At 42.4% G+C, this 52,175-nt stretch overlaps 2 protein-coding genes across 2 annotated transcripts in view; both read right to left on the bottom strand.

Annotated features, from left to right (window-relative positions):
- Positions 1-17,807: 17,807 nt before the first annotated feature.
- LOC148378373 (janus kinase and microtubule-interacting protein 3-like) lies at positions 17,808-33,522 on the bottom strand. Its single transcript, XM_088367943.1, has 14 exons — positions 33,385-33,522; positions 22,820-23,062; positions 22,506-22,673; positions 19,766-19,870; positions 19,568-19,651; positions 19,280-19,342; positions 19,095-19,193; positions 18,900-18,997; positions 18,764-18,818; positions 18,578-18,643; positions 18,448-18,516; positions 18,294-18,371; positions 18,004-18,237; positions 17,808-17,924 (listed from the first exon to the last, which is right to left on the bottom strand). Exons 1-14 carry the CDS (start codon positions 33,508-33,510, stop codon positions 17,808-17,810), a joined length of 1,605 nt encoding a protein of 534 aa, XP_088224069.1. The 5' UTR covers positions 33,511-33,522.
- A 15,758-nt stretch (positions 33,523-49,280) lies between these two features.
- Positions 49,281-52,175, bottom strand: part of LOC148378372 (janus kinase and microtubule-interacting protein 3-like) — a 7,747-nt gene continuing 4,852 nt past the window's right edge. Inside the window, exons 3-13 of the mRNA XM_088367942.1 lie at positions 51,237-51,341; positions 51,039-51,122; positions 50,753-50,815; positions 50,568-50,666; positions 50,373-50,470; positions 50,237-50,291; positions 50,051-50,116; positions 49,921-49,989; positions 49,767-49,844; positions 49,477-49,710; positions 49,281-49,397 (exon numbers count right to left, since the gene is read on the bottom strand). Coding sequence (XP_088224068.1) covers positions 49,281-49,397; positions 49,477-49,710; positions 49,767-49,844; positions 49,921-49,989; positions 50,051-50,116; positions 50,237-50,291; positions 50,373-50,470; positions 50,568-50,666; positions 50,753-50,815; positions 51,039-51,122; positions 51,237-51,341 — 1,068 coding nt within the window. The remainder of the gene's footprint in view (positions 49,398-49,476; positions 49,711-49,766; positions 49,845-49,920; positions 49,990-50,050; positions 50,117-50,236; positions 50,292-50,372; positions 50,471-50,567; positions 50,667-50,752; positions 50,816-51,038; positions 51,123-51,236; positions 51,342-52,175) is intronic.

Genomic DNA, 52,175 nt, shown 5'->3' with positions numbered 1-52,175 from the left:
CTGTAGATGAAGGGAAATAATCGATTGCTGAAGGTCCAAAGGTGTTGTGATAAACAAATAAACATATTAGTGATTAGTGACATATTTGTGATAAACATATTAGGCAGGATAATCACATATGTTAACTTGACTGCCCACACTGTATTTATTTATGGTTATTTGTTAAATCGAGTACTGTTAGACATGAAATAGGAAGTGTTTAACATAAATGGAAGACGAAAGGGGTACTCACCATTGTAGCTCCTGCTGGTCAATGATACGAGCCTCTTCTTGCAGTGGAAAACATACAGCCAACAAACACCGTGGAACCTAAAGGAATGAAATTAAACATTAACATTTAGCCTCAACCAACATTCACAGATACAACGCAACGCAAACTACACAAACGTAAATCTTTTTAAACACAATGAGTTGTACTTACCGTGTACGCTCTAGACGGTCCACTTGCAAGCAGAAAATAAAGATATTTCTGTTGATAATCGTCGTGTTTGTATCCGGTGTCTCGCTCAAGGCCATTGCGCCCACAGATTTGAATTTTGGCGAGAGTTCAGCCTATTGACGTCATTTCCGCGGTGTAATACCCGCATATCTGAAACGGCAAAGTTAAGAGTAGAGTTAAATAAAGTTTTTAGTCAACGCAATAATTTACAACCGTTGACCAGTCGAAATAATCGTCGAAATTTGGCGTCTGTGGCTGGAAGCAGACGCCGAGTTCGACGTTCCTCCCAAACGCCAAACTCCCTCGCTTTTCAGGGCTCAAAAAAAACAGTTGTAATTACCTTGTACGCTCTAGACGGTCAAGTTGCAAGCTGAAAACAAAAATATTTGCCTTGTTAGTCATCGTGTTACTAACCGCTGTGTCTTGTTTGCCAGAATTGCCGCTTTCCTACTTCCTGTTGCAAGCCACGCCCACGGAGTATAATTTTGCCGTGAGTTCCGCCTATTGACGTCATGTCCGCGTCACATGACTGCGACGTAATATTATCTAAAACTGTTTGTGCGGTATTGTGTTGTTCTGTGCGGTGTTGTGTTATTCTGTGCGGCGTCGTGTTGTTCTGTGCGGCGTCGTGTTGTTCAGTGCGACGTCGTGTTGTTCAGTGCGGCATGGTGTTGTTCAGTGCGGCATGGTGTTGTTCAGTGCGGCATGGTGTTGTTCAGTGCGGCATAATGTTGTTCAGTGCGGCATAATGTTGTTCAGTGCGGCATGGTGTTGTTCAGTGCGGCATGGTGTTGTTCAGTGCGGCATGGTGTTGTTCAGTGCGGCATAATGTTGTTCAGTGCGCCATAATGTTGTTCAGTGCGGCATGGTGTTGTTCAGTGCGGGATGGTGTTGTTCAGTGCAGGATGGTGTTGCTCAGTGCGGCATGGTGTTGTTCAATGCGGCATGGTGTTGTTCAGTGCGGGATGGTGTTGTTCAGTGCGGCATGGTGTTCAGTGCGGCACAATGTTGTTCAGTGCGGCATGGTGTTGTTCAGTGCGGCATGGTGTTGTTCAGTGCGGCATGGTGTTGTTCAGTGCGGCATGGTGTTGTTCAGTGCGGAATGGTGTTGTTCAGTGCGGCATGGTGTTGTTCAGTGCGGGATGGTGTTGTTCAATGCGGGATCGTGTTGTACAGTGCGGGGTGGTGTTGTTCAGTGCAGGATGGTGTTGTTCAGTGCGGCATGGTGTTGTTCAATGCGGCATGGTGTTGTTCAGTGCGGGATGGTGTTGTTCATTGCGGCATGGTGTTGTTCAGTGCGGCATGGTGTTGTTCAGTGCGGCATGGTGTTGTTCAGTGCGGCATGGTGTTGTTCAGTGCGGCATAATGTTGTTCAGTGCGGCATGGTGTTGTTCAGTGCGGGTAGGTGTTGTTCAGTGCAGGATGGTGTTGTTCAGTGCGGCATGGTGTTGTTCAGTGCAGCATAGTGTTGTTCAGTGCAGCATGGTGTTGTTCAGTGCGGCATGGTGTTGTTCAGTGCGGCATGGTGTTGTTCAATGCGGCATGGTGTTGTTCAATGCGGGATCGTGTTGTTCAGTGCGGGGTGGTGTTGTTCAGTGCAGGATGGTGTTGTTCAGTGCGGCATGGTGTTGTTCAATGCGGCATGGTGTTGTTCAGTGCTGGATGGTGTTGTTCATTGTGGCATGGTGTTGTTCAGTGCGGCATGGTGTTGTTCAGTGCGGCATGGTGTTGTTCAGTGCGGCATGGTGTTGTTCAGTGCGGCATGGTGTTCAGTGCGGGATGGTGTTGTTCAATGCGGGATGGTGTTGTACAGTGCGGGGTGGTGTTGTTCAGTGCAGGATGGTGTTGTTCAGTGCGGCATGGTGTTGTTCAATGCGGCATGGTGTTGTTCAGTGCGGGATGGTGTTGTTCATTGCGGCATGGTGTTGTTCAGTGCGGCATGGTGTTGTTCAGTGCGGCATGGTGTTGTTCAGTGCGGCATGGTGTTGTTCAGTGCGGCATAATGTTCAGTGCGGCATGGTGTTGTTCAGTGCGGGTAGGTGTTGTTCAGTGCAGGATGGGGTTGTTCAGTGCGGCATGGTGTTGTTCAATGCGGCATGGTGTTGTTCAGTGCGGAATGGTGTTGTTCAGTGCGGCATGGTGTTGTTCAGTGTGGCATGGTGTTCAGTGCGGCATGGTGTTGTTCAGTGCGGTATCGTGTTGTTTAGTGCGGTATCGTGTTGTTCAGTGCGGTATCGTGTTGTTCAGTGCAGTATCGTTGTGTTTTTCGTATTGTGTTGTGTTGTTCGTAATGTGTTGTGTTGTTCGTATTGTGTTGTGTTGTTCGTATTGTGTTGTGTTGTTCGTATTGTGTTGTGTGTTTCATATTGTGTTGTTCATATTGTGTTGAGTTGTTCGTATTGTGTTGTGTTGTTCGTATTGTGTTGCCTTTAACACTTAGCCTCTAACACTTAGCCTCTAACACTTAGCCTTTAGCACCTAGAAGGTAAATAAATAGGAAGGAAGGACTCACCGGTGACGTCTTCGCCCACGTCCAAGCGTTGTACTTTGTATTTTCATCCTTCTGACAGTGGAAAACATAGCCAACAAACACCGTGGAACCTAAACGAATGAAAGAAAACTATCATTTGGCCACAACAGACATTCACAGATACAACACAATGTGACGTGCGGGGTTGAGGTTAAAGGTTGAGTGAAGGGCCCTCGTTTTAAACTACTTTTTTGAAAAGGATTGGGAACAAGTAAGACGTATTTAATTTATTTAATGGGAAGTAGTAAGAGCTATTGAATTTAATCTATGTATTATATTCTATTGTATTGTATTCTGTTGTATTCTTTTGGATTGTATTCACACTAACCCCACTAAAACTTCAGCCCACAAAAACTCGCCTCTGGCGCCTAGCCTCTGGCTTTTAGCCTCTAACACTTAGCCTTTAACACTTAGCCTAGAAGGTGAATAAATAGGGTTAAAGGTTGAGTGAAGGGACCTCGTTTTAAACTACTTTTTTGAAAAGGAGTGGGAACAAGTAAGACGTATTTAATTTATTTAATGGGAACTAGTAAGACTTATTAAATTTATTTAATCTACTTTTCTTCCCAGGCAAAATTTGATGTGCTGCAATTCCAAATTTCCAAAGTGAATGAAGGAATGAAGTCCTTTAAATTATGATTTTGTATAAATACTAGGCATTAACACAAAATTGACGGCACAAAATGGGCAGACTTTACTTGTTTGAAAAGGACTGGTTACAAGACAGACTTTTTTAATTTATTTAATGGGAAGAAGACTTATTTAGTTTAATTGATCTATTTTTGTTCCCTGGCAAAATTCGATTTGCTGCAATTCCAAATTTCCAAAGTGAATGAAGGAAAGAAGTCGTTTAAATTATGATTTTGTTTAAATACTAGGCATAGACACAAAATCTACGGCACAAAATGGGCAGACTTTACTTGTTTGAAGAGGACTGGTTACAAGACAGACTTTTCTGATTTATTTAATGGGAAGAAGACTTATTTAGTTTATTTAATCTATTTTTGTTCCCTGGCAAAATTGGATTTGCTGAAATTGTATTTTGCCAAATCTTGACTTGAGACCTGATAGGAAGTATTAAACGCTTAGTTAAATCAATACAAGTTGGTAATAAGAGCGAGTAATGTTGGTTGAACCGATGAATGAAGGTTGAAAGCAATTTAAATTATGACTTTGTATAAATACTAGATATCAACAGAACATCTACTGCGCGAAATGGGCAGAGTTTACTTGTTTGAGAAGGAGTGGCTTATTCAAAACTAAGATTTATTTAATCTGTTTGTTCCCAGGCAAAATTGGATGTGATGCAATTCCAAATTTCACCACATGATGGTGCCCAATTTTGACTTCATAGGACATATTAAACACTTAGCTTGTTATTATGTTCAAGGTAATCAGATTTGTTTATTATTCTAATGGCCTCTTCAAAACTATTCTGGATTACTACTTTGGATCTATTCTACATTACTTGGCAACAACATACTCTGTAACAGATTAGGCAGTATAATCATATATGTTAACTTGAGAGTGCCCACACTCAATCTACTTATCGTGATGTGTTAAATCAATTACTGTTAGACATTATTTGTCTGATAATCTACCAAATCTTTGAATTGAAGAATTTGTGATTTAATTAATAGCTTGTTGTTATGTTAAGGGTAATCGTACTTGTATATAATTCTAATGGCCTTCTTTTGAAAACTATTCTGAATTACAACTTTGGATCTTATATTACTTTGCAACAATCTACTCTGTGACAGATTAGGCAGTATAATCACATATGTTAACTTCAGTGCCCACACTGTATTTATTTATGGTTATTTGTTAAATCAAGTACTGTTAGACATGAAATAGGAAGTGTTTAACATAAATGTTATGGCTACTCACCATTGTAGCTCGCTCCTGGTCAATGATACGAGCCTCTTCTTGCAGTGGAAAACTTGCAGCCAACAAACACCGTGGAACCTAAAGGAATGAAATTAAACATTAACATTTCGCCTCGACCAATTTTCACACGTACAACGCAACGCGGCTACACTTCTGCTATTACAAACGTAAATCTCCTTAAACACAATGAGTGTTACTTACCGTGTACGCTCTAGACGGTCCAGTTGCAAGCAGAAAATAAAGATATTTCTGTTGATAATCGTCGCTGCTCAGCGGCTCACGGCCATCGCGCCAACAGATTTGAATTTTGGCGGAGGTTCGGGCAATTACGTCATATCCGCGGCACATGACTGCGACGTAATACCCGCTTATCTGAAACGGCAGTTAAAAGTAGAGTTACATCAAGTTTTCTTGGAACCTAAACGAATGAAAGAAAACTATCATTTGGCCACAACCAAGATTCACAGATACAACACAACGTGCGGGGTTGAGGTTAAAGATTGAGTGAAGGGCCCTCGTTTTAAACTACTGTTTTGAAAAGGAGTGGAAACAAGTAAGACGTATTTAATTTATTTAATGGGAAGTAGTAAGACTTATTAAATTTATTTAATCTACTTTTCTTCCCAGGCAAAATTTGATGTGCTGCAATTCCAAATTTCCAAAGTGAATGAAGGAATGAAGTCCTTTAAATTATGATTTTGTATAAATACTAGGCATAAACACAAAATCGACGGCACAAAATGGGCAGACTTTACTTGTTTGAAAAGGACTGGTTACAAGACAGACTTTTTTAATTCATTTAATGGGAAGAAAACTTATTTAGTTTAATTGATCTATTTTTGTTCCCTGGCAAAATTCGATTTGCTGCAATTCCAAATTTCCAAAGTGAATGAAGGAAAGAAGTCGTTTAAATTATGATTTTGTTTAAATACTAGGCATAGACACAAAATCTACGGCACAAAATGGGCAGACTTTACTTGTTTGAAGAGGACTGGTTACAAGACAGACTTTTCTGATTTATTTAATGGGAAGAGGACTTATTTAGTTTATTTAATCTATTTTTGTTCCCTGGCAAAATTGGATTTGCTGAAATTGTATTTTGCCAAATCTTGACTTGAGACCTGATAGGAAGTATTAAACGCTTAGTTAAATCAATACAAGTTGGTAATAAGAGCGAGTAATGTTGGTTGAACCGATGAATGAAGGTTGAAAGCAATTTAAATTATGACTTTGTATAAATACTAGATATCAGCAGAACATCTACTGCGCGAAATGGGCAGAGTTTACTTGTTTGAGAAGGAGTGGCTTATTCAAAACTAAGATTTATTTAATCTGTTTGTTCCCAGGCAAAATTGGATGTGATGCAATTCCAAATTTCACCACATGATGGTGCCCAATTTTGACTTCATAGGACATATTAAACACTTAGCTTGTTATTATGTTCAAGGTAATCAGATTTGTTTATTATTCTAATGGCCTCTTCAAAACTATTCTGGATTACTACTTTGGATCTATTCTACATTACTTGGCAACAACATACTCTGTAACAGATTAGGCAGTATAATCATATATGTTAACTTGAGAGTGCCCACACTCAATCTACTTATCGTGATGTGTTAAATCAATTACTGTTAGACATTATTTGTCTGATAATCTACCAAATCTTTGAATTGAAGAATTTGTGATTTAATTAATAGCTTGTTGTTATGTTAAGGGTAATCGTACTTGTATATAATTCTAATGGCCTTCTTTTGAAAACTATTCTGAATTACAACTTTGGATCTTATATTACTTTGCAACAATCTACTCTGTGACAGATTAGGCAGTATAATCACATATGTTAACTTCAGTGCCCACACTGTATTTATTTATGGTTATTTGTTAAATCAAGTACTGTTAGACATGAAATAGGAAGTGTTTAACATAAATGTTATGGCTACTCACCATTGTAGCTCGCTCCTGGTCAATGATACGAGCCTCTTCTTGCAGTGGAAAACTTGCAGCCAACAAACACCGTGGAACCTAAAGGAATGAAATTAAACATTAACATTTCGCCTCGACCAATTTTCACACGTACAACGCAACGCGGCTACACTTCTGCTATTACAAACGTAAATCTCCTTAAACACAATGAGTGTTACTTACCGTGTACGCTCTAGACGGTCCAGTTGCAAGCAGAAAATAAAGATATTTCTGTTGATAATCGTCGCTGCTCAGCGGCTCACGGCCATCGCGCCAACAGATTTGAATTTTGGCGGAGGTTCGGGCAATTACGTCATATCCGCGGCACATGACTGCGACGTAATACCCGCTTATCTGAAACGGCAGTTAAAAGTAGAGTTACATCAAGTTTTCTTGGAACCTAAACGAATGAAAGAAAACTATCATTTGGCCACAACCAAGATTCACAGATACAACACAACGTGCGGGGTTGAGGTTAAAGATTGAGTGAAGGGCCCTCGTTTTAAACTACTGTTTTGAAAAGGAGTGGAAACAAGTAAGACGTATTTAATTTATTTAATGGGAAGTAGTAAGACTTATTAAATTTATTTAATCTACTTTTCTTCCCAGGCACAATTTGATGTGCTGCAATTCCAAATTTCCAAAGTGAATGAAGGAATGAAGTCCTTTAAATTATGATTTTGTATAAATACTAGGCATAAACACAAAATCGACGGCACAAAATGGGCAGACTTTACTTGTTTGAAAAGGACTGGTTACAAGACAGACTTTTTTAATTCATTTAATGGGAAGAAAACTTATTTAGTTTAATTGATCTATTTTTGTTCCCTGGCAAAATTCGATTTGCTGCAATTCCAAATTTCCAAAGTGAATGAAGGAAAGAAGTCGTTTAAATTATGATTTTGTTTAAATACTAGGCATAGACACAAAATCTACGGCACAAAATGGGCAGACTTTACTTGTTTGAAGAGGACTGGTTACAAGACAGACTTTTCTGATTTATTTAATGGGAAGAGGACTTATTTAGTTTATTTAATCTATTTTTGTTCCCTGGCAAAATTGGATTTGCTGAAATTGTATTTTGCCAAATCTTGACTTGAGACCTGATAGGAAGTATTAAACGCTTAGTTAAATCAATACAAGTTGGTAATAAGAGCGAGTAATGTTGGTTGAACCGATGAATGAAGGTTGAAAGCAATTTAAATTATGACTTTGTATAAATACTAGATATCAACAGAACATCTACTGCGCAAAATGGGCAGAGTTTACTTGTTTGAGAAGGAGTGGCTTATTCAAAACTAAGATTTATTTAATCTGTTTGTTCCCAGGCAAAATTGGATGTGATGCAATTCCAAATTTCACCACATGATGGTGCCCAATTTTGACTTCATAGGACATATTAAACACTTAGCTTGTTATTATGTTCAAGGTAATCAGATTTGTTTATTATTCTAATGGCCTCTTCAAAACTATTCTGGATTACTACTTTGGATCTATTCTACATTACTTGGCAACAACATACTCTGTAACAGTTTAGGCAGTATAATCATATATGTTAACTTGAGAGTGCCCACACTCAATCTACTTATCGTGATGTGTTAAATCAATTACTGTTAGACATTATTTGTCTGATAATCTACCAAATCTTTGAATTGAAGAATTTGTGATTTAATTAATAGCTTGTTGTTATGTTAAGGGTAATCGTACTTGTATATAATTCTAATGGCCTTCTTTTGAAAACTATTCTGAATTACAACTTTGGATCTTATATTACTTTGCAACAATCTACTCTGTGACAGATTAGGCAGTATAATCACATATGTTAACTTCAGTGCCCACACTGTATTTATTTATGGTTATTTGTTAAATCAAGTACTGTTAGACATGATATAGTAAGTGTTTAACATAAATGTTATGGCTACTCACCATTGTAGCTCGCTCCTGGTCAATGATACGAGCCTCTTCTTGCAGTGGAAAACTTGCAGCCAACAAACACCGTGGAACCTAAAGGAATGAAATTAAACATTAACATTTCGCCTCGACCAATTTTCACACGTACAACGCAACGCGGCTACACTTCTGCTATTACAAACGTAAATCTCCTTAAACACAATGAGTGTTACTTACCGTGTACGCTCTAGACGGTCCAGTTGCAAGCAGAAAATAAAGATATTTCTGTTGATAATCGTCGCTGCTCAGCGGCTCACGGCCATCGCGCCAACAGATTTGAATTTTGGCGGAGGTTCGGGCAATTACGTCATATCCGCGGCACATGACTGCGACGTAATACCCGCTTATCTGAAACGGCAGTTAAAAGTAGAGTTACATCAAGTTTTCTTGGAACCTAAACGAATGAAAGAAAACTATCATTTGGCCACAACCAAGATTCACAGATACAACACAACGTGCGGGGTTGAGGTTAAAGATTGAGTGAAGGGCCCTCGTTTTAAACTACTGTTTTGAAAAGGAGTGGAAACAAGTAAGACGTATTTAATTTATTTAATGGGAAGTAGTAAGACTTATTAAATTTATTTAATCTACTTTTCTTCCCAGGCAAAATTTGATGTGCTGCAATTCCAAATTTCCAAAGTGAACGAAGGAATGAAGTCCTTTAAATTATGATTTTGTATAAATACTAGGCATAAACACAAAATCGACGGCACAAAATGGGCAGACTTTACTTGTTTGAAAAGGACTGGTTACAAGACAGACTTTTTTAATTCATTTAATGGGAAGAAAACTTATTTAGTTTAATTGATCTATTTTTGTTCCCTGGCAAAATTCGATTTGCTGCAATTCCAAATTTCCAAAGTGAATGAAGGAAAGAAGTCGTTTAAATTATGATTTTGTTTAAATACTAGGCATAGACACAAAATCTACGGCACAAAATGGGCAGACTTTACTTGTTTGAAGAGGACTGGTTACAAGACAGACTTTTCTGATTTATTTAATGGGAAGAGGACTTATTTAGTTTATTTAATCTATTTTTGTTCCCTGGCAAAATTGGATTTGCTGAAATTGTATTTTGCCAAATCTTGACTTGAGACCTGATAGGAAGTATTAAACGCTTAGTTAAATCAATACAAGTTGGTAATAAGAGCGAGTAATGTTGGTTGAACCGATGAATGAAGGTTGAAAGCAATTTAAATTATGACTTTGTATAAATACTAGATATCAACAGAACATCTACTGCGCGAAATGGGCAGAGTTTACTTGTTTGAGAAGGAGTGGCTTATTCAAAACTAAGATTTATTTAATCTGTTTGTTCCCAGGCAAAATTGGATGTGATGCAATTCCAAATTTCACCACATGATGGTGCCCAATTTTGACTTCATAGGACATATTAAACACTTAGCTTGTTATTATGTTCAAGGTAATCAGATTTGTTTATTATTCTAATGGCCTCTTCAAAACTATTCTGGATTACTACTTTGGATCTATTCTACATTACTTGGCAACAACATACTCTGTAACAGATTAGGCAGTATAATCATATATGTTAACTTGAGAGTGCCCACACTCAATCTACTTATCGTGATGTGTTAAATCAATTACTGTTAGACATTATTTGTCTGATAATCTACCAAATCTTTGAATTGAAGAATTTGTGATTTAATTAATAGCTTGTTGTTATGTTAAGGGTAATCGTACTTGTATATAATTCTAATGGCCTTCTTTTGAAAACTATTCTGAATTACAACTTTGGATCTTATATTACTTTGCAACAATCTACTCTGTGACAGATTAGGCAGTATAATCACATATGTTAACTTCAGTGCCCACACTGTATTTATTTATGGTTATTTGTTAAATCAAGTACTGTTAGACATGAAATAGGAAGTGTTTAACATAAATGTTATGGCTACTCACCATTGTAGCTCGCTCCTGGTCAATGATACGAGCCTCTTCTTGCAGTGGAAAACTTGCAGCCAACAAACACCGTGGAACCTAAAGGAATGAAATTAAACATTAACATTTCGCCTCGACCAATTTTCACACGTACAACGCAACGCGGCTACACTTCTGCTATTACAAACGTAAATCTCCTTAAACACAATGAGTGTTACTTACCGTGTACGCTCTAGACGGTCCAGTTGCAAGCAGAAAATAAAGATATTTCTGTTGATAATCGTCGCTGCTCAGCGGCTCACGGCCATCGCGCCAACAGATTTGAATTTTGGCGGAGGTTCGGGCAATTACGTCATATCCGCGGCACATGACTGCGACGTAATACCCGCTTATCTGAAACGGCAGTTAAAAGTAGAGTTACATCAAGTTTTCTTGGAACCTAAACGAATGAAAGAAAACTATCATTTGGCCACAACCAAGATTCACAGATACAACACAACGTGCGGGGTTGAGGTTAAAGATTGAGTGAAGGGCCCTCGTTTTAAACTACTGTTTTGAAAAGGAGTGGAAACAAGTAAGACGTATTTAATTTATTTAATGGGAAGTAGTAAGACTTATTAAATTTATTTAATCTACTTTTCTTCCCAGGCAAAATTTGATGTGCTGCAATTCCAAATTTCCAAAGTGAACGAAGGAATGAAGTCCTTTAAATTATGATTTTGTATAAATACTAGGCATAAACACAAAATCGACGGCACAAAATGGGCAGACTTTACTTGTTTGAAAAGGACTGGTTACAAGACAGACTTTTTTAATTCATTTAATGGGAAGAAAACTTATTTAGTTTAATTGATCTATTTTTGTTCCCTGGCAAAATTCGATTTGCTGCAATTCCAAATTTCCAAAGTGAATGAAGGAAAGAAGTCGTTTAAATTATGATTTTGTTTAAATACTAGGCATAGACACAAAATCTACGGCACAAAATGGGCAGACTTTACTTGTTTGAAGAGGACTGGTTACAAGACAGACTTTTCTGATTTATTTAATGGGAAGAGGACTTATTTAGTTTATTTAATCTATTTTTGTTCCCTGGCAAAATTGGATTTGCTGAAATTGTATTTTGCCAAATCTTGACTTGAGACCTGATAGGAAGTATTAAACGCTTAGTTAAATCAATACAAGTTGGTAATAAGAGCGAGTAATGTTGGTTGAACCGATGAATGAAGGTTGAAAGCAATTTAAATTATGACTTTGTATAAATACTAGATATCAACAGAACATCTACTGCGCGAAATGGGCAGAGTTTACTTGTTTGAGAAGGAGTGGCTTATTCAAAACTAAGATTTATTTAATCTGTTTGTTCCCAGGCAAAATTGGATGTGATGCAATTCCAAATTTCACCACATGATGGTGCCCAATTTTGACTTCATAGGACATATTAAACACTTAGCTTGTTATTATGTTCAAGGTAATCAGATTTGTTTATTATTCTAATGGCCTCTTCAAAACTATTCTGGATTACTACTTTGGATCTATTCTACATTACTTGGCAACAACATACTCTGTAACAGATTAGGCAGTATAATCATATATGTTAACTTGAGAGTGCCCACACTCAATCTACTTATCGTGATGTGTTAAATCAATTACTGTTAGACATTATTTGTCTGATAATCTACCAAATCTTTGAATTGAAGAATTTGTGATTTAATTAATAGCTTGTTGTTATGTTAAGGGTAATCGTACTTGTATATAATTCTAATGGCCTTCTTTTGAAAACTATTCTGAATTACAACTTTGGATCTTATATTACTTTGCAACAATCTACTCTGTGACAGATTAGGCAGTATAATCACATATGTTAACTTCAGTGCCCACACTGTATTTATTTATGGTTATTTGTTAAATCAAGTACTGTTAGACATGAAATAGGAAGTGTTTAACATAAATGTTATGGCTACTCACCATTGTAGCTCGCTCCTGGTCAATGATACGAGCCTCTTCTTGCAGTGGAAAACTTGCAGCCAACAAACACCGTGGAACCTAAAGGAATGAAATTAAACATTAACATTTCGCCTCGACCAATTTTCACACGTACAACGCAACGCGGCTACACTTCTGCTATTACAAACGTAAATCTCCTTAAACACAATGAGTGTTACTTACCGTGTACGCTCTAGACGGTCCAGTTGCAAGCAGAAAATAAAGATATTTCTGTTGATAATCGTCGCTGCTCAGCGGCTCACGGCCATCGCGCCAACAGATTTGAATTTTGGCGGAGGTTCGGGCAATTACGTCATATCCGCGGCACATGACTGCGACGTAATACCCGCTTATCTGAAACGGCAGTTAAAAGTAGAGTTACATCAAGTTTTCTTGGAACCTAAACGAATGAAAGAAAACTATCATTTGGCCACAACCAAGATTCACAGATACAACACAACGTGCGGGGTTGAGGTTAAAGATTGAGTGAAGGGCCCTCGTTTTAAACTACTGTTTTGAAAAGGAGTGGAAACAAGTAAGACGTATTTAATTTATTTAATGGGAAGTAGTAAGACTTATTAAATTTATTTAATCTACTTTTCTTCCCAGGCAAAATTTGATGTGCTGCAATTCCAAATTTCCAAAGTGAATGAAGGAATGAAGTCCTTTAAATTATGATTTTGTATAAATACTAGGCATAAACACAAAATCGACGGCACAAAATGGGCAGACTTTACTTGTTTGAAAAGGACTGGTTACAAGACAGACTTTTTTAATTCATTTAATGGGAAGAAAACTTATTTAGTTTAATTGATCTATTTTTGTTCCCTGGCAAAATTCGATTTGCTGCAATTCCAAATTTCCAAAGTGAATGAAGGAAAGAAGTCGTTTAAATTATGATTTTGTTTAAATACTAGGCATAGACACAAAATCTACGGCACAAAATGGGCAGACTTTACTTGTTTGAAGAGGACTGGTTACAAGACAGACTTTTCTGATTTATTTAATGGGAAGAGGACTTATTTAGTTTATTTAATCTATTTTTGTTCCCTGGCAAAATTGGATTTGCTGAAATTGTATTTTGCCAAATCTTGACTTGAGACCTGATAGGAAGTATTAAACGCTTAGTTAAATCAATACAAGTTGGTAATAAGAGCGAGTAATGTTGGTTGAACCGATGAATGAAGGTTGAAAGCAATTTAAATTATGACTTTGTATAAATACTAGATATCAACAGAACATCTACTGCGCGAAATGGGCAGAGTTTACTTGTTTGAGAAGGAGTGGCTTATTCAAAACTAAGATTTATTTAATCTGTTTGTTCCCAGGCAAAATTGGATGTGATGCAATTCCAAATTTCACCACATGATGGTGCCCAATTTTGACTTCATAGGACATATTAAACACTTAGCTTGTTATTATGTTCAAGGTAATCAGATTTGTTTATTATTCTAATGGCCTCTTCAAAACTATTCTGGATTACTACTTTGGATCTATTCTACATTACTTGGCAACAACATACTCTGTAACAGATTAGGCAGTATAATCATATATGTTAACTTGAGAGTGCCCACACTCAATCTACTTATCGTGATGTGTTAAATCAATTACTGTTAGACATTATTTGTCTGATAATCTACCAAATCTTTGAATTGAAGAATTTGTGATTTAATTAATAGCTTGTTGTTATGTTAAGGGTAATCGTACTTGTATATAATTCTAATGGCCTTCTTTTGAAAACTATTCTGAATTACAACTTTGGATCTTATATTACTTTGCAACAATCTACTCTGTGACAGATTAGGCAGTATAATCACATATGTTAACTTCAGTGCCCACACTGTATTTATTTATGGTTATTTGTTAAATCAAGTACTGTTAGACATGAAATAGGAAGTGTTTAACATAAATGTTATGGCTACTCACCATTGTAGCTCGCTCCTGGTCAATGATACGAGCCTCTTCTTGCAGTGGAAAACTTGCAGCCAACAAACACCGTGGAACCTAAAGGAATGAAATTAAACATTAACATTTCGCCTCGACCAATTTTCACACGTACAACGCAACGCGGCTACACTTCTGCTATTACAAACGTAAATCTCCTTAAACACAATGAGTGTTACTTACCGTGTACGCTCTAGACGGTCCAGTTGCAAGCAGAAAATAAAGATATTTCTGTTGATAATCGTCGCTGCTCAGCGGCTCACGGCCATCGCGCCAACAGATTTGAATTTTGGCGGAGGTTCGGGCAATTACGTCATATCCGCGGCACATGACTGCGACGTAATACCCGCTTATCTGAAACGGCAGTTAAAAGTAGAGTTACATCAAGTTTTCTTGGAACCTAAACGAATGAAAGAAAACTATCATTTGGCCACAACCAAGATTCACAGATACAACACAACGTGCGGGGTTGAGGTTAAAGATTGAGTGAAGGGCCCTCGTTTTAAACTACTGTTTTGAAAAGGAGTGGAAACAAGTAAGACGTATTTAATTTATTTAATGGGAAGTAGTAAGACTTATTAAATTTATTTAATCTACTTTTCTTCCCAGGCAAAATTTGATGTGCTGCAATTCCAAATTTCCAAAGTGAATGAAGGAATGAAGTCCTTTAAATTATGATTTTGTATAAATACTAGGCATAAACACAAAATCGACGGCACAAAATGGGCAGACTTTACTTGTTTGAAAAGGACTGGTTACAAGACAGACTTTTTTAATTCATTTAATGGGAAGAAAACGTATTTAGTTTAATTGATCTATTTTTGTTCCCTGGCAAAATTCGATTTGCTGCAATTCCAAATTTCCAAAGTGAATGAAGGAAAGAAGTCGTTTAAATTATGATTTTGTTTAAATACTAGGCATAGACACAAAATCTACGGCACAAAATGGGCAGACTTTACTTGTTTGAAGAGGACTGGTTACAAGACAGACTTTTCTGATTTATTAAATGGGAAGAGGACTTATTTAGTTTATTTAATCTATTTTTGTTCCCTGGCAAAATTGGATTTGCTGAAATTGTATTTTGCCAAATCTCGATTTGAGACCTGATAGGAAGTATTAAACGCTTAGTTAAATCAATACAAGTTGGTAATAAGAGCGAGTAATGTTGGTTGAACCGATGAATGAAGGTTGAAAGCAATTTAAATTATGACTTTGTATAAATACTAGATATTAACAGAACATCTACTGCGCAAAATGGGCAGAGTTTACTTGTTTGAGAAGGAGTGGCTTATTCAAAACTAAGATTTATTTAATCTGTTTGTTCCCAGGCAAAATTGGATGTGATGCAATTCCAAATCTATCTGAAACGGCAGTTAAAAGTAGAGATACATAGTTTTCTTTTTTAATCAACATAATCATTTACAACCGTTGACCAGAAAGAATCGTCGAAATTCGACGTCCCCCACAAACGCCACGCTCACTCGCTTTTCAGGGCAACAAAAGTACTTCTTTTTAAAAACGATGAGTTGTACTTACCGTGTACGCTCTGGACGGTCCAGTTGCAAGCAGAAAATAAAAATATTTCTCTTGTTAGTCGTATGTTACCATCCGCTGTGTCTTTGTCAACATCGCCGCCATTTTCCTACTTCCTGCTGCGAGCCACGCCCACGGATTTAAATTTGGGCGGAAGCTCTTTCCATTGGCGTCGTTTTCGCGTATAGCAAATCCGATTGGTTGGGAAGGGGGCACGGTTATGCAGCCGAGGGGTCCTGTGATCGGTGGGATGTAAAGTAGGCGTCGACGTCACGTCCGCGTCACGTGACCACGACGTGGCAGACGATATAGCAACCGCTGTTTTGTTTAGTAGATTTACAGTTGTTATGCATTGGCATAATGGTGTGCACTCAAAATAGATTTAAATAAATTAAATATTTCTTCTGCCCACTCCCTTTTAAACAAGTTAACTCTGCCCACGTCCATTGACGTCTTGTCTGCGTCACGTGACCACGACGTAGCGACGTCATGTAGTAACCGCTGTTTTGATCAGTAGACTTACAGTTATTATGCGTTGACATAATGGCGCACTGGTTAGCATGGCCACCTCTTAAGCATGATGTTGCGGGTTCGACGCCTGATCAATGTTAGCATGGAGTGAGCTTAAGTGCATGGCGCTGAAGATTTGAATCTTTGAAATGCGCTGAGGTCTGACATATCAGGCAGAATGGTTTGCCATCACGTTCAACAAAAAATAGAAACTTTCCCACTCTGATTAAAACGTCCTGTGTTCATCTACGTATTTTCGTTTTGCTGTGCATCTTTTCCCTGCCATTTCAAGAGCCCAATTGACACTCATAGTTTAAAGAAATGTGTTTGCCCATCCTACTTTGTGGAATTTCACCACATGCGCTTTTGACCAAAATACCAAATTGAACTCAAGTGAAGCCAACACGCACAACCCCCCCCCCCCCCCCCCCCCCACACACACACACACACACACAAATGTTGATATGAACATAAAAGAGCCGCATGCGGTTCGGGAGTTGCGGCTTGGCCAAACCTGTACTATACAACTTTATTTGTATAAAATTTTCACAACAGCTGTCACACAAACAAAGCGGGAAAAACCGAAGACGTGCGTGTTCCGCCCACGCTGGATTTATTTGCACCTTTGAAAAGACACCGTATTGCCGCAGATGTGGCAAAGAGTACTTTTGGGCATCTGAGACGGAAGGATGTCCAAAGCATCACGTCACCTGCTCTGGTAGGCATGGTGGTGGGACGTTGAGGTCAACCGCTTTGGGGTTGGCTGAATCTTTGATCGCAGGATGCCACACACTTGAAGACAGAAGCAGAAAAGCAGAGCTAAATGCAAAATGTACTCACCGGTGACTCCAATTTTTTTCCCCCCTGAAGAAACAGCTGGACGGGTGGCCCCGGCTGGCCAGTGGGACTCTTGTTATTCTGACCCTTTTTAGTGCGCGTTTGGGGCAACAACCGTTTTTTGTGGCGCTCTCTTCTGGTTCAAAAGTGCCCTGCATGTGAATTTGCTTTTCCTGCCTTCTGATTGGATGAGCGCCGGTGTGACGCGGTGCCTCTGTCACCGTGGCGGGGGGTATACGTTGGCATCGGAGCGTCTGCCAACGTCTGAGACCGGCTGGCAGTGTATCGGAGGTGTCGAGTGCGGTGCCGCTGGAGCTCACTCACCAGCTGGTGTTAGGGCCACAGAATGAAGGCCAAGGAGAAGAATAGAAAGAGAAACAGAAACTTCTCCTCCAATTGTTTGATTTGTCTCTTCTGAGCTTCGATGAATTCTTTCAGCTCTTTGTTCCTCTAGGACGGACAAATGGAAAGTGGCATTCAAAAGCCAGTAAGCGTGCAAGTAAGTGCCGGGCTGGCTTTGGGCCCTTACCTGTTGCGCGCTGTGCAGCAGATCCATTCTCTCTTGGAGGATGCAAGCGTCGCGCTCCCTCAACTCGCACATCAGGGCTCGCTTCCATTGGTCCACGGCGCTCCTAAGCTCTTCTCTCTGATCCGCCGTCAGCACGTCATTCACGCCAGCGTGGCTGGCTTTTTCGCCGTCCGTGGCGGGGCAGTCCCGCTGCGGTAGCGCCTCGTACAACATGGCCTCCAGCTCCAGGATCCTCTGGGCCGCAATCCTCGTCCATCAGTGGTCCGGCGGGAGATTTGAGGGCGGCTTACCTTATGAGCCTGGTCCATGGAACACTTCCTGAAGTCCAACTCTTCATCCAGGTAGCCCTTCTGCTTGCAGAACATATCCTAGCACAGCTCAAGGTCAGAATTGTTGGGGCACATTGCCGGAGTTCCCCTTGGCTGATGTCGCGTGTCTGTCTACCTTCTCACTTTCAATGTCCAACATCTTCTGTTGAAGTGCTGACTTGGTCACTTTGATGTATTCTAACCACTGAGGAAAGGCTGCTGTCACATAAGCAGAATGCGAGAGCGTGCGTGGACGTGCGCGTTACCTTCTCGGCTAGGGTGAGAAGGGTCCTGGCGTGAATCACGACCACCTGCTCCTCGTTGGTGAGATTCTGCAAGAGCCCAAAGGCACAGCGTCAACAAGCTTCTTTCAGCGCAAAGCCTTCCAAAAGTCACATTTGAGCCGCCGAGTCTCGTGGAGTGCGAACATAAGGAGTTCGACATACACTTACGGCGTTATAGCCCAGGATGTCCAGCTTCTTCATCAGATCACTGATGACGATGTCCGGGGGAAAGGCGCAAGGAGCAATGTAAGGTGTTCTGGGACCTCGGGTTAAGGTTAGGGTTGCGAGGGACGCCTTACGTACGCTCACGCCCTCGGCCTCGCAGTAGATCTGCAAAGGGCTGAGGCCGTCTGGGAAACGGACTAGCAGAAACTTCAAGACGGGGGAGCGCCACTCCCTCTCCTGAAAGGCAGAGGCATGCATCCGTCCGTCCGTCCGTCCGTCCGTCCGTCCGTCCGTCACATCTCTGGCCTCAACACGCTTGTGCGAGTCTTCCCACCTCCAGCTCCAGGATGCGGAACTCAAGCAGTTCGTTTTGGTCTCGGATATCCTGGATGTGCTCTTTCAGACGCGCTTCTTCCGCCTCCATCCGCCTGACCTGAAAAGACAGTCAGACCTCATCTGCGGGGCTTCCCGACGGGTGTGACGCCAAGCGACTCCGCCCAGCGCCTTTCTTTCCGTCACCTTTTCGGCCAACTGCTGATTGCTCTGACGCAGCAGCTGCTTCTCCTCCACCCACTTGACATTCTAGAAGAGACAAACGCGTGGACAGCTTTGGAATGTTGTGTCATTTTCATCCACAAATTCTTTGGTTGACTGGAAAATGACATTTGCTTTTCTCCGCATTTTCCCAGCCACGTTCGGGGGGGGGGGGGGGGGGGGGGGGGTTGGTCCAGTAATGCCAGACGAATGAGTGACTGAAGAATGTAGCTATTTTGTCTGAGAAAAAGGTGTGCTCATTGATGAGCTTACCTGTCCTTGTTGCTTCAGCGCTGACTCCAGATCTGCTACTCTGCTTTGATAGTGACCCATTTCTACCATCAGCTTTTCTCTGGTCTGAAAGGAGGAGGAGGGAGGCTCCTCCTCCTCCTTTCAGACCAGAGAACACCCGAGGCTGGGTGAGAACGGGGAGGCTGCGACCCGGCCGGGGGTTGCGGAAAGGGGCGCCACCTTGATCTCCTTCTCGGCGTCGTAGTCCCCTTCGCTGGTCTGGGCTAGCAGAGCGTAGGCTCGTTGCAGCGCTTGATATTCTTGCGTCAGCTGGCGGTAGCGAAGCTCCGCCTCTTCATGCACACACCAATGCAACACAGCACTAGTACCAGAATCAGTCAGACCGGCGACAAAGCACCCGCGACGCAAAGACGAGTCCGATTCCAGGCTGAAGAGGAATGTTTGGTGCCAATACGCTGGCAGAAATGGCGGGCTACCTCTTCGGGTTCCGTGTCGGGGGTTCTGTCGGTGTGAAAAGACAAGGACGATCCGTCCGAGTCCACCAACACGTCTTCGTCGTAGCCGTAAAATGTTTCGATGACCTGCGGGCGCGGAAGCAAACATCTCTCTGAACAAACTGAAGCGACACCTCACGATGAATCGACGAGAGGAACGATAGCGAGAAAAAGGCCATTTCATCTTGCGCAACACCAAGCAGCCGCAAACAAACAGACTCACCTTGCAGGACCTCACGCTTTGTTCCTCCTCAGAGATTCTCGACGTCGGTATCGTAGCAGCAAATCTCTCTCCTGTCGACACAAATAATCCGCCTTTGAGATTCTTTGGATGCAAAGGGAACGAATGGCTCCGGCGCAGAAACAAACGCGACTCACAATGACATTTCTGACATGAGCTCCTGTCTCCAGAGCCTGAAAAACACGTCACCGGCGATGATTGGAGGGACGCTCGTCTTTTCCAAAAGTGACAACTACAGGGTGTGTCAGGGTTTTCCAGATTATCTTTATCGTATCATTATGTTGCTTTGACTTTGACTGCAACCTGTAATAAATAATATTATTTATCCCTTATTTATCCCTATCGCTTATCCCTTCCTACACAAAGTCGTAAAACACCCCTTGCTATGTTTTGACTAGAGGTCAAGGGCTTCCTCTATTCAATCCACTCTTACACCCACCCTGTTTCTCTTAATTAAAATGCTCGTGCAGGAGCCGAGAGTCAGACTTCATTCGTACAACGGATGGACTCTCCACCTGCAGGTGTCCAAAAGAACTTACTTGTCTCCCGTGTGGTTCTTGCAAAATAAGTTGGAGCGAGCGCAACTCTAACAGGGTGCATTTTGCCACTAGCTGCCTACGGACAATGACGTCGCGCTCGCGGCTCATGGTTGACGGGCTGAGCAGCCGGGCAAGTCCGTCGTTTTCAGCGCACAGCGAGTGGCAAAGGCGCTGACAAAACGGGAGCTTTGAGCTGCTGAAAACGGCAAAACAAGTCTAAAGCGTGTTCAAACGCGTGCGCACAATGCTCCTGCTTGAAAGGTCGGAATTTAAGGGGCCAATTTTTTGGATGGCGGCCGCCGGCCAAGCTTTGGACGGAAAAGGTTTCCTGGCGACAGCGAGCGAGCGCGGCGCTGCCGTACGTGCACCGAGTCGCCTGCCTGAAGACCTTGGACAAGTCGTCGATGATGTGCCGCTGCTCCACAACTTGAAGGAACTCCATTTCACCGTCCTGCTGGCCGCAACCGCGGTCCAGGTCATTGAGCGAACTAGGCCTTCTCTGTGGAACACAAATGCAGTGGACTCTGTTGGCACGCCGCCGTTGTCCGCGTCGACTTACCAAGCTTGCCATCTCCTCGTTCTCCTGGGTGACAAAGCGCACTTTGTTTTCAAGGCGGCACAGCACCAGCGAGAGTTCTTCATTCTTCCTGCTCAGGCGTTTGTTTTTGTACAGGAGTGGCAGAAACTGGCTTTCTGTTTCTCTCAGTCGCTTTAGCTGCAAGCATGAAGTGCGGGATGTGAAAGACGCACAACACGCGGGCCAGAACGTATCCATTCCTTTTGCATCGGTTTGAACGGAATCGTGGCTTTGGCTCCCAATAAAAGACATCTACCAGGCAACCGACTCGCCGCGCCGCTCAACTAATAAGCAAGCGCAATGGGTGCCTCGCTGGATGGCGCGCATCAAACGTAGCGCAAACCTTCAAGCGTGCCGTCAATAAATTACCAGTTCATTGCGCTCTTCAGAAAGCAGGGCGTTTCGATCCTCCAGTTTCCTGATGACTGCGCTGAGCTCAGCGATTTTCAGATGAAACCGTCGCGTGTCCCGATCCTCCTGAGACTGAAAACGCCCCGCAACACACACACACAAGCACTCGTTCAAAGTTCAAAACTGTTTTTGTGCTACCTTCCTCCAGCAACGAACTAAGTCATGCGTACTGCAAGTGTGTGATGAGGTGGCTTACGCAATGAAGAGGATTGCTAGTAGCGGCGTTGACCCCACTTCCAGGGTAGTTTAGGCCCGCCCTTTGGGAATCCCTCAGGGCAGCGATCTGCTGCTCGGCAGCCTGAGTCTGCAGCTGAAGGCGGTGGACGTGGCCGGCCCCAGGGCTTCATCCAAAACACTAACCGCTCTGTCTTTCAGCTTGATCTCATCCGTCTGGATGTACAAACGGGGAGCGCTCAGGCAGGCGGGCAAACTCATTTGCCAGAATTGTGACAAAAACAAAGAGAGCAACCGGCCAATTTTTTTCTTGAATCGACTAGAACACCTTTGCTGTGACAAAAGCGAAGCGAGCAACCGGACATTTTCTTCTTGTGAAATAGAATAGAATAGAATGCCTTAGGTGTCATTGCACTGCAGGTATACAACGAAATTGGGAACATAGCCACGCACCGCGCATCTGATCAGTCCTACCAGTCGGCGGATCTCCCTCTCGCAGTCTCTCTTGGTTCGGCTCAGCTCCTCCCGATGCTGGTGATGAGCCGATCGGAGCTCGGCCGCTCGGGACTGCCAGGCCTGCTGGGCCGCTGCCAGGGCTTCTTCCGCGCTCCTGGTGGAGGCGACACCGCTCGGTCTCCCGACACCGCCGCGTCTCCTCCACCTCCGCCAGCAAAGCGCCCCCCCTCCTCACCTGAGCAGACATTGCGCCACACCGGGCCGTTGAGACCGCAACGGAGCGCCGCGACGCTTACTGGGGACAAGCTACACAATACGGTAGCGGCCGCATCGAAGCCCGACGTGGCGTGCGGATAGTCAGACACGGATAGAGCGGATCACCTTGTCCATGGAGCCGTCCCTCAGGCTGAGGACCAAGGCATTCAGTCGCTGGATCTCTCCATCTTTGATTGTGATCACTCTCATCAGCTCCATTTCATGCTGCCGCAGTAATGTCTCCCTGGTAATGGCTAACTCTTTCTGCTTCTCCTCATGGAGTTTGCTTTTGAGTTCCGTCATGGCGGCGGTGGCACGGTGGTGCTCCGCCCGCAGGTCCTGACTTCTCTCTCTCTCCAGACAGCTGACCTGACATGACTTAGACTTAGACTTAGACAAACTTTATTGTCATCTTGTCTGCACATGGTGCATACAAAACGAAATTCCATTGCATACGTCTTACAACAAAGTAGTGATATTGCAGTTGAATAGAAGTAACAAAATGTTGGGTTGACAACATTTAACAGAAATCAATCTCAGAGACGGTAGGTCTTTTTGGCTTGGCGTTTTCTTCTGCGCAGAAGGGCGCAGTCCAGACACACAGCAAGTGTGACTGAGACCCCGCGCGCCCTGCTGTGAGTTCTGCCGTGCTTTTATTGAGAGAGAAACAAAGGGGCAAGTGTACATGGTCGAGTAGGTTTCCAGACAGGAAAAACATTCCATAGTTATATCCCATTCCCACAGAACAAAGGGGATACTCTTATGGACGGGGCAGTATGGACGTCTCATGACCATTAGCTTAACAAAGACGTAGGGAATACATCGCTAGGGAATACATCGCTGTGCCGTACTCATGACTTCATCTTAAATAAGACCTTTGTCTGCTTCAGCCATTCCATGACAATCTCATGATCTGTACATGTCTAGCTAACTGTGGGGCTTATTCTATAGCGCGGCTAATGACTCCAGTCATTAGCCGGCCATATGCCCCCAAGTCATTTTCACGAGGCCTGATGGTCACATACTGCGGAGAATCTTGCACACAAAAGTAGTTACTTAGAATCCAATGATAAAAAGTATATCATTTCCAACATTCCCTCCTGTTTTTAACATTGGAATTCATGGGAAAACAAAACATCAACTAATAACTACATATGTGTATAAATGAGTATATGCTTACACAATATAGTATAGTACCATCGAAAAACATGAAAGTTTACATTCCAGAGTTTATCAGAACTACAGCCCTTCATCTGGCTTTGGCTATGTTCGTTATAATGGAATGTATTTTGTTCTGGATCGTCAAGAAAAATAGACAGGTAGGCGATTTACGCAAGGCGATCCCACTCATCTTGTTCACGCTGGGCCAACCTGATATTCTGGACAGCAGACACTGATGTCAACCTTTTAGTCATGTGACAAATTAAAATAATGCCACATGTGGTCATTTGATAAAGTAATGAAGGACATAATATTGACACAATATCACAGCATACTGCAAAGTTGAAATGCTCTTAGTTTTGCCCCCCTTGCATATGTATGTGTCTGTCGATGCAAAGTCCAGTCCACTGAATGTTCAGTCGTGAATTGCTCTGGGATCACTGCCCAGGGCCTGCTGTCCATCCAAGATCTTCATGTCCACTTCACCGTCCTCAGAGTCTCTTCCGGTCTACCGGTCGTCAGCAAACAATTCTTCTCCTTTGGGGTTGTTCGGGGCACGGGGATGATTGGTGGTTGTCGTCTCATCGGAGTGTTCAATAGAACCTCCGAGCGTCCCTGCATCTACTCCTATGATCCAGAAGCCCGCGTGAACCTAAAACAAACAAACAAACAAACAAACAAACAAACAAACAAACAAACAACACTCCCCCCAGGAGTTATGAATTATCTCCCTTATTTCTCATCATGCTGTCAGTCTCGCACGATTTCTCCTGTAGCAGAGTAACTGCTAGCCGTTCAAGTTAGCCTTTCCTGCTGCAGCTGTCACTGTCTGAAGTCCTGTCAATCACATCTCAGCAATCACTCTTTCCCAGTCCAAATACTAATTTTCTCTCCAAATTTCCTCTTTGATTTAGGTTTTTTCTCAATATCGTCAAATTGGTACCAGTTTCGTCAGTTTTGTCCAACCAATTTGTGTATGTACCTTATCTTCGTCGAAATGTGTTCTTAAATACTTTCCCTTTAATAGCAGCTTCAATGTATTCATGTGTTAAGAAATTTTCCCTATTCCTTGTTTCTGATCCAATTTCCTATTTTATTTAATTACCTTTCAAACATTTGTTGTCTATTGTGCTGCAGTCTAATCCCTATTAGCTTTATGATTTGTCATCATTCATGCTTTTCCGTTGATAGACCTTAACCCTTACTGTCGCTAGATTGTTACCACGCTTTGCTTCCATTCCAGATTGTTATCTCCCATTAACTTTGCTTTCGAGATGCTTCTTCTGCTCCTTCCATCACTGCCTGTTGAATTCTGGCACGTCCTGTTAAAGCCTCAAAAACAAGTGAATCCGAAAAACATTGAATGTCACAATTAAATTTTATATCTACTTACTCATTCAAACGTAACCCCACCCCCCTTTGACACATTCGCCCAATGTGTCATTAGGCATTCAAAAAGGAACCAGCAAACGTCCTACCACATCATCATGTGTCTTACAGCCAGTCCTGTCGAGCCTTGCACTCATCCAGGATCGTCATCCCCAAGTTCCTGAAAATTGACTGTGCGCCTCACACTCGGCAATATCAACAACGGACACTTGTACTCACAAAACCACACAGGCAACGAGTATCTACTAAATGAAAATAGACACACAATGAATCATGGCGCACGAGGATTCCGTCCTGAAACTTTTCAATCATCATAAAAATCAATAGGGTTAGGGTTAACATTTTCACGTGAATTCAACATAACCTTTCCAAGACTGCAATCGACAACCTGCAAAAGTAATGCAAGTTAAAAAACAACCAGCAATCTGCTCCTCGGCTGGCGGTTGATGCTGCAATAAGTCAAGTGACACACAGAAACAAAGCAAAGCTCGCACTTGCCACAAGCAAGCTTAATGGTTAATATGTATGGTTGTCATCTACATAGTCTGTCACCTTGTCGGGTGAGTCCAGGTTCGTCATGTCATATGTCCATCGTCCTAGTGTTCGATATCAGTCCTGTCTTGTCCATCCGTGTTGCTGAATTCGGCCTTCTCCATGAACTATTTTTGTTGTTCATGGTGCCTTTGATTAACCATCGGCTGTTAGTCATCACGCTTGGGTGTTTCCGTCTCAGGTGAGAGGAATCTTACCCTCAACTATGACCCTTTCATACCAACTCCAAAATATTTTGGCCTTTCATACTGCCCTCAACACACACACATGTTCCTAACCACACAAGCGCCAATCCATTTGCATCTATCACTCATACAACAACAAACAAATTTAGTATGTGTAAGTGAACAGGCAACCAGCGATTATTAACGGTAAATCCTTCACTTCTGGATGTTCTTCCCAAGTGAATATTTCGTACATTCGTACCGGACCTTTACCGTAAAATTGCCAATTAAATGCCTAAAAATTCAGTTATTTGTTCTGCTGAGCATGTTCATGGATGAGCATGGGGAAAGAAGCAGCCTCAGCAGGTCCTTAAATAATCCTGTCCTAATCCATCGTTCTGATCGAGCACCTGGGTAGAGATACTCAAAAGTCTTCCTCCAACAGTCTACTCTACTACATTATTTTCACTTTGCCATGTTAAGGCATTTGTTTTCCGAGTCCTATCACATTTGTCATCGCGTTCACTGTCACTTGGTGTGAGTCTCATGTAGTGTTATTCTTAACTGTCAAAAGTTTTCATGGCTGTTATTCCTTGATCTTATCAGACTTTTTGTTTTGACACCAGAATTTCCCTGTGAGGTGTGATTAACTTCTACTTTATTAATTACCTCCATTGAACAATCTAATCACCTTTTGACTGCATCCTAGTAGATCCTAATGCCCTATTTCCCTTCTCCAAACTGTCAATGACTAAATGTCTAATTGTTAAGCTGGATGGGCTAAATGTGATTCTACTCTTATTTCTTGCAATTTTAGCCCATCTGTTTTATCCAAATTTATCCTCTGATTATGATACTTTTTCTTTCTTCGTAACACTACACAATTTGTTCCTTATTTATTTGTCTTTTAGCAAGACTCCTCAGTTGTGTCAAACTCAGTGCCCAAGCGAGCTTCCATCCACTCTGACCCAAGCTCCACCAAGTTTGATAACGTCTCAGCAGCTTGATGCATCTTTCAGGTCTTGTGTGTCTTTCGCCGCACCTCATTGTCAGGTTGTTGTTATCTTTGGTTGTAGTCTCAGAGTCAACTCATCCCTCACTCTTGGATGAGTCCATTTTCAACAGAGTCCATTCTCATCTTGTGAGTTCCTTCGTTCTTTGTACTTCGTTCTCCTCCAGGGCGTTGTGCTCCCCCCAAGCACAAATATAGTCCTTCTTTGCTCTTGCAAAGGTCAAAGGTACCTTAGAGCCATGCACCATTTTTCTTGATGTTCTCAGCTGTCGGTGGAGTCTCGGGATCGAGTTTCAGAGTCACTGATGGATACTGAAAAAGACAGACTGGGATACCAAACTTAAATATCATCTTCCAATTTGACATAAATTTCATAGTGCCTTCTGTTAATCAAACTTCAAATTCTACTATTATCAATAATCTAATCTACTTGAGAAGGACACCGCTTTTCCTTCATGAGCGCTCGGATGTATTGCGATGGACCTCATTTGAACCATTTTAAATTGACAGATTACCCTAAACTTAAATTGCAAGTCTTAACTGTGATTTCTCTCAATTATACTGTAATTTCTAGAAGCTCCTCCTATTTTCAGGCTACTATCTATCTTTTGTTTTCCTGACTTTGATTTCTTGCAATTCTCTCTATTACCTTTCCACCTTTCCTGATTTGAGCCTTCAATTTCTGATAAAGTTTCCAAATTTTGCCTAGTATCATCTCTATTTTGACCTCAGTATTAATGGTGTTATGCTCACTTTACAGATATTACTGAACTGTCCTGAATTTATAATTCACTGCCACTACATCGAAGGCCATTTCTCAGCTGTTCACTTTTTCCATGTTCCTGTTAGGCTCCACTATTCGAATCTAGGATGGGATTTTCATATAGAGTCTCTTTTAGGTTCCTATGTGGATCATGTTTCACACAAACAGGACATGCTTAAATTATTTTTTTTTTCAAGAATCTAAACCAAAGGTAACTAATAGGTAACTAATAACTCATCTCCCCCTGTTGTCACATAAGTGACACAACAGGCGTTGCCTTAAAAGTCATTTTGGCAAAACAGTTTTGTTATTGACATCGTCAATAACACCTTATCCATTATCACACCCTTTGTTGTTTGAACTAATATCATTTTCAATCTTGTCAATCCTTCTACTTTTGGTGTCCACGCGAATGTATCTTTGACTGCTAACGGCTGTCCATGAGCCACTCCTGTTAGTGGCTTAGCAATTTCAGCATAGCGTGGAGCCCAAGCTCTGCAGTAATGACAGAGAAAAAACATCAGTTGTTCTTCGTGACAGGTCGTGGTGTGTCTAATATAACCTGTTCCCTGCTCTCCCTTTCGCTGAGAGTAAACCAAGATAGTTTACTTCTGGTTTTTACCCATCCTGACTTCTGTTACTTGACTTCACTTCCTCTCTGGCCTAGATGCTGCATGAGGAGAAAGGAATCTCATCCTTACACTTCCTTTGTTTCAAAAGCAATTATCATCATTGTAGACGAAAACTTGAATTTTTATCTATTCAAAGCCCTTTGAGACTGTTTGTGGTTTAGGGCTATACAAATAAACTTGACTTGACTTTTAGATGAAAGCGTAAAACGGGCCATTCAATTCATGATAATCAGTCAACCACTGTGAAATAAGCCTATTTTCTTTTCTTAGCATTAAATAAGCTCAAAATCACTCTTTCTTCAAAGTTGTTCTACTACTTTTCACATAGTAGTCTCCAACAACGTCAACCATTCAACCTGTATCTTGTCATTCATTCCTGCTCATTTGCATCTCACACACGCGCACACACACAGGCACGCAGGCACTGGCCTCACTCTCCTCAAGCTCTCTTCAAGCTGTCCACACAGTCATACTACATCATTTTTAATTCACAGTCCTCATTTGAATCTGTCCTACCTCAAGGTTCTTGATAAAACAACCCTCTCATTCCGATTTTGACATATTCCAAAAATTCACTCAAGAGATGCTTGTATTCAATTAATTCCATAAGCTTTTCATTTCCACAAAATTTGCAAATTTAGGGCAATTTTCCTTCCACTCATTCTTAAAGGCAAATTCTACATTACACCTTTACATTGTCCCAGTTTGAAATTCACATCATTCAGCCCATTCAAATCACACTCGGAAAGTTTTTCAACATTCCCGAAATTGCTAAATTAAAAAAGTCATGTTTTCACGTTAAATTATTACTTCTTCGTATGGGATGCTCAAGCTTGGCCAATAAAAGATTGATTAAAATTTCTGCAAAATTTTACAAAATTCATATTTCACCTCTAAGTTCTACACGTTTCAACTGATTCAATTCTGCTCGAACATCATCCTGTTGCATCTCCTAAGTATTTATTCATCTTTTTCGCCTGTCTTTACACCAATTTCTCCAAAAAATGCATTTTCCAGTTTCAATGTCTCCTTTTTTTTTTTTTTTTTCTTGCAGTGCAAATCGAATAGACCCCAGTCTAGTAACTTTCCTTGCACACTATTTTAGCCAATTTCAAAATTTTAACACATACGTAGACACACATAGACACACATAAACACGCAGAGAACACAAGGACAAAACAAAGGCCCACAACAAAAACACAGTGCACAAACAACATCAACAAACAATGCTGCGCAAAGGTCTTCCTCTATTTGATGTTTTGGTTTTACTATTTTTATTTATTTTTTCTCACATTAGTGGCCTTTCAATAAGGTTTGACAACTGTATCATTCGCATACATCAGCGTCATTTATACTTTGGGGAAATTTAACAGCCTTGGTCATGCTTCTTGTTTGTACAGGAGTTCTCATTGACTGACCATGACATAATTCGCTATTATATGGGGGGGGTTTCAGGTCTTTTAAATTAGATGCATGTTCTGCATAGGAGCAGAAGGAGCTTCTGCCTCAGGCTCCTCTTCTTGAGCCACGCCTAACAGTGCCTACGCACTATGGCTTCATTGTCTGACAATCATACTTGCAGCCTCAAGTTTGGTAACTTATTTAACGTATACTTCTCATCCCCTGATACATTGTCAGTAACACTTTGACGGCCCCCCATTTTAATCAATTTAGTTTTAAATCATAGGGTTTTCTAAAGATGGAATGTTTCTTTAGTGCGATAACAACTTTCTGTGGTAATTCCTGCTTCGACCAGTTTTCTGGTGAGGAATTCCACAGAAATTTGCCATTTCTTCCCACCATGTTACATGCAGCACAATAGCGAGTGATACGTGCTACCATTCACACACGCATTCACACTGCGGAATTTTCTTAACACAACGAGGTGTATTTCCGTCTACAAGTTCCATCTGTAGACCGAATTCCTATCACTTGGAATTCACAACAAGGACTCCGCCGTCCTTACCCGGGTACCCTTTTCCAGGGGACTAAAATACCCCAACCACGCGGCCAACAAAGAGGTCTCACCGAGTCTCTGAGAGATTTCTTTTGAAGATTCCGTCAATCATCGCTGCCGAGAGATGCTGAACTGGACGCCGGCCTGGTGGATGAACATTGCTCCCCAGGGCTTTCCTTCAGGCGTCCTGTGACCTCTGCCGTGCACGGATTCGGCGTCTTCAACACTCTTCGGATCAGCGAGCAGATTTTCAGGAAATCCCGGACGAGCCCCCAAAAATGTTGGGTTGACAACATTTAACAGAAATCAATCTCAGAGACGGTAGGTCTTTTTGGCTTGGCGTTTTCTTCTGCGCAGAAGGGCGCAGTCCAGACACACAGCAAGTGTGACTGAGACCCCGCGCGCCCTGCTGTGAGTTCTGCCGTGCTTTTATTGAGAGAGAAACAAAGGGGCAAGTGTACATGGTCGAGTAGGTTTCCAGACAGGAAAAACATTCCATAGTTATATCCCATTCCCACAGAACAAAGGGGATACTCTTATGGACGGGGCAGTATGGACGTCTCATGACCATTAGCTTAACAAAGACGTAGGGAATACATCGCTAGGGAATACATCGCTGTGCCGTACTCATGACTTCATCTTAAATAAGACCTTTGTCTGCTTCAGCCATCCCATGACAATCTCATGATCTGTACATGTCTAGCTAACTGTGGGGCTTATTGTATAGCGCGGCTAATGACTCCAGTCATTAGCCGGCCATATGCCCCCAAGTCATTTTCACGAGGCCTGATGGTCACATACTGCGGAGAATCTTGCACACAAAAGTAGTTACTTAGAATCCAATGATAAAAAGTATATCATTTCCAACACATATCCTATGAAAATATATATATATACATATACTATATATATATATATATATATTAAAAATAAGTATAAAGTGCAGCAGTGATAATTATGCAATAGTGCAAGTAGGCAAAACAGTATTCAAGAGTGTGCAGAGGAATGCTAAACCATGTATTAAACTTCTATTTAAAGGGTTTATACAAGTTCAGTAAAGTTGGTAGTGCGAGATAGTGCAAGATAGAGGTCCGTAGTGTCATAAAGTACAGTTCTGTGAATGTGTGATGCAGAGTTCAGTTTAGAGCTCAACAGTTCTAGTGTTCAACAGTCTGATGACAGCAGGGAAAAAGCTGTTGCAGAACCTGGTGGACCTGCAGCGGATGCTGCAAACCTCTTCCCAGAGGGCAGCAGGGAGAACAGTCCATGGTGGGGGTGTGATGGGTCATTGATGATGTTACGGGCACGGGACATGCAGCGCTGAGATGAAATGTCCTGAATGGAGGGAAGAGGAGCCCCTATGATCCTCTCTGCTGTCCTCACCACTCTCCTCACGTTCTTCCAATCGGAGGCGGTGCAGCCTCCACACCATACAGAGAGACAGCTTGTCAGAATGCTCTCTATGGTGCTCCTGTAGAACGTCCTCATGATGGGTGGGGGCAGGTGGGCTCTCCTCATCCTCCGCAGGAAGTACAAGCGCTTCTGTGCCCTCTTGACCAGTGCCGTAGTGTTCATAGTCCAGGTGAGGTCTTCTGTGATGTGGACCCCCAGGAATTTGGTGGTGCTGACCACCTCCACAGCTGAGCTGTTGATGATCAGTGGAGCGTGGTGAGGCTGTTTTTTCCTGAAGTCGACGACGATCTCCTTCATCTTCTCCTCATTCAGGATCAGGCTGTTTTCTCTGCACCAGCCCACCAGCTGCTCCACCTCCTCTCTGTAGTCCAGGTCGTTGTTGTCTTTGATGAGCCCCACCACCGTTGTGTCGTCTGCTGACTTCACGATGTGATTGGTGGTGAACCTGAGGACGCAGTCGTGTGTCATCAGGGTGAACAGCAGGGGGCTCAGGACGCAGCCCTGAGGGGAGCCTGTGCTGAGGGTGATGACATCAGAGGTGTTCTGTCCGACCCGGACTGACTGAGGTCTGTTGGTGAGGAAGTCTAGCAGCCAGTTGCGAAGGGGGGTGTTGAAGCCCAGGTGTTCCAATTTTCCTACCAGATGCTGTGGGATGATGGTGTTAAACGCTGAGCTGAAGTCCAGGAACAGCATCCGCACATGGGTGTTCTTCTCCTCCAGGTGAGCCAGGCTCAGGTGAAGAACGGAGGAGATGGCGTCCTGAGTGGAGCGGTTTTGCCGGTCGGCAAACTGGAACGGGTCAAATAATAGGGGGAGTCTGGAAACGATGTGACCTTTAAGCAGCCTTTCGAAGCACTTCATCATAACCGGAGTCAGTGCAACAGGCCGGTAATCATTAAATGAGGTGATTTGAGGTTTCTTCGGCACCGGAATGATGGAGGCAGTCTTAAAGCACGCCGGCACTGTGGCTTGGCCCAGCGAGGTGTTAAAAATGTCTGTGATGACCCCAGCCAGATGACTTGCACATTCCCTGAACACACGCCCAGGAATGTTGTCGGGGCCAGGGGCCTTACAGGGGTTGACTCTCCTCAGGGTCTTCAACACATCGGCGGAGTCAAGGCAGAGTACCTCCTCTTTCTGATGGGGGACAGTTTTAACTGCTGGAGTGCCGTTTAGTGCCTCGAACCTCCCAAAGAAGTTATTTAGACCATTTAGAAAGTCAGGGGGGGGGGGGGGGGGGGGTGAGTTGTAGTCTGTAATCGCCCGTATGCCTTGCCACATACTCCTGATGTTTTTGACGTCGTGGAAACGATCCTGAAATTTTCGACTGTGGTCTCGCTTCGCTATCCTGATGGCACGGTTCAAGTTGGCTCTCGCTGTCCTCAGTGTCTCCTTGTCGCCAGACTTGAAGGCAGAGTTCCGCGCTCGTAGCGTTTGACGTACCTCCTCAGTCATCCAGGGTCGTTGGTTGCCCCGGGTGATGATATTCTTAGTGGTGCTGACGTCCTCGGTGCATTTGTTGATGTAGGCTGACACAGTCATGGCACACGCATGTCTAATCTACATCGGGAAATCTGGGAGGGAGGGAGGGAGGCAGGCAGGGAGGCAGGCAGGGAGGCAGGCAGTGTCTGTCTGTTGAGGTTTTCACCTTGTTCTTCTCCTGCTGAAGTTCTAACTGGACGTCCATCAGTTTGGTTCTCAGCTCGTCATTGGCGGCCTGAAGGGCGTCCGTTCGCTCCGCCTTGGCCCGCCCTGCCGGAGCTCGTTTGGACATCTCTTACTCGAGTCTCGCCCGGTCGTCAGTCAGAGATCACAACATTTGTACCTGGAGAGCACAAACGCAGCGCTGTTTTCCACTGGCTTCGAACTCAACTTCAATCGGTACCGTAACTTACAACATCATAAACATAGAACTAGCTTGACTTATTCATTGAATAAATGCATTTGGTTCTTCAAAACTGCATCACGCAACATAGCGTGACCGAGACGGCCGTTATCCACCTGCGTGAAGTTATTTGGTGAAATGAATGAGATGTTTAAGACACCATCGTTCTGTCTCTCTGTAGATGAAGGGAAATAATCGATTGCTGAAGGTCCAAAGGTGTTGTGATAAACAAATAAACATATTAGTGATTAGTGACATATTTGTGATAAACATATTAGGCAGGATAATCACATATGTTAACTTGACTGCCCACACTGTATTTATTTATGGTTATTTGTTAAATCGAGTACTGTTAGACATGAAATAGGAAGTGTTTAACATAAATGGAAGACGAAAGGGGTACTCACCATTGTAGCTCCTGCTGGTCAATGATACGAGCCTCTTCTTGCAGTGGAAAACATACAGCCAACAAACACCGTGGAACCTAAAGGAATGAAATTAAACATTAACATTTAGCCTCAACCAACATTCACAGATACAACGCAACGCAAACTACACAAACGTAAATCTTTTTAAACACAATGAGTTGTACTTACCGTGTACGCTCTAGACGGTCCACTTGCAAGCAGAAAATAAAGATATTTCTGTTGATAATCGTCGTGTTTGTATCCGGTGTCTCGCTCAAGGCCATTGCGCCCACAGATTTGAATTTTGGCGAGAGTTCAGCCTATTGACGTCATTTCCGCGGTGTAATACCCGCATATCTGAAACGGCAAAGTTAAGAGTAGAGTTAAATAAAGTTTTTAGTCAACGCAATAATTTACAACCGTTGACCAGTCGAAATAATCGTCGAAATTTGGCGTCTGTGGCTGGAAGCAGACGCCGAGTTCGACGTTCCTCCCAAACGCCAAACTCCCTCGCTTTTCAGGGCTCAAAAAAAACAGTTGTAATTACCTTGTACGCTCTAGACGGTCAAGTTGCAAGCTGAAAACAAAAATATTTGCCTTGTTAGTCATCGTGTTACTAACCGCTGTGTCTTGTTTGCCAGAATTGCCGCTTTCCTACTTCCTGTTGCAAGCCACGCCCACGGAGTATAATTTTGCCGTGAGTTCCGCCTATTGACGTCATGTCCGCGTCACATGACTGCGACGTAATATTATCTAAAACTGTTTGTGCGGTATTGTGTTGTTCTGTGCGGTGTTGTGTTATTCTGTGCGGCGTCGTGTTGTTCTGTGCGGCGTCGTGTTGTTCAGTGCGACGTCGTGTTGTTCAGTGCGGCATGGTGTTGTTCAGTGCGGCATGGTGTTGTTCAGTGCGGCATGGTGTTGTTCAGTGCGGCATAATGTTGTTCAGTGCGGCATAATGTTGTTCAGTGCGGCATGGTGTTGTTCAGTGCGGCATGGTGTTGTTCAGTGCGGCATGGTGTTGTTCAGTGCGGCATAATGTTGTTCAGTGCGCCATAATGTTGTTCAGTGCGGCATGGTGTTGTTCAGTGCGGGATGGTGTTGTTCAGTGCAGGATGGTGTTGCTCAGTGCGGCATGGTGTTGTTCAATGCGGCATGGTGTTGTTCAGTGCGGGATGGTGTTGTTCAGTGCGGCATGGTGTTGTTCAGTGCGGCACAATGTTGTTCAGTGCGGCATGGTGTTGTTCAGTGCGGCATGGTGTTGTTCAGTGCGGCATGGTGTTGTTCAGTGCGGCATGGTGTTGTTCAGTGCGGAATGGTGTTGTTCAGTGCGGCATGGTGTTGTTCAGTGCGGGATGGTGTTGTTCAATGCGGGATCGTGTTGTACAGTGCGGGGTGGTGTTGTTCAGTGCAGGATGGTGTTGTTCAGTGCGGCATGGTGTTGTTCAATGCGGCATGGTGTTGTTCAGTGCGGGATGGTGTTGTTCATTGCGGCATGGTGTTGTTCAGTGCGGCATGGTGTTGTTCAGTGCGGCATGGTGTTGTTCAGTGCGGCATGGTGTTGTTCAGTGCGGCATAATGTTGTTCAGTGCGGCATGGTGTTGTTCAGTGCGGGTAGGTGTTGTTCAGTGCAGGATGGTGTTGTTCAGTGCGGCATGGTGTTGTTCAGTGCAGCATAGTGTTGTTCAGTGCAGCATGGTGTTGTTCAGTGCGGCATGGTGTTGTTCAGTGCGGCATGGTGTTGTTCAATGCGGCATGGTGTTGTTCAATGCGGGATCGTGTTGTTCAGTGCGGGGTGGTGTTGTTCAGTGCAGGATGGTGTTGTTCAGTGCGGCATGGTGTTGTTCAATGCGGCATGGTGTTGTTCAGTGCTGGATGGTGTTGTTCATTGTGGCATGGTGTTGTTCAGTGCGGCATGGTGTTGTTCAGTGCGGCATGGTGTTGTTCAGTGCGGCATGGTGTTGTTCAGTGCGGCATGGTGTTCAGTGCGGGATGGTGTTGTTCAATGCGGGATGGTGTTGTACAGTGCGGGGTGGTGTTGTTCAGTGCAGGATGGTGTTGTTCAGTGCGGCATGGTGTTGTTCAATGCGGCATGGTGTTGTTCAGTGCGGGATGGTGTTGTTCATTGCGGCATGGTGTTGTTCAGTGCGGCATGGTGTTGTTCAGTGCGGCATGGTGTTGTTCAGTGCGGCATGGTGTTGTTCAGTGCGGCATAATGTTGTTCAGTGCGGCATGGTGTTGTTCAGTGCGGGTAGGTGTTGTTCAGTGCAGGATGGGGTTGTTCAGTGCGGCATGGTGTTGTTCAATGCGGCATGGTGTTGTTCAGTGCGGGATGGTGTTGTTCAGTGCGGGATGGTGTTGTTCAGTGCGGCATGGTGTTGTTCCGTGCGGCATGGTGTTGTTCAGTGCGGGATGGTGTTGTTCATTGCGGCATGGTGTTGTTCAGTGCGGCATGGTGTTGTTCAATGCGGCATGGTGTTGTTCAATGCGGCATGGTGTTGTTCAATGCGGGATCGTGTTGTTCAGTGCGGGGTGGTGTTGTTCAGTGCAGGATGGTGTTGTTCAGTGCGGCATGGTGTTGTTCAATGCGGCATGGTGTTGTTCAGTGCTGGATGGTGTTGTTCATTGTGGCATGGTGTTGTTCAGTGCGGCATGGTGTTGTTCAGTGCGGCATGGTGTTGTTCAGTGCAGGATGATGTTGTTTAGTGCGGCATGGTGTTGTTCAATGCAGGATCGTGTTGTTCAGTGCAGCATAATGTTGTTCAGTGCAGCATGGTGTTGTTCAGTGCGGCATGGTGTTGTTCAATGCGGCATGGTGTTGTTCAGTGCGGGATGGTGTTGTTCAGTGCGGCATGGTGTTGTTCAGTGCGGCATAATGTTGTTCAGTGCAGCATGGTGTTGTTCAGTGCGGCATGGTGTTGTTCAGTGCGACATAATGTTGTTCAGTGCGGCATAATGTTGTTCAGTGCGGCATGGTGTTGTTCAGTGCGGCATGGTGTTGTTCAGTGCGGCATGATGTTGTTCAGTGCGGCATGGTGTTGTTCAGTGCAGGATGGTGTTGTTCAGTGCGGCATGGTGTTGTTCAATGCGGCATGGTGTTGTTCAGTGCGGGATGGTGTTGTTCAGTGCAGGATGGTGTTGTTCAGTGCGGCATGGTGTTGTTCAGTGCGGAATGGTGTTGTTCAGTGCGGCATGGTGTTGTTCAGTGCGGCATGGTGTTGTTCAGTGCAGGATGGTGTTGTTCAATGCGGGATGGTGTTGTTCAGTGCGGGATGGTGTTGTTCAGTGCAGGATGGTGTTGTTCAGTGCGGCATGGTGTTGTTCAATGCGGCATGGTGTTGTTCAGTGCAGGATGGTGTTGTTCAGTGCGGCATGGTGTTGTTCAATGTGGCATGGTGTTGTTCAATGCGGCATGGTGTTGTTCAGTGCGGCATGGTGTTGTTCAGTGCGGCATGGTGTTGTTCAGTGCGGCATAATGTTGTTCAGTGCGGCATGGTGTTGTTCAGTGCGGCATGGTGTTGTTCAGTGCGGCATGGTGTTGTTCAGTGCAGGATGGTGTTGTTCAGTGCGGCATGGTGTTGTTCAATGCGGCATGGTGTTGTTCAGTGCAGGATGGTGTTGTTCAGTGCGGCATGGTGTTGTTCAATGCGGCATGGTGTTGTTCAGTGCGGGATGGTGTTGTTCAGTGCGGCATGGTGTTGTTCAGTGCGGCATAATGTTGTTCAGTGCGGCATGGTGTTGTTCAGTGCGGCATGGTGTTGTTCAGTGCGGCATAATGTTGTTCAGTGCGGCATGGTGTTGTTCAGTGCGGAATGGTGTTGTTCAGTGCGGCATGGTGTTGTTCAGTGCGGGATGGTGTTGTTCAGTGCGGCATGGTGTTGTTCAGTGCGGCATAATGTTGTTCAGTGCGGCATGGTGTTGTTCAGTGTGGCATGGTGTTCAGTGCGGCATGGTGTTGTTCAGTGCGGTATCGTGTTGTTTAGTGCGGTATCGTGTTGTTCAGTGCGGTATCGTGTTGTTCAGTGCAGTATCGTTGTGTTTTTCGTATTGTGTTGTGTTGTTCGTAATGTGTTGTGTTGTTCGTATTGTGTTGTGTTGTTCGTATTGTGTTGTGTTGTTCGTATTGTGTTGTGTGTTTCATATTGTGTTGTTCATATTGTGTTGAGTTGTTCGTATTGTGTTGTGTTGTTCGTATTGTGTTGCCTTTAACACTTAGCCTCTAACACTTAGCCTCTAACACTTAGCCTTTAGCACCTAGAAGGTAAATAAATAGGAAGGAAGGACTCACCGGTGACGTCTTCGCCCACGTCCAAGCGTTGTACTTTGTATTTTCATCCTTCTGACAGTGGAAAACATAGCCAACAAACACCGTGGAACCTAAACGAATGAAAGAAAACTATCATTTGGCCACAACAGACATTCACAGATACAACACAATGTGACGTGCGGGGTTGAGGTTAAAGGTTGAGTGAAGGGCCCTCGTTTTAAACTACTTTTTTGAAAAGGATTGGGAACAAGTAAGACGTATTTAATTTATTTAATGGGAAGTAGTAAGAGCTATTGAATTTAATCTATGTATTATATTCTATTGTATTGTATTCTGTTGTATTCTTTTGGATTGTATTCACACTAACCCCACTAAAACTTCAGCCCACAAAAACTCGCCTCTGGCGCCTAGCCTCTGGCTTTTAGCCTCTAACACTTAGCCTTTAACACTTAGCCTAGAAGGTGAATAAATAGGGTTAAAGGTTGAGTGAAGGGACCTCGTTTTAAACTACTTTTTTGAAAAGGAGTGGGAACAAGTAAGACGTATTTAATTTATTTAATGGGAACTAGTAAGACTTATTAAATTTATTTAATCTACTTTTCTTCCCAGGCAAAATTTGATGTGCTGCAATTCCAAATTTCCAAAGTGAATGAAGGAATGAAGTCCTTTAAATTATGATTTTGTATAAATACTAGGCATTAACACAAAATTGACGGCACAAAATGGGCAGACTTTACTTGTTTGAAAAGGACTGGTTACAAGACAGACTTTTTAAATTTATTTAATGGGAAGAAGACTTATTTAGTTTAATTGATCTATTTTTGTTCCCTGGCAAAATTCGATTTGCTGCAATTCCAAATTTCCAAAGTGAATGAAGGAAAGAAGTCGTTTAAATTATGATTTTGTTTAAATACTAGGCATAGACACAAAATCTACGGCACAAAATGGGCAGACTTTACTTGTTTGAAGAGGACTGGTTACAAGACAGACTTTTCTGATTTATTTAATGGGAAGAAGACTTATTTAGTTTATTTAATCTATTTTTGTTCCCTGGCAAAATTGGATTTGCTGAAATTGTATTTTGCCAAATCTTGACTTGAGACCTGATAGGAAGTATTAAACGCTTAGTTAAATCAATACAAGTTGGTAATAAGAGCGAGTAATGTTGGTTGAACCGATGAATGAAGGTTGAAAGCAATTTAAATTATGACTTTGTATAAATACTAGATATCAACAGAACATCTACTGCGCGAAATGGGCAGAGTTTACTTGTTTGAGAAGGAGTGGCTTATTCAAAACTAAGATTTATTTAATCTGTTTGTTCCCAGGCAAAATTGGATGTGATGCAATTCCAAATTTCACCACATGATGGTGCCCAATTTTGACTTCATAGGACATATTAAACACTTAGCTTGTTATTATGTTCAAGGTAATCAGATTTGTTTATTATTCTAATGGCCTCTTCAAAACTATTCTGGATTACTACTTTGGATCTATTCTACATTACTTGGCAACAACATACTCTGTAACAGATTAGGCAGTATAATCATATATGTTAACTTGAGAGTGCCCACACTCAATCTACTTATCGTGATGTGTTAAATCAATTACTGTTAGACATTATTTGTCTGATAATCTACCAAATCTTTGAATTGAAGAATTTGTGATTTAATTAATAGCTTGTTGTTATGTTAAGGGTAATCGTACTTGTATATAATTCTAATGGCCTTCTTTTGAAAACTATTCTGAATTACAACTTTGGATCTTATATTACTTTGCAACAATCTACTCTGTGACAGATTAGGCAGTATAATCACATATGTTAACTTCAGTGCCCACACTGTATTTATTTATGGTTATTTGTTAAATCAAGTACTGTTAGACATGAAATAGGAAGTGTTTAACATAAATGTTATGGCTACTCACCATTGTAGCTCGCTCCTGGTCAATGATACGAGCCTCTTCTTGCAGTGGAAAACTTGCAGCCAACAAACACCGTGGAACCTAAAGGAATGAAATTAAACATTAACATTTCGCCTCGACCAATTTTCACACGTACAACGCAACGCGGCTACACTTCTGCTATTACAAACGTAAATCTCCTTAAACACAATGAGTGTTACTTACCGTGTACGCTCTAGACGGTCCAGTTGCAAGCAGAAAATAAAGATATTTCTGTTGATAATCGTCGCTGCTCAGCGGCTCACGGCCATCGCGCCAACAGATTTGAATTTTGGCGGAGGTTCGGGCAATTACGTCATATCCGCGGCACATGACTGCGACGTAATACCCGCTTATCTGAAACGGCAGTTAAAAGTAGAGTTACATCAAGTTTTCTTGGAACCTAAACGAATGAAAGAAAACTATCATTTGGCCACAACCAAGATTCACAGATACAACACAACGTGCGGGGTTGAGGTTAAAGATTGAGTGAAGGGCCCTCGTTTTAAACTACTGTTTTGAAAAGGAGTGGAAACAAGTAAGACGTATTTAATTTATTTAATGGGAAGTAGTAAGACTTATTAAATTTATTTAATCTACTTTTCTTCCCAGGCAAAATTTGATGTGCTGCAATTCCAAATTTCCAAAGTGAATGAAGGAATGAAGTCCTTTAAATTATGATTTTGTATAAATACTAGGCATAAACACAAAATCGACGGCACAAAATGGGCAGACTTTACTTGTTTGAAAAGGACTGGTTACAAGACAGACTTTTTTAATTCATTTAATGGGAAGAAAACTTATTTAGTTTAATTGATCTATTTTTGTTCCCTGGCAAAATTCGATTTGCTGCAATTCCAAATTTCCAAAGTGAATGAAGGAAAGAAGTCGTTTAAATTATGATTTTGTTTAAATACTAGGCATAGACACAAAATCTACGGCACAAAATGGGCAGACTTTACTTGTTTGAAGAGGACTGGTTACAAGACAGACTTTTCTGATTTATTTAATGGGAAGAGGACTTATTTAGTTTATTTAATCTATTTTTGTTCCCTGGCAAAATTGGATTTGCTGAAATTGTATTTTGCCAAATCTTGACTTGAGACCTGATAGGAAGTATTAAACGCTTAGTTAAATCAATACAAGTTGGTAATAAGAGCGAGTAATGTTGGTTGAACCGATGAATGAAGGTTGAAAGCAATTTAAATTATGACTTTGTATAAATACTAGATATCAACAGAACATCTACTGCGCGAAATGGGCAGAGTTTACTTGTTTGAGAAGGAGTGGCTTATTCAAAACTAAGATTTATTTAATCTGTTTGTTCCCAGGCAAAATTGGATGTGATGCAATTCCAAATTTCACCACATGATGGTGCCCAATTTTGACTTCATAGGACATATTAAACACTTAGCTTGTTATTATGTTCAAGGTAATCAGATTTGTTTATTATTCTAATGGCCTCTTCAAAACTATTCTGGATTACTACTTTGGATCTATTCTACATTACTTGGCAACAACATACTCTGTAACAGATTAGGCAGTATAATCATATATGTTAACTTGAGAGTGCCCACACTCAATCTACTTATCGTGATGTGTTAAATCAATTACTGTTAGACATTATTTGTCTGATAATCTACCAAATCTTTGAATTGAAGAATTTGTGATTTAATTAATAGCTTGTTGTTATGTTAAGGGTAATCGTACTTGTATATAATTCTAATGGCCTTCTTTTGAAAACTATTCTGAATTACAACTTTGGATCTTATATTACTTTGCAACAATCTACTCTGTGACAGATTAGGCAGTATAATCACATATGTTAACTTCAGTGCCCACACTGTATTTATTTATGGTTATTTGTTAAATCAAGTACTGTTAGACATGAAATAGGAAGTGTTTAACATAAATGTTATGGCTACTCACCATTGTAGCTCGCTCCTGGTCAATGATACGAGCCTCTTCTTGCAGTGGAAAACTTGCAGCCAACAAACACCGTGGAACCTAAAGGAATGAAATTAAACATTAACATTTCGCCTCGACCAATTTTCACACGTACAACGCAACGCGGCTACACTTCTGCTATTACAAACGTAAATCTCCTTAAACACAATGAGTGTTACTTACCGTGTACGCTCTAGACGGTCCAGTTGCAAGCAGAAAATAAAGATATTTCTGTTGATAATCGTCGCTGCTCAGCGGCTCACGGCCATCGCGCCAACAGATTTGAATTTTGGCGGAGGTTCGGGCAATTACGTCATATCCGCGGCACATGACTGCGACGTAATACCCGCTTATCTGAAACGGCAGTTAAAAGTAGAGTTACATCAAGTTTTCTTGGAACCTAAACGAATGAAAGAAAACTATCATTTGGCCACAACCAAGATTCACAGATACAACACAACGTGCGGGGTTGAGGTTAAAGATTGAGTGAAGGGCCCTCGTTTTAAACTACTGTTTTGAAAAGGAGTGGAAACAAGTAAGACGTATTTAATTTATTTAATGGGAAGTAGTAAGACTTATTAAATTTATTTAATCTACTTTTCTTCCCAGGCAAAATTTGATGTGCTGCAATTCCAAATTTCCAAAGTGAATGAAGGAATGAAGTCCTTTAAATTATGATTTTGTATAAATACTAGGCATAAACACAAAATCGACGGCACAAAATGGGCAGACTTTACTTGTTTGAAAAGGACTGGTTACAAGACAGACTTTTTTAATTCATTTAATGGGAAGAAAACTTATTTAGTTTAATTGATCTATTTTTGTTCCCTGGCAAAATTCGATTTGCTGCAATTCCAAATTTCCAAAGTGAATGAAGGAAAGAAGTCGTTTAAATTATGATTTTGTTTAAATACTAGGCATAGACACAAAATCTACGGCACAAAATGGGCAGACTTTACTTGTTTGAAGAGGACTGGTTACAAGACAGACTTTTCTGATTTATTTAATGGGAAGAGGACTTATTTAGTTTATTTAATCTATTTTTGTTCCCTGGCAAAATTGGATTTGCTGAAATTGTATTTTGCCAAATCTTGACTTGAGACCTGATAGGAAGTATTAAACGCTTAGTTAAATCAATACAAGTTGGTAATAAGAGCGAGTAATGTTGGTTGAACCGATGAATGAAGGTTGAAAGCAATTTAAATTATGACTTTGTATAAATACTAGATATCAACAGAACATCTACTGCGCGAAATGGGCAGAGTTTACTTGTTTGAGAAGGAGTGGCTTATTCAAAACTAAGATTTATTTAATCTGTTTGTTCCCAGGCAAAATTGGATGTGATGCAATTCCAAATTTCACCACATGATGGTGCCCAATTTTGACTTCATAGGACATATTAAACACTTAGCTTGTTATTATGTTCAAGGTAATCAGATTTGTTTATTATTCTAATGGCCTCTTCAAAACTATTCTGGATTACTACTTTGGATCTATTCTACATTACTTGGCAACAACATACTCTGTAACAGTTTAGGCAGTATAATCATATATGTTAACTTGAGAGTGCCCACACTCAATCTACTTATCGTGATGTGTTAAATCAATTACTGTTAGACATTATTTGTCTGATAATCTACCAAATCTTTGAATTGAAGAATTTGTGATTTAATTAATAGCTTGTTGTTATGTTAAGGGTAATCGTACTTGTATATAATTCTAATGGCCTTCTTTTGAAAACTATTCTGAATTACAACTTTGGATCTTATATTACTTTGCAACAATCTACTCTGTGACAGATTAGGCAGTATAATCACATATGTTAACTTCAGTGCCCACACTGTATTTATTTATGGTTATTTGTTAAATCAAGTACTGTTAGACATGATATAGTAAGTGTTTAACATAAATGTTATGGCTACTCACCATTGTAGCTCGCTCCTGGTCAATGATACGAGCCTCTTCTTGCAGTGGAAAACTTGCAGCCAACAAACACCGTGGAACCTAAAGGAATGAAATTAAACATTAACATTTCGCCTCGACCAATTTTCACACGTACAACGCAACGCGGCTACACTTCTGCTATTACAAACGTAAATCTCCTTAAACACAATGAGTGTTACTTACCGTGTACGCTCTAGACGGTCCAGTTGCAAGCAGAAAATAAAGATATTTCTGTTGATAATCGTCGCTGCTCAGCGGCTCACGGCCATCGCGCCAACAGATTTGAATTTTGGCGGAGGTTCGGGCAATTACGTCATATCCGCGGCACATGACTGCGACGTAATACCCGCTTATCTGAAACGGCAGTTAAAAGTAGAGTTACATCAAGTTTTCTTGGAACCTAAACGAATGAAAGAAAACTATCATTTGGCCACAACCAAGATTCACAGATACAACACAACGTGCGGGGTTGAGGTTAAAGATTGAGTGAAGGGCCCTCGTTTTAAACTACTGTTTTGAAAAGGAGTGGAAACAAGTAAGACGTATTTAATTTATTTAATGGGAAGTAGTAAGACTTATTAAATTTATTTAATCTACTTTTCTTCCCAGGCAAAATTTGATGTGCTGCAATTCCAAATTTCCAAAGTGAATGAAGGAATGAAGTCCTTTAAATTATGATTTTGTATAAATACTAGGCATAAACACAAAATCGACGGCACAAAATGGGCAGACTTTACTTGTTTGAAAAGGACTGGTTACAAGACAGACTTTTTTAATTCATTTAATGGGAAGAAAACTTATTTAGTTTAATTGATCTATTTTTGTTCCCTGGCAAAATTCGATTTGCTGCAATTCCAAATTTCCAAAGTGAATGAAGGAAAGAAGTCGTTTAAATTATGATTTTGTTTAAATACTAGGCATAGACACAAAATCTACGGCACAAAATGGGCAGACTTTACTTGTTTGAAGAGGACTGGTTACAAGACAGACTTTTCTGATTTATTTAATGGGAAGAGGACTTATTTAGTTTATTTAATCTATTTTTGTTCCCTGGCAAAATTGGATTTGCTGAAATTGTATTTTGCCAAATCTTGACTTGAGACCTGATAGGAAGTATTAAACGCTTAGTTAAATCAATACAAGTTGGTAATAAGAGCGAGTAATGTTGGTTGAACCGATGAATGAAGGTTGAAAGCAATTTAAATTATGACTTTGTATAAATACTAGATATCAACAGAACATCTACTGCGCGAAATGGGCAGAGTTTACTTGTTTGAGAAGGAGTGGCTTATTCAAAACTAAGATTTATTTAATCTGTTTGTTCCCAGGCAAAATTGGATGTGATGCAATTCCAAATTTCACCACATGATGGTGCCCAATTTTGACTTCATAGGACATATTAAACACTTAGCTTGTTATTATGTTCAAGGTAATCAGATTTGTTTATTATTCTAATGGCCTCTTCAAAACTATTCTGGATTACTACTTTGGATCTATTCTACATTACTTGGCAACAACATACTCTGTAACAGATTAGGCAGTATAATCATATATGTTAACTTGAGAGTGCCCACACTCAATCTACTTATCGTGATGTGTTAAATCAATTACTGTTAGACATTATTTGTCTGATAATCTACCAAATCTTTGAATTGAAGAATTTGTGATTTAATTAATAGCTTGTTGTTATGTTAAGGGTAATCGTACTTGTATATAATTCTAATGGCCTTCTTTTGAAAACTATTCTGAATTACAACTTTGGATCTTATATTACTTTGCAACAATCTACTCTGTGACAGATTAGGCAGTATAATCACATATGTTAACTTCAGTGCCCACACTGTATTTATTTATGGTTATTTGTTAAATCAAGTACTGTTAGACATGAAATAGGAAGTGTTTAACATAAATGTTATGGCTACTCACCATTGTAGCTCGCTCCTGGTCAATGATACGAGCCTCTTCTTGCAGTGGAAAACTTGCAGCCAACAAACACCGTGGAACCTAAAGGAATGAAATTAAACATTAACATTTCGCCTCGACCAATTTTCACACGTACAACGCAACGCGGCTACACTTCTGCTATTACAAACGTAAATCTCCTTAAACACAATGAGTGTTACTTACCGTGTACGCTCTAGACGGTCCAGTTGCAAGCAGAAAATAAAGATATTTCTGTTGATAATCGTCGCTGCTCAGCGGCTCACGGCCATCGCGCCAACAGATTTGAATTTTGGCGGAGGTTCGGGCAATTACGTCATATCCGCGGCACATGACTGCGACGTAATACCCGCTTATCTGAAACGGCAGTTAAAAGTAGAGTTACATCAAGTTTTCTTGGAACCTAAACGAATGAAAGAAAACTATCATTTGGCCACAACCAAGATTCACAGATACAACACAACGTGCGGGGTTGAGGTTAAAGATTGAGTGAAGGGCCCTCGTTTTAAACTACTGTTTTGAAAAGGAGTGGAAACAAGTAAGACGTATTTAATTTATTTAATGGGAAGTAGTAAGACTTATTAAATTTATTTAATCTACTTTTCTTCCCAGGCAAAATTTGATGTGCTGCAATTCCAAATTTCCAAAGTGAATGAAGGAATGAAGTCCTTTAAATTATGATTTTGTATAAATACTAGGCATAAACACAAAATCGACGGCACAAAATGGGCAGACTTTACTTGTTTGAAAAGGACTGGTTACAAGACAGACTTTTTTAATTCATTTAATGGGAAGAAAACGTATTTAGTTTAATTGATCTATTTTTGTTCCCTGGCAAAATTCGATTTGCTGCAATTCCAAATTTCCAAAGTGAATGAAGGAAAGAAGTCGTTTAAATTATGATTTTGTTTAAATACTAGGCATAGACACAAAATCTACGGCACAAAATGGGCAGACTTTACTTGTTTGAAGAGGACTGGTTACAAGACAGACTTTTCTGATTTATTTAATGGGAAGAGGACTTATTTAGTTTATTTAATCTATTTTTGTTCCCTGGCAAAATTGGATTTGCTGAAATTGTATTTTGCCAAATCTCGATTTGAGACCTGATAGGAAGTATTAAACGCTTAGTTAAATCAATACAAGTTGGTAATAAGAGCGAGTAATGTTGGTTGAACCGATGAATGAAGGTTGAAAGCAATTTAAATTATGACTTTGTATAAATACTAGATATTAACAGAACATCTACTGCGCAAAATGGGCAGAGTTTACTTGTTTGAGAAGGAGTGGCTTATTCAAAACTAAGATTTATTTAATCTGTTTGTTCCCAGGCAAAATTGGATGTGATGCAATTCCAAATCTATCTGAAACGGCAGTTAAAAGTAGAGTTACATAGTTTTCTTTTTTAATCAACACAATCATTTACAACCGTTGACCAGAAAGAATCGTCGAAATTCGACGTCCCCCACAAACGCCACGCTCACTCGCTTTTCAGGGCAACAAAAGTACTTCTTTTTAAAAACGATGAGTTGTACTTACCGTGTACGCTCTGGACGGTCCAGTTGCAAGCAGAAAATAAAAATATTTCTCTTGTTAGTCGTATGTTACCATCCGCTGTGTCTTTGTCAACATCGCCGCCATTTTCCTACTTCCTGCTGCGAGCCACGCCCACGGATTTAAATTTGGGCGGAAGCTCTTTCCATTGGCGTCGTTTTCGCGTATAGCAAATCCGATTGGTTGGGAAGGGGGCACGGTTATGCAGCCGAGGGGTCCTGTGATCGGTGGGATGTAAAGTAGGCGTCGACGTCACGTCCGCGTCACGTGACCACGACGTGGCAGACGATATAGCAACCGCTGTTTTGTTTAGTAGATTTACAGTTGTTATGCATTGGCATAATGGTGTGCACTCAAAATAGATTTAAATAAATTAAATATTTCTTCTGCCCACTCCCTTTTAAACAAGTTAACTCTGCCCACGTCCATTGACGTCTTGTCTGCGTCACGTGACCACGACGTAGCGACGTCATGTAGTAACCGCTGTTTTGATCAGTAGACTTACAGTTATTATGCGTTGACATAATGGCGCACTGGTTAGCATGGCCACCTCTTAAGCATGATGTTGCGGGTTCGACGCCTGATCAATGTTAGCATGGAGTGAGCTTAAGTGCATGGCGCTGAAGATTTGAATCTTTGAAATGCGCTGAGGTCTGACATATCAGGCAGAATGGTTTGCCATCACGTTCAACAAAAAATAGAAACTTTCCCACTCTGATTAAAACGTCCTGTGTTCATCTACGTATTTTCGTTTTGCTGTGCATCTTTTCCCTGCCATTTCAAGAGCCCAATTGACACTCATAGTTTAAAGAAATGTGTTTGCCCATCCTACTTTGTGGAATTTCACCACATGCGCTTTTGACCAAAATACCAAATTGAACTCAAGTGAAGCCAACACGCACAACCCCCCCCCCCCCACACACACACACACACACACACACACACAAATGTTGATATGAACATAAAAGAGCCGCATGCGGTTCGGGAGTTGCGGCTTGGCCAAACCTGTACTATACAACTTTATTTGTATAAAATTTTCACAACAGCTGTCACACAAACAAAGCGGGAAAAACCGAAGACGTGCGTGTTCCGCCCACGCTGGATTTATTTGCACCTTTGAAAAGACACCGTATTGCCGCAGATGTGGCAAAGAGTACTTTTGGGCATCTGAGACGGAAGGATGTCCAAAGCATCACGTCACCTGCTCTGGTAGGCATGGTGGTGGGACGTTGAGGTCAACCGCTTTGGGGTTGGCTGAATCTTTGATCGCAGGATGCCACACACTTGAAGACAGAAGCAGAAAAGCAGAGCTAAATGCAAAATGTACTCACCGGTGACTCCAATTTTTTTCCCCCCTGAAGAAACAGCTGGACGGGTGGCCCCGGCTGGCCAGTGGGACTCTTGTTATTCTGACCCTTTTTAGTGCGCGTTTGGGGCAACAACCGTTTTTTGTGGCGCTCTCTTCTGGTTCAAAAGTGCCCTGCATGTGAATTTGCTTTTCCTGCCTTCTGATTGGATGAGCGCCGGTGTGACGCGGTGCCTCTGTCACCGTGGCGGGGGGTATACGTTGGCATCGGAGCGTCTGCCAACGTCTGAGACCGGCTGGCAGTGTATCGGAGGTGTCGAGTGCGGTGCCGCTGGAGCTCACTCACCAGCTGGTGTTAGGGCCACAGAATGAAGGCCAAGGAGAAGAATAGAAAGAGAAACAGAAACTTCTCCTCCAATTGTTTGATTTGTCTCTTCTGAGCTTCGATGAATTCTTTCAGCTCTTTGTTCCTCTAGGACGGACAAATGGAAAGTGGCATTCAAAAGCCAGTAAGCGTGCAAGTAAGTGCCGGGCTGGCTTTGGGCCCTTACCTGTTGCGCGCTGTGCAGCAGATCCATTCTCTCTTGGAGGATGCAAGCGTCGCGCTCCCTCAACTCGCACATCAGGGCTCGCTTCCATTGGTCCACGGCGCTCCTAAGCTCTTCTCTCTGATCCGCCGTCAGCACGTCATTCACGCCAGCGTGGCTGGCTTTTTCGCCGTCCGTGGCGGGGCAGTCCCGCTGCGGTAGCGCCTCGTACAACATGGCCTCCAGCTCCAGGATCCTCTGGGCCGCAATCCTCGTCCATCAGTGGTCCGGCGGGAGATTTGAGGGCGGCTTACCTTATGAGCCTGGTCCATGGAACACTTCCTGAAGTCCAACTCTTCATCCAGGTAGCCCTTCTGCTTGCAGAACATATCCTAGCACAGCTCAAGGTCAGAATTGTTGGGGCACATTGCCGGAGTTCCCCTTGGCTGATGTCGCGTGTCTGTCTACCTTCTCACTTTCAATGTCCAACATCTTCTGTTGAAGTGCTGACTTGGTCACTTTGATGTATTCTAACCACTGAGGAAAGGCTGCTGTCACATAAGCAGAATGCGAGAGCGTGCGTGGACGTGCGCGTTACCTTCTCGGCTAGGGTGAGAAGGGTCCTGGCGTGAATCACGACCACCTGCTCCTCGTTGGTGAGATTCTGCAAGAGCCCAAAGGCACAGCGTCAACAAGCTTCTTTCAGCGCAAAGCCTTCCAAAAGTCACATTTGAGCCGCCGAGTCTCGTGGAGTGCGAACATAAGGAGTTCGACATACACTTACGGCGTTATAGCCCAGGATGTCCAGCTTCTTCATCAGATCACTGATGACGATGTCCGGGGGAAAGGCGCAAGGAGCAATGTAAGGTGTTCTGGGACCTCGGGTTAAGGTTAGGGTTGCGAGGGACGCCTTACGTACGCTCACGCCCTCGGCCTCGCAGTAGATCTGCAAAGGGCTGAGGCCGTCTGGGAAACGGACTTGCAGAAACTTCAAGACGGGGGAGCGCCACTCCCTCTCCTGAAAGGCAGAGGCATGCATCCGTCCGTCCGTCCGTCCGTCCGTCCGTCCGTCCGTCACATCTCTGGCCTCAACACGCTTGTGCGAGTCTTCCCACCTCCAGCTCCAGGATGCGGAACTCAAGCAGTTCGTTTTGGTCTCGGATATCCTGGATGTGCTCTTTCAGACGCGCTTCTTCCGCCTCCATCCGCCTGACCTGAAAAGACAGTCAGACCTCATCTGCGGGGCTTCCCGACGGGTGTGACGCCAAGCGACTCCGCCCAGCGCCTTTCTTTCCGTCACCTTTTCGGCCAACTGCTGATTGCTCTGACGCAGCAGCTGCTTCTCCTCCACCCACTTGACATTCTAGAAGAGACAAACGCGTGGACAGCTTTGGAATGTTGTGTCATTTTCATCCACAAATTCTTTGGTTGACTGGAAAATGACATTTGCTTTTCTCCGCATTTTCCCAGCTACGTTCGGGGGGGGGGGGGGGGGGGGGGGTTGGTCCAGTAATGCCAGACGAATGAGTGACTGAAGAATGTAGCTATTTTGTCTGAGAAAAAGGTGTGCTCATTGATGAGCTTACCTGTCCTTGTTGCTTCAGCGCTGACTCCAGATCTGCTACTCTGCTTTGATAGTGACCCATTTCTACCATCAGCTTTTCTCTGGTCTGAAAGGAGGAGGAGGGAGGCTCCTCCTCCTCCTTTCAGACCAGAGAACACCCGAGGCTGGGTGAGAACGGGGAGGCTGCGACCCGGCCGGGGGTTGCGGAAAGGGGCGCCACCTTGATCTCCTTCTCGGCGTCGTAGTCCCCTTCGCTGGTCTGGGCTAGCAGAGCGTAGGCTCGTTGCAGCGCTTGATATTCTTGCGTCAGCTGGCGGTAGCGAAGCTCCGCCTCTTCATGCACACACCAATGCAACACAGCACTAGTACCAGAATCAGTCAGACCGGCGACAAAGCACCCGCGACGCAAAGACGAGTCCGATTCCAGGCTGAAGAGGAATGTTTGGTGCCAATACGCTGGCAGAAATGGCGGGCTACCTCTTCGGGTTCCGTGTCGGGGGTTCTGTCGGTGTGAAAAGACAAGGACGATCCGTCCGAGTCCACCAACACGTCTTCGTCGTAGCCGTAAAATGTTTCGATGACCTGCGGGCGCGGAAGCAAACATCTCTCTGAACAAACTGAAGCGACACCTCACGATGAATCGACGAGAGGAACGATAGCGAGAAAAAGGCCATTTCATCTTGCGCAACACCAAGCAGCCGCAAACAAACAGACTCACCTTGCAGGACCTCACGCTTTGTTCCTCCTCAGAGATTCTCGACGTCGGTATCGTAGCAGCAAATCTCTCTCCTGTCGACACAAATAATCCGCCTTTGAGATTCTTTGGATGCAAAGGGAACGAATGGCTCCGGCGCAGAAACAAACGCGACTCACAATGACATTTCTGACATGAGCTCCTGTCTCCAGAGCCTGAAAAACACGTCACCGGCGATGATTGGAGGGACGCTCGTCTTTTCCAAAAGTGACAACTACAGGGTGTGTCAGGGTTTTCCAGATTATCTTTATCGTATCATTATGTTGCTTTGACTTTGACTGCAACCTGTAATAAATAATATTATTTATCCCTTATTTATCCCTATCGCTTATCCCTTCCTACACAAAGTCGTAAAACACCCCTTGCTATGTTTTGACTAGAGGTCAAGGGCTTCCTCTATTCAAT

Source organism: Syngnathus floridae, unplaced genomic scaffold (genome assembly GCF_059516105.1).
Source record: "Syngnathus floridae isolate MCC-2025c unplaced genomic scaffold, RoL_Sflo_1.0 HiC_scaffold_50, whole genome shotgun sequence".
NCBI classification, from domain to species: domain Eukaryota; kingdom Metazoa; phylum Chordata; class Actinopteri; order Syngnathiformes; family Syngnathidae; genus Syngnathus; species Syngnathus floridae.
This window is presented reverse-complemented; position numbering and strand designations above follow the sequence as displayed.

What these genes read in the sequence shown, in the direction of transcription:
- LOC148378373 (XM_088367943.1), bottom strand. Translation starts at nt 33,510, where the DNA reads ATGTCCAAACGAGCTCCGGCAGGGCGGGCCAAGGCGGAGCGAACGGAC. An exon ending in GGGACGGCTCCATGGACAAG is followed by an intron (nt 22,674 to 22,819) that starts GTGATCCGCTCT and finishes ATGTCTGCTCAG; the next exon opens with GTGAGGAGGGGGGGCGCTTT. An exon ending in TGCGAGGCCGAGGGCGTGAG is followed by an intron (nt 18,819 to 18,899) that starts CGTACGTAAGGC and finishes CGCCTTTCCCCC; the next exon opens with GGACATCGTCATCAGTGATC.